The 72,089-nt window shown below is 31.2% G+C and overlaps 4 protein-coding genes and 1 long non-coding RNA gene across 8 annotated transcripts; 3 read left to right on the top strand and 2 right to left on the bottom strand.

Moving 5' to 3' along the window:
* Positions 1-17,754: 17,754 nt before the first annotated feature.
* On the top strand, positions 17,755-21,673 carry LOC114180397 (SKP1-interacting partner 15). Of its 4 annotated transcripts, none has more exons than XR_003603687.1 (3): positions 17,755-19,088; positions 20,303-20,387; positions 21,293-21,673. XR_003603687.1 is itself a non-coding variant. In XM_028066709.1 (2 exons), exon 1 carries the CDS (start codon positions 17,917-17,919, stop codon positions 19,048-19,050), a length of 1,134 nt encoding a protein of 377 aa, XP_027922510.1. In that variant the 5' UTR covers positions 17,755-17,916; the 3' UTR covers positions 19,051-19,077; positions 21,293-21,673. The 4 variants fall into 4 exon arrangements, 2 of the variants coding, with proteins under 2 accessions (XP_027922510.1, XP_027922509.1); XR_003603688.1 differs by having other exon boundaries at positions 17,755-19,077; XM_028066709.1 differs by lacking the exon at positions 20,303-20,387 and having other exon boundaries at positions 17,755-19,077.
* Positions 21,674-45,552: 23,879 nt separating this feature from the next.
* LOC114180790 (leucine-rich repeat extensin-like protein 3) lies at positions 45,553-46,760 on the top strand. The gene is made up of 2 exons (XM_028067081.1): positions 45,553-46,582; positions 46,702-46,760. Exons 1-2 carry the CDS (start codon positions 45,553-45,555, stop codon positions 46,758-46,760), a joined length of 1,089 nt encoding a protein of 362 aa, XP_027922882.1.
* Positions 46,761-46,785: 25 nt separating this feature from the next.
* Positions 46,786-47,668, top strand: LOC114182714. Its single transcript, XR_003604174.1, has 2 exons — positions 46,786-47,237; positions 47,383-47,668. It is a non-coding gene; the product is annotated as an uncharacterized LOC114182714 (long non-coding RNA).
* Positions 47,669-50,483: 2,815 nt separating this feature from the next.
* On the bottom strand, positions 50,484-52,040 carry LOC114180791. The gene has a single exon (XM_028067082.1). The coding sequence runs from the start codon at positions 52,038-52,040 to the stop codon at positions 50,484-50,486; it is 1,557 nt and encodes a 518-aa protein (XP_027922883.1).
* Positions 52,041-65,484: 13,444 nt separating this feature from the next.
* On the bottom strand, positions 65,485-67,540 carry LOC114180391 (extensin-2-like). The gene is made up of 2 exons (XM_028066702.1): positions 66,743-67,540; positions 65,485-65,724 (listed from the first exon to the last, which is right to left on the bottom strand). The coding sequence occupies exon 1, from the start codon at positions 67,500-67,502 to the stop codon at positions 66,768-66,770; it is 735 nt and encodes a 244-aa protein (XP_027922503.1). The 5' UTR covers positions 67,503-67,540; the 3' UTR covers positions 65,485-65,724; positions 66,743-66,767.
* Between the last annotated feature and the right edge of the window lie 4,549 nt (positions 67,541-72,089).

Here is a 72,089-nt window from a genome sequence, read left to right on the forward strand (position 1 = left end):
AAACCTTAATTTGAAGATAAACTATTAGTTATGATTATTTTAATTTTTATTCTCAAAGTAAATAAGTTCTAAGCTGGAATGATCGATATGTATTCCCAGCCAGAGAGGTATCTCAAAGTAATTAAATTTTCTTTTGAACCGTTTGTTCTATGCTTTTGGACTATCAGTTCTTATGGTCCTTTGTATTTGGACCGCTATTTTTATTTTATTTTTCATTCCCTTATAATCTTTTGTTAAATTATGTCTTTCCTACATGAAAATCTTAAATAGGTCTTTTTATTTTTATTTGTTTTAATTTGACTTCTATTTTGAACAATTTCATACAGTTAGAGCCTGTATGAATAACATTGAAGAGTATCGGTTCATGATTTTTTTTTCTTACAAAATTTTAAAATAATTATTTTATTTTATTCTTTTGAAAAAAATAAAATTATGTCTTGAGTTGATGTCGTGCTATGTGACAATAACAGTGTGATGTTCCAATAATAATGTCATGTGTCATTGTTACACCAAGTGTTTCTAAATCTCAATTTGGTCCGTATATTTTTTATTTTGTCTCAATTGAATTCCAAATTTTCTTTTTTTAAATTGAACTACTTTGTACACTACAAATTGAAACTAAATTTAATTTGTATATAAATGTTACACAAATATTTTATTAAAATTGATATTTCTATTAAATACTTTTAATAAATAAGGTTATTTAAATTATATTTTATATTGAACTTTATTTAAAATTGTTTTCAAATTTTTAATTTATTTGTTTTAAATTGTTACAAAGTTGTTTTAAATTATGTAAAAATTTTACATTTGAATTTATAAAATTATAAATTTTAAACCAACTCAAACATTTGTATAAAAAATTATCGAATTTTATACATTTTAATATTTCATTTGAAATATAAATTCTAATAAAAAGTAATATTAAAGTATAATGTAATAAAATATTAATACTAATACAATTCAATGTAAGATATAAATTTTAAAAGAATCGAAGAAGTTGATAATTTATATATTTTAGGGAATGCAGTTGATTAACAAATTAGTTAGTCGAAATTAATTTTAATTTTTTTCTATTAACAACTTTCAAAAAAAATAAATAAAATTCAATGTAAAATATAAATTTAAATAAACTTAATTTTTTTAAAAGTATTTAATAAAAATATCAATTTTAATAAAAATATTTATATGATATCTATATAAAAGTTAAATTTTATTTTAATATTTGGATAGAGATGAAATTGGTCAATTTAATAAAAGAAAATTGAGTCTGAATAGAGATAACAGTGATGATACTTGGTGTGACAGTGACACATGGCAATGTCATTGTCACATCATGTTGTTACTACCATGTGACATGATGTCAACTTGACATGTGACAAATTTGTATTTTTTTTTTAAATTTAAAATTAAAAAAAATCATAAATAGACATGTGATACATCTTTAACATTATTAGTACAACACTTTATGTGACAGTGACACGTAATACTGTCATTGTCACATCATGTTGTCACTACCATATGACACGGTATCAACTTGACATGTGACAAATTTGTATTTTTTTTTAAATTTAAAATTAAAAAAATCATAAACCGACTATGATACATCTTTAACATTATTAATACAACACTATTAGTAAATATATGATTGCATCAAATATCTCAAAATAAGAATCAAATTTAAATACATACAAATAAAGTGACATATTTAAAAAATTTCTATAAAAATAACACAAAAGATATAATTTAACCTAAATTTTTGTTTTTCTTCTATATAAAGGCATCAATTTCTTTTATAGCAGCGTTCCAGTAACTTTACAAAAAAAACATATAGTTTCTTTTTTATGCATAAGCTTCTATTTCCTTTCTCTGTCACTTTTCTTTGCTATTGCCATGTTTGTTTTCAACATTTACACCACCATAAATACCATTTTTATATTAATATTATACAAAATATATTAAGTAGAAATTTAAAAATATTATTAACATGGTAAAAAATACAAATATTACTACTAATAGTTTACAAATATGTTTTAAAAAGTTATAAAACTAGGTAAGTTATTATAATATTATTATTTATTTTTAAGTTTTTTGTGTTTCTCCACTTATTTAATGTTATTTTTCTTAAAAAGTTTATAACGTGGCTTATCCTACTATCTAATTTTCTTCTTCCAAAATTGTGTTCATATTAATATAAATAATTACATTAATCAATATTTATTTTAAAATTATTAAAAATATTTGTGGATTGCGTGAATTAAATAGTATATGGAGTTCTTAAAAGGTATTGAATTTGTCGGACATAAGCCCATCCATGCTCTTAGTCATCATCCTTTCAAGTTTTGTGTATGAAATAGCATTGGGTGATTTATTTAAGATACAATTCTCGGACAATACTAATTAAGATAATAAAACTGCAAATATAATATCAAAACAAAATCAATGTCCTACTATTTCAGAATTCTAAAATGTTAAGTCATGGGAACAATGATTGAAGTGAAAAATGATAATTAGTTTAACATATTAATTGAAGAGATAGAAACTTAGATTTCAGAGTTGAAAAATTAAAGCATTCAAGAAGTACTTATATCATCTTTGTATTGAGTGATTTCCACGTCAATGTAAATGGCCTCATTGGCACTTTAAATAAAATTAAACTCTTTTTTCGGGAAATTTTCTTTTATATATATATATATATATATATATATATATATATATATATATATATATATATATATATATATATATAAAGTTATTAATATATATTGGCTCGAGTTTACTTATTATGATTACCTTCTTACTAAAGTTTTTCAAACAAAATATTATTCTTTTTTATGTGGTTATATATTTCATTACTATTGTAGTGTCTTGACGCAACTTCATCTTCATGCTTTTTCTTCATTCTATGGGTAAGAATCTCTATAAAGAAAAGAACTTTTCAATATTTAGTATGAACATTTTATTTTGTCCATATTTCAATTGAGTATAAATTTAACAACTCAATTTCCATCTAAAAACATGTCATAATTTCCATCATGCTCCTTTACTTGTGAATGTTTAAATTTAACAACTCAATCCATCTATTAATGATTTTTTTTTATAAAAAAAAACGGGGAAAAAATAAAATAAAATAACTTCTAGAAATGAATTAGCATATAAATTAGTTTTAACTTGGTAAGGATTTTTGTTTTACTAGTTTATCTTGTGAGAAGTTTTTGGGAAGAAAACTTTTCAAAAATAATCTAAGAGTCATTTAGGTTGACAATTAAAAAACAAGAAAAAAAAGCATTTGGCCTGAAAAAGTTGAAGGGAATTTGTAATATCTTAAGCAGGGTTAAATATGTTTTTAGTTCCTAAATTTTTAAGTATAAAATTGGAAATTTCAAATTTTGATACATTTTAGTCCTTAAATTTTACAAATAAATGGACATGTTTTTTTAATCCAATTACATTAAATATTTTTTATATATCTAACGCATTTCCTAGTTAATATTAAAACGGAAATGATATAAAAAACTCAAATGCTAGCCTAAAATGTGTTTAACATATCAAAAAAATTAATGTAATTGAATGAAGATGACTATATTTATTCATTTTTATAATTTGAGAACCAAAATCTATCAAAATTTTATACAAAGACGAATTCCAATTTTAGTCAAAATTTAAGGACTAAAATCATATTTAATCCATTTTATTTATTGGAGTCATTTTATCATCCACTCAAAACAAACGGAGAATTAAGACATGAAGTAGAAAAATCAAGTTGACAACGTAACTAAAGAGTTTGAAAAGGGATGTTTGCGTAAGAGATGTGTTGTTGAAGTTTCAAGTTTATTGAAATGGCCAATTCCAGTCGTTTTTTTAAGCTATGAGTTGGTTTTTAAAACTTTAATATCTTACGAGCAAATGCTAATCAATTATCACGTTTGGGAAATCAGTTTTTTTTTTTTTTTTCAAATTGTAGCATCTTAGATTCAAAACTATCATCGGGTATCATTTGTTAACACATTATGCACTATTCAATCTATAATCAACATGTCTACATATCAAAACTCAATTTTTATGATGAAATGACTTAATCTCTTCCTCTTTCATAGTGCTCAGTTATTGAACATTCTCCCTATTTGTATACTTATCTTTCACAACCTTGCTAACAACTATTTAAGAAGAATGCAATTAGATATGCATATTCATACGTGTTGGATCATTTTCCTTACTGTAGAGGCTACAATATAACTATTATCAACTCGTTGTCTTTTAATGTCATCATAAGACTCTTTTTATTGGATCATCTATATCAGCGGCGGAGGATACAAGAGACGGGGGCCACGGCCCCAAAACATTTTGAATATTTTTTTTAAATTATATGTATTTTAATTTTGTTTTTAAAGTATATATATTTTGAATTATATGTATATATAGGCTTAAATACCTTTTTGGTCATCATTTTCGTAATGTTTGTTGCAGATAGTCCTCATGTTTAACAAATGTTTAAAATGGTCCTCATTGCAAAAATGACTAAATTAAACACAAATTGCGAAAATGAGGACCATTTTAAACATTTGGTAAAAATGAGGATCATCCGCAACAAACACTACGAAAATGAGGACCATTTTAATATTTGGTATATATATATATATATATATATATATATATATATATATATATATATATATATATATATATATATTCTTGTTATTGTTGGATTAGTGTTGAATTATATATATATATATATATATATATATATATATATTTACCAAATATTAAGGTTTTGGGTTGAGAGTGGTGTCAGTGTCTTATGTGGTTAGGCTCAGATCTCATTGGTGTTGTTCTCCCCAGTGAAACCCCATCTGTAAAACCTGACAAGTGGTATCAGAGCCGATGGTTAATATCGGCTCAGACGAGTGCAGTACCAGTATAGTCCTAGTATCGAAAGTCTTCCTGACAAAGGTCTCAGGTAAGGGTTCCAGGTAAGCATGTCCCGTTAAAAAGAACGGCGGTACAGAAAAGGGCAGAAAAGGAGTACTCGTGGTTGGGCAGCTTCCGTTGGAGGGGGAGTGTACCAATGTGGTTGAAGGGAATCACCCTTGAGGGGGAGATTTGTGACGATAAAAAAAATATTCTATTTATTTATTTATTATAGTATACTTATAAATATTTAGAGGCGAAAATTTATACACTAAGATATAATTATATTTAAAATATTCACATTTATATATATATTTACAATACTATATACTTCCTATATCCACATTGTTTAGTACATTTTATATTTCCTATACTGGAAGAGGAAGAAGGATTATTTATTTACAGTTTCCCCCTCATATACGGTTTATCAAACAGGTGGAGGGAAAAGGTTATGGATAGGATTCACTTGGACTGTTGGGGGTAAATAAAAGGTAACTCCGATTTGTCCTTCGATGACAATCGGTGCATTCGGAGCAGAGAGAAAAGTAATGGTAGAGTTTCCCGTTCCCTGAAATGTTACAGAATTATTCACTACATTGGTTTGCCATGCATTTCCCGGAAAAACAGCCACAATGTCGGCGAAGAAGGGATCAGGCGTGTTTGGAGCAGCCATCTATGATAATGTTATAAAATTTTGTTTTTCGCACACAATCAAAAGAAATAGGGAAGTGAGACAAATATCACCAAAAAAAATAACATATCATAATAAATAAAATGAAATGAAAATTCTTCCAATTCCATAAAACGGGATCTTTATTATACTTTTATAAAGATATTGATTAATTTTGTAGTGACTAGTCAGGATAAATGAGTTCATGGCCAACAAAGTAACTCAAGAACATCTCATCTTGAGTAATACTAACTCGTTTAAATCCCCAAGGTCATACCTCCAACTACAATAATCAAATCTTCATTTATCGTAAAATTTATTTCAATATTAACCATTTAATTATTTAATTAAATAAACATGATCGATGCATAATTAAAAAGAAAAATAATATATATAAATAATTGAAGGGGACCAGTATATAACTGGAGATATAAATAAGTAAATGGAAGTCAATATAAATAGGATCAGTACTCAATTAGAGATGAATATAAATAAATAAATAGGAATGAGAACTAAATATAAACTAGAATGAGGTTAGGGACACCTCACTTAAGGTAAATATAGAGATAAAAATAATTATGAACAGATAAAAAAAATAATTAAAGTAAAAATAAAATGATAGATATCTCCTTCCCTTACCTTAATTATTGCGAAAGATATATCCCAAAACTTTGTGAACGTTTTAACTCCTTCTTCTATTTTCTTCACTGTCGACAAATTCCTCTTCTCCCCTTTTTTTTTCTTTCGTCTTAGTGTCTACCACTACTCCTATTTATACTATGCACCTAATCATTACATTTAGTTTATTTGGTTTGTAACACTGTTCAATTCTGTTTCAAATTCTAGTCACCATGGTTTGTTATGGATTAAGTTTTCATTTCATCTTTCTTCTTTCTTTAACATGTGATGTTACATGCATTTATTAGCTTATGAGCTCATCTCATGACGTAGGGTAATTGAACAGATAATGGTGAAGGCTTTTTATTTTTTTTTCTTTTTCTTTTTATTTTTATTTTTATTATTATTATTATTATTTTTTTAACCTAATATGTTCAGTTTACCTAACCATATTTAATTTCATACTTACGTAACTTAAGATATTAATTTTACGTTTCTTCTTTTTTTCTTTTTTTAAAAGTATTCTTTTTATTAACATTCTAAAATATTTAATATATATATTTGTAATAATAATAATAATAATATATAATAAAATGCTTATAAAATAATACATTATTTATTGATTTATGGATGTTACAATTCTCCCCTACTAAAAGAAATTTCGTCCTCGAAATTATTTATTTATTTATTTATTTTTGAAATAAATAAGGATAAAGGTTTGTTATTTTCTTTTCTAATTCCCATGTAATATCTCCATTAGCTTCATTCCACATGACCTTCACTAGAGGGATTTGTCTGCCTCTCAATTCTTTGACCTTCTTGTCCATAATCTGTACAGGTATTGCATCAAATGTAAGGTTATTCTTTAATTGTACTGTATCAGGTCTTATCACATGAGTTGGATCAGAAATATATTTTCTTAATTGAGACACATGAAAGACATTATGAAGGTTGGAAAGGAACGTATGTAAGCAAACTTGATAAGCAACAGGACCTATTTTTCTAAGAATTTGGTAAGGGCCAATAAACCGGGGAGTGAGTTTCTTTGATTTCATCACTCTACCAATTCCAGTGGTTGGTGTTACTTTCAAGAATACATGATCACCTTCTTGAAATTCAAGAGATCGTCTTTTCTTGTCAGCATAACTTTTCTGTCTACTTTGGGTTGCTCTCAATTTGTCCCTGATCATCATGATTTTCTCTGTTGTCTGTTGAATCATGTCAGGACCTAATACTAAATTATCACCGGTCTCAAACCAACACAAAGGTGTTCTACATTTTCTCCCATATAATGCTTCATAAGGTGCCATACCTATGCTGGAATGGAAACTATTGTTATAGGTGAACTCAATCAAAGGCAGGTATCGATCCCAACTATCAGAATTTTCTAACACACAAGCTCTCAGCAAATCTTCCAAAGATTGAATGGTTCGTTCAGATTGTCCATCAGTTTGGGGATGATAAGCTGAGCTAAGGTGAAGCTTGGTACCTAAAGCTTGATGTAAACTTCTCCAAAATTTTGAAGTGAATCTAGGGTCCCTATCAGATATAATACTTATTGGAACCCCATGTAACCTGACAATTTCTCTTATGTATAAATCAGTCAATTTTTCCAACGAATACCTAATGTTAATGGGTAAGAAATGAGCAGACTTTGTTAACCTATCCACGATAACCCATATGGAATCAAATTTTTGAACGGTTCGTGGAAGGCCAACTACAAAATCCATTGCTATACTATCCCATTTCCATTCAGGTATATCTAAGGATTGTAGCATTCCTGCTGGCTTTTGGTGTTCTATTTGAGCTTTTTGACAAACTAGACATTTTGCTACATATTGCGCCACTTCCTTTTTCATTTTGGGCCACCAAAACATTTTCTTGAGATCTTGGTACATTTTTGTTGTGCCCGGATGTATGCTTAATTTGCTTTTATGTGCTTCTTCTAGAATCATTTCCTTAATTTCCTCATTATTGGGTACACACATCCTGTCCTTAAATCTTAAAGTTCCGGTTTTATCTATGCCAAAATTCTCCCCACCCCTTTGACCTATCAATTTCTTTTTCTTATTAATTAACTCATCACTTTCTTGTGCCTCATGGATTTGCTTTTGTAAATTGTTAATGATCTGAATGGAGTTTAATTGCATTTTATCCTGGCTTAGGGTGACCGACAAATTCATGTCTCTAAATTTTTCTAACAAATTCATTTCATGAATCATTAGTGAAGAGACATGTAAAGATTTTCTGCTCAACGCATCTGCCACTACATTTGCCTTACCTGGGTGGTACTGTAATTCAAAATCATAATCTTTCAGAAATTCCATCCATCTTCTTTGTCTCATATTTAATTCTTTTTGATCAAACAAGTATTTGAGACTCTTATGATCACTAAAAATTTCAAACTTTCCACCATAAACATAATGTCTCCATATCTTAAGTGCAAAAACAATGGCAGCTAGTTCTAGATCATGGGTTGGGTAATTTTTTTCATGTGTTTTCAGTTGTCTGGAACTATATGCCACTACCCTTCTATCTTGCATAAGAACACAACCTAATCCCATTTTGGAAGCATCACAAAATATAACAAAGTGTCCAGTAGGATCAGGTAATGCTAAAACAGGAGAAATGGTTAATCTTTTCTTGAGTTCTTGAAAACTATTTTCACATTTTTCTGTCCACACAAAAGCTTGGCCCTTTTTGGTGAGTTGGGTTAAAGGCAAAGCTATTTTAGAAAATCCCTCAATGAATCTCCTATATTATCCTGCCAAACCGAGAAAACTGCGAATCTCAGTCACTGTTTTTGGTGGTTCCCATTGTAAAACTGCTTCTACTTTGGTCGGATCCACTGACACTCCGTTATTGGAAATCACATGTCCTAAGAATTTTACTTCCTCTAACCAGAATTCACACTTAGACAATTTAGCATACAATTTCTTTTCTTTCAAGATTTGCAAGACAATTCGAAGGTGTTCCTCATGTTCCTCAAGAGTCTTAGAGTAAATAAGAATGTCATCTATAAAAACAACCACAAATTGATCTAAAAATGGATGAAAGATCCTATTCATGTAATCCATGAATATTGCAGGAGCATTGGTCACACCAAAAGGCATCACTTGATATTCATAATGACCATACCTAGTTCGGAAAGCAGTTTTTTGTATGTCTTCTGCTTTTACTCTAATCTGATGATATCCGGACCTTAAATCTATCTTAGAAAATACAGAGGCTCCTCTCAATTGGTCCATCAAGTCATCTATTCTAGGAAGAGGGTATTTATTCTTTATGGTGAATTTATTTAATTGACGGTAATCTACGCACAACCTAAAACTTCCATCTTTCTTTTTAACTAACAAAACAGGGGCTCCCCAAGGTGACACACTAGGACGAATGAACTGTTTTTCAAGTAACTCTTCTAATTGTTTCTTCAATTCTGCTAATTCAGAGGGTGACATCCTATATGGTGCCATAGATTTTGGTCCAACTCCAGGCATCAGATCTATGGAAAATTCAATTTCTCTATTAGGTGGTAAACCAGGAATATCATTGGGAAAGACTTCAGGAAAATTTTGAACAACTGCTATATTTTTCAACTCAACTTCCTCTTTTATTTCCATAAAAGATAATAACAAGTACCCTCGAATTTCATTCCTTAAAGGCTCACTTTTGTAATTGGTAGGTGATTTTAGAAGATTCTCAGAGTTTGGAAATATCACTGATTTCTTAGCACAATCCAAAAGGACTTGATTGGAAGATAACCAGTCCATACCTAAGATTACATCTAATTGAGATAAAGGTAGACATATTAAATTTACAAGGAATTTTGTATTCTCAATGAACAGTGGACAGTCTAAACAAACTCTATTGGTTATTACTGAGTCATTTGTGGGAGTTGAAACAACCAAACTAGTTTTTAGAAAAGAGGTCGACATATTAAGATGTTGAACACAATGATTGGAAATGAATGAGTGAATTGCACCTGAGTCATACAGTACATTTAAAGTTTTTCCTTTAATAAAACACATACCTTGAATTAGATCATGGTTTTTAGCAGCTTCAGCTCCAGTCATGGTGTATACTCTTCCTGTTGTGGTAGGTCTTGTCTTGGTTGCAGTTGGATTGAAATGTGGCTTCTGTTGTCCACACTCAGAGAATATGTGACCAGATTTCCCACACTTGAAACAGACTGGTCCTTTAAGGTGACAATCTTTAGCATGATGACCTTGTCCGCATTTAAAGCATCTGATATGATCATATACAGGTCTACTAGAATTTCCTGATGAAGATTGGTTGGATTGGGTCCTCCATTGTGGGCGATTGTAAGGTTTTCCCTCATTGCGTTTATTTTTATTTATCTGGGGTCCAAAATACTTTGGTTTGATATTTTGGTTGTTCTCAAAATCTTCCAAAAATCTACACTTGTGAATAAGCATAGGAAAATCAGCAATTTCTAGTATCCCTACTGCTTTTCTCAATTCATCTCTAAGTCCATTTTCAAATTTTTATACATTTCATCCTTTCCTCTGGGTGATAAAAGAAAGTAGAGTATTTTCCTAATTCTTCAAACTTGGAAGCATATTCCCCTACAGTCATACTTCCTTGCTTCAACTGCATGAACTCTATTTCTTTTGCTCTCCTCACATCATTAGGGAAATATTTTTCTAAAAACCTTGTTCTAAATACATCCCAGGTAATAATTATTCTTCCTCCTTCAAGTAATCTCCTGGTACCATCCCACCAATATTCGGCTTCTCCTATTAACATAAATACAGCATAATTCACCTTTTGGTTGTCAGCACAGTTCATAACTCGAAATATTTTCTCCATTTCTTTAATCCATAATTCAGCCTTTTCTGGATCATATCCTCCAGAGAATTGTGGGGGTTTGTTTCTCCTAAATTCAGCTAATCCTTGTGATTCAGGGTTTCCTTCAGGTCTTTGATTCCTCATTAGAGCAGCAGCCATGTCTCGGATAGCTTGCATTGCTTCAGTTAATTCATTGTTTCTTCTAATGTTCGCCATCTGGAACTGTATGAGTTAGAAAGAAAAATATATATATAATGAGCACATTTCACAGATCTCGCATGAAACGTCGCTCTGATACCATCTAATGTGACGATAAAAAAATATTCTATTTATTTATTTATTATAGTATACTTATAAATATTTAGAGGCGAAAATTTATACACTAAGATATAATTATATTTAAAATATTCACATTTATATATATATTTACAATACTATATACTTCCTATATCCACATTGTTTAGTACATTTTATATTTCCTATACTGGAAGAGGAAGAAAGATTATTTATTTACAGTTTCCCCCTCATATACGGTTTATCAAACAGGTGGAGGGAAAAGGTTATGGATAGGATTCACTTGGACTGTTGGGGGTAAATAAAAGGTAACTCCGATTTGTCCTTCGATGACAATCGGTGCATTCGGAGCAGAGAGAAAAGTAATGGTAGAGTTTCCCGTTCCCTGAAATGTTACAGAATTATTCACTACATTGGTTTGCCATGCATTTCCCGGAAAAACAGCCACAATGTCGGCGAAGAAGGGATCAGGCGTGTTCGGAGCAGCCATCTATGATAATGTTATAAAATTTTGTTTTTCGCACACAATCAAAAGAAATAGGGAAGTGAGACAAATATCACCAAAAAAAATAACATATCATAATAAATAAAATGAAATGAAAATTCTTCCAATTCCATAAAACGGGATCTTTATTATACTTTTATAAAGATATTGATTAATTTTGTAGTGACTAGTCAGGATAAATGAGTTCATGGCCAACAAAGTAACTCAAGAACATCTCATCTTGAGTAATACTAACTCGTTTAAATCCCCAAGATCATACCTCCAACTACAATAATCAAATCTTCATTTATCGTAAAATTTATTTCAATATTAACCATTTAATTATTTAATTAAATAAACATGATCGATGCATAATTAAAAAGAAAAATAATATATATAAATAATTGAAGGGGACCAGTATATAACTGGAGATATAAATAAGTAAATGGAAGTCAATATAAATAGGATCAGTACTCAATTAGAGATGAATATAAATAAATAAATAGGAATGGGAACTAAATATAAACTAGAATGAGGTTAGGGACACCTCACTTAAGGTAAATATAGAGATAAAAATAATTATGAACAGATAAAAAAAATAATTAAAGTAAAAATAAAATGATAGATATCTCCTTCCCTTACCTTAATTATTGCGAAAGATATATCCCAAAACTTTGTGAACGTTTTAACTCCTTCTTCTATTTTCTTCACTGTCGACAAATTCCTCTTCTCCCCTTTTTTTTTCTTTCGTCTTAGTGTCTACCACTACTCCTATTTATACTATGCACCTAATCATTACATTTAGTTTATTTGGTTTGTAACACTGTTCAATTCTGTTTCAAATTCTAGTCACCGTGGTTTGTTATGGATTAAGTTTTCATTTCATCTTTCTTCTTTCTTTAACATGTGATGTTACATGCATTTATTAGCTTATGAGCTCATCTCATGACGTAGGGTAATTGAACAGATAATGGTGAAGGCTTTTTATTTTTTTTTCTTTTTCTTTTTATTTTTATTATTATTATTATTATTTTAACCTAATATGTTCAGTTTACCTAACCATATTTAATTTCATACTTACGTAACTTAAGATATTAATTTTACGTTTCTTCTTTTTTTTTAAAGTATTCTTTTTATTAACATTCTAAAATATTTAATATATATATATTTGTAATAATAATAATAATAATATATAATAAAATGCTTATAAAATAATACATTATTTATTGATTTATGGATGTTACAAGATTGTTAGAAATCCAAGTGTGAGTCTAAGTCTCACATTGACCAGAAATGAGAAAGTAGAGCACTACATAAGAATCAAGACCCATAAACCCATTGCCTTAAGGTTTTGGGTTGAGAGTGGTGTCAATGCCTTATGTGGTTGGGCTCAGGTTGTCAATGCCTTATGTGGTTGGGCTCAGGTCTCATTGGTGTGTTGTGTCTCCCCAGTGAAACCCCCTCTGTAAAACCTGACAAGTGGTTGTTAGGAATCCAAGTGTGAGTATAAGTCCCACATTGACCAGAAATGAGAAAGTAGAACACTATATAAGAATAAAGACCCATAAACCCATTGCCTTAAGGTTTTGGGTTGAGAGTGGTGTCAGTGTCTTATGTGGTTAGGCTTAGATCTCATTGGTGTTGTTCTCCCCAGTGAAACCCCCTCTGTAAAACCTAACAAGTGGTATCGGAGCCGATGGTTAATATCGGCTCAGACGAGTGCAGTACCAGTATGGTCCTAGTATCGAAAGTCTTCCTGGCAAGGGTCCCAAATAAGGGTTCCAGGTAAGCGTGTCCCGTTAATAAGAACGACGGTACAAAAAAGGGCAAAAAATGAGTACTCGTGGTTGGGCAGCTTCCGCTGGAGGGGGAATGTACCAATGTGGTTGAAGGGACTCACCCTTGAGGGTGAGATTGTTAGGAATCCAAGTGTGAGTCTAAGTCCCACATTGACCAGAAATGAGAAAGTATAGCACTATATAAGAATAAAGACCCATAAACCCATTGCCTTAAGGTTTTGGGTTGAGAGTGGTGTCAGTGTCTTATGTGGTTAGGCTCAGATCTCATTGGTGTTGTTCTCCCCAGTGAAACCCCCTCTGTAAAACCTGACAAAAATGGTCCTCATTTTCGCAATTTATGTTTAATTTAGTCCTTTCTTGTGACTGTGACGTCGTTTAAATTAGTAACGGAGCACTGTACAGGTGACACTATTTGTATTACATTATACTGGGGTGTACTGTACACCCCAGTACAAATGTAATACAAACAGTGACACAACGTCACAGAAAATGACTAAATTAAACACAAATTGCGAAAATGAGGACCATTTTAAACATTTGGTAAAAATGAGGATCATCTGCAACAAACACTACGAAAATGAGGACCGTTTTTAAACATTTGTTAAAAATGAGGACCATCTGCAACAAACATTACGAAAATGAGGACCAAAAAGGTATTTAAGCCAAATTGAAATTTGAATTGAAGATGTTTGAGATTCGTTTTCTGGTTTTAAACTAGTTGCATTAACTTTATATATTAAAGGTGTGAATTAAGTTAGATAGTTATTTTGAGTATGTAAGAGTTGTTATGTCTACATGTCTTGCTCAAGTAAAGCAATCCCACTATAGTAGACAGAGGTTGAATATAACACTTTCAAATTTGAAATTCCTTGATCAAGCGACAAAGTATTACTCAAGTGATATGTCTCATCGTTAAAATGACAACTTGTTAAAGTATGGAGATGGTTGAACACATCTTCTATTTTGTATCAGTATACCAGTCAAGTTGAGTTTCATTACTTAAATGATAACTCATCGTTCAAGCGAGGAAAAGGCCAACTGGATTCTTTATTAGTATGGATTATATCTTTCAAGCGACAACACCTTACTCAAGTGGTATTCTCTTCTATTATACAACATGTTTTAGTGTTCAAAATGTTTTTAAATGTAATGAGTTGTGTTTATTTGTATTATAATATAGTACAGTCATTGATAATAAACTACAATCTACAAATATTTTAATGATGATAATATAAGGGTCATAGTCAACAAAGAGTAAATGTCTTTGTACAATTATAGTGAACTTTACAATGATGATTGGCCAATAAAATGTCATCAAAATTGGAAATGATAAGAATTGACTAGGAAACCATGCTTGGAAATCACTTTACAATGATGATTGGACATGTAATTGTAGTTTGTGTCCGTCTATCAAGAATTGATTAAATGAATCCATTTGAGGCACATGAAAACTTGATGATGATTAATGGGAGAAGACTTGTAAATTATTTAATTATAATTAGGTTCATACAAATGTAATGAAGTTTGTTAATATGTTAAAAAGGGTTTTTAACATATTAATTGTTTCCTCCAAATAGGATATGTGATGATCATATCAATCAGTTGAATTATCTAACAATTAACTAATTCCACTAGTTAAATGAAATCAATCGATTTCTAGTTAAAATTAATCGATTAGATATGTCAACCATCATATCTTAAATCAGGACTTTGGCTCAATGAAAAGTGCAGACTTTTGAGATACATTTTGAGTAATTCTGAAAAACACTTTTCATGTGAAAAACCATTATTCTCTGATCTAGAGGTGTTCGTGACGTTCTGAGGTTTTGATTACTTTCACATTTTTGTTTTCTTTGGACAAAATCACGTATCTTGAGAAAGCTAAGGGGAGCCTTTCAAGTTTGATTGTTTCTTGTCTTGTAAGTTTTCGTGGTTCTAGAGAGTGTCTAGGTTGCAACAAGGTGTTGTAAGGTTAAGTTGCTTCTTGTAGGTTTCAAGAAGTGTGTTTGATATTACAAGATTGTGTATAATTGTAATATTGTGATTATTATTAGTGAAAGTTATGCTTAGGTTGAATATGCTAACTAGATGTAGTTCGCAAGAGTGAACCAGTGTGAAAATTCACGTGTCTTGATATTTTGTTTGCTTTTGTTCAAGTTCTTGTTTCATATTTGTTTTAAATCAAGATCTTTCGTATACAACATTCAAATATGATTATGGTAGTTGTTTAAACACAAATCAAACAATCAATTTATTCATTGTGCTAATTTTGTTTGATCTACATTGAGTGATACTACTTTGAGTGTCTGTAATTTGAATTACAATATATGTGTGTTAATTGCCCAACATTTTAATCAAATGCATTGTATAATTGGTCGAAATGTTCATGTCCAATAATAAGGATTTTGCTATTCCATATGTCATATAGATTTAACGAAAGTTTGCAAAACCTTACTACAAATTCTCATATTACATGAGAATTTTCTTGCAAATTTGTTAAAAAAATTTGCAAGAAAAGGCTTTTTCCTGCTATTTTTTCTAAGATTTTTAATTGGTAGGTAATTCCTTCGTGGGTAATTATTTCCTACAAAATTATAAAATTCGCAAGTATTTCTTACAAAATTTATTGCAAAAAGTGTTTTATACAAAATATTTTGCAAAAAAATTGGCAGCAATTTCTTGCAATTTTTTTTTTCATAAAAAAATTTATAAGTATTTCCTACAAAAAAAATTTCAAAACAAAATTGACAGGAAATATGAGTTTTTTTAGTAGTGAAAGTTTTCGAAAAACAACTGATTTTATGATGTCCAATCCACCCTTTTTTCTTGGCCTTAATCATTTTAAGTCAACATAGCTAAAAGTTGAAGTGACGACAATTGTCTAAGAAATTATCATCGATTTTTATGCCAAAATTTCACTAATTCATTTTCTTCTCATCTTTGCATCATTACTTTGTTAAGACATAATAGTGCCACTCAAACCCCAAAACTACCTCACCATTGTCATTACCATTGTGACTGCCACACACACTCACTTTTCTCCTCTTGCGTATTATTACCACTACGAACCCATTTTCCTTTTCTCCCTTTGCATGTTATTGTTATAGAAGAAGACTATGTCCTCTCTTGAATCATTCAAAGCATCTCCATCTTCTATCCATTTGTATAATCTTATTAAATTTTAAAATTATATTAATTTTTGTATATATAAAGAGAGGATTAGTAGTTGTTAATTAGTTATATGTAATAAATATAATGGTTAAGTATTCTCTTATATTAGAAATATAATTGTTTTTTGTTTGAAATATGTAGGTTTAAAAATTGTTATTTAGTTATTACTGATGGATATATCAGTACAATATCATCATAATTATTGGTTGTCTCACTCTATCGATAAATCTATTGATAATTTGGACAATAAATTTCCCGCAATGAAATTTTTTAGGAGGAGGAGGACCTTGAGATGACAAGGGTGGCATGATGACCTGACAATAATGAAGAGGGCAGGAGAGGAAGATGAAAAAATAAAGGAAAAAAAAAAGAAATAAAAGAGGAAAGAAGGTAACTCAATTGTGTATTTGATCGACAGATATTTTTGAGAGTCAAAATCCGTTAATCATTATTAACAAATATTTATCGATAGACAATTACTAACAAATTTGTGATTGTTAGTTATTGTTAACAAATTTCTATATATTTTGGTAAAGTTTATGAATAAATTTGTGCTCCTCCATAAACATTATTTACTTACGAATTTTTTTTATTAATAACTCATTGTATTAGTGGGTAATATATAATTTTCTTATAATATCATATATAATTAAAATTCAAGAAAAAAATAGTACAATAAATATTTTAAAAATCATAATTATTATAAAACTTAAATATATTTTTACTCTAATATTTTATTTTAATTCTTAATAACTGTTTTAACCTTCCCGTTAATTTTATCCTAAAACCGTTCAAATAACATAAATCTTAAATATTAAAATGAAATGACTTAAACTAAACTTTTTCAAAAAATTTCCTAGATAAGCATAAATATTGTTTGAGAGACAAAAACATATATTAAGTCTGATTATAATTTTTTTTTTCTTGAAAATAACTTTTTTTCATCCAGAATCAGAATGAGGAGTTAAATAATGCAAGAGAAATTGGCTTTAGAGTGTGGGAAACTCAATATATGAAGCAAGAAGAAGCTTGAAGCAAGTTTCTCAGTTTTACTAATCTTCTTAAAGCAAACAAAGCATTTTAGCATATTGTATTCCCTATTCTGACTGGAACCATCCCAACCACCGCGCCCAACCACCGTCCAACAACCCTACCGCCGTGGTGTGATGGAGGAGGAGCCCCCGATCTACCGTCTCCCCCACGACACGCTCCACCAGATCTTCTCCTCCCTCCCCCTCCGCCAAATCATCCTCTGCCGCTCCCTCTCAAAGTTCTTCCTCCACCTCCTCTCCGCCCCCTCCTTCCTCCACCTCCTCTCCATCTCCCACCCTCCCCTCCACCTCCACCTCCTCGCCCTCCGCCACCGCCACACCCCTCACACCTCTCACACTTCTCACACCTCTCTTTCCCTCTTCGATCCCGACCATAACACATGGCTCCATTTTCCCCTCGATTTTCTTCCCTTCCATTCACCTCTCCCCGTTGCTTCCTCCCACGGTCTCCTCTACCTCTGGGCCCAGCCCAAGCCCAAGCCCAACGCCAACCCTTCCCAGCCCGACACCACCGCAACCAAATCCCTCATCGCATGTAACCCTCTCACGCGCACCTTCCGCGTCCTCCCCCACCTCGGCTCCGCCTGGTCCCGCCATGGCGCCGTCCTCGTCGACGCCGACCACCGCGTCATGGTCCTAACCGAACTCGCCGCCCTCTACTGCCACCGCACGCCGAAGTGGCTCAAATTCTCCTCAAACCTCCCTTCCAAACCCCGCTCCCCTTTACTCATCAACCACTCCGCTTTCGCTCTCTGCGACGTCGGTTCCCCCTGGCGCAGCCAGTGGAAACTTTTCTCCTGCAACGTCGCCGCAACTCCTTCGCCTTCGTGGTCGCGCCTCGAGCGCCATGAATGGGGAGACGTCTTCGACGTCCTCAAGCGCCCCCGCCTCGTTCGCGGCCACGGCAACCGGATCCTCATGGTCGGCGGCCTCAAGTCCTCGTTCGCCCTCAACGCGCCCTGCTCCACCATCCTTGTCCTCCGTCTCGACCTCGACAAGCTCGAATGGGACGAGGCAGCGCGCATGCCGCTGGAGATGTTCCGCGCCTTCCGTGAATCGACCAAGTTCAAAGTCTTCGGAGGCGGCGACAGGGTTTGCTTCTCCGCCAAGAGGATCGGAAAGCTCGCGCTCTGGGACCGGTGTGCCGCCGAAGGGGAGCAGTGGCGGTGGATCGATAACCTTCCCGGTAATGGCGACGGACTCTACCGCGGGTTTGTGTTTGAAGGGAGGCTCAATGCTGTGCCCTGAGGATTTAGGGTTTGTGGTTGGAAACTGGTAATTAATTGGTAATGCTGTGTTAATTGATATTGTTTGTTGTTTATTTTTATTATCAACGAGTAGCAAGATTATGAAACGTGCTGTATTGTACCATTAGTTTCTCAATGCAAATTTTAACTGATTTGTGGGATCTTGTGTTTCCAGAGTCTTGCTATTTGTGTAAATTCTCCGTTTGTATTTGTACTCTTATCTTTTGTTGTATCGGTCGTAGACATGTGTAATGTTTGGTAATGATCTTGAAAGTTGAAACATAGAATGACCCCTAGTCAAACTAGTGAACTACTTGTAAGCACAAATGTATAATAAGTGAATGCTTCAATTGAATGAAGGGTGGTAGACACACAAATGCTTTTGGCCATGTTTAGATAAAGTTTTTCAGGTAAGCATTTGTAGAAGAAATAAAATAAGAAAGAAAGGTGAAATAAGCTTCTTCAATAAGCTAAAATTAACTTTTGCACAAGTATGTCTAAGTAAAATTAGTTTTTTGGAGAAGCTAAAATCGCTTAGGTTTTCACAAAAGCTGCTTTTAAGTTACGCATAAGCAATTTTTACCTTGTGAGAGATGTTTATTTCACCTTTTTTTTTTCTTTCATAAATATTTATGAAGAAAATTCTCCATTCAAGACTTTAATTGAGAGAAACAAATGTATAGGTTAGGCTCTTTGTATTTCCTACGATTATAAGGCCATTGCATTTTCCTGTGAGTTTCTGCTGGAAAGTGGTGGGATTGAACTGTGGTACTACTGATCTAGGAGGGTAGTGTGGGAAAGAAAACTTTAATTGCATGACCACTAGAACTGATTAGCACAATTTCCTATAGATTTAGGGAGTCAGCATTTTTTTGTAGTAATCGAGTGAATTTAGCTTGATGTGAATGAGTAGAGTTGAGCACGTTTCCTTTAAGTTAATACAGATTTGATTTGTTTGTCATATTGTATTGGAGAATCAGAATAGCATAACCTTTTGTGTAGGTCTTCTGTTGGTTGATTTTTAGTCAAAATGCACAAATCATCAAATTAGAAGATCGGGATTTCTGTCACCCTTCCGATCCATGATTTGCACTACCCATTCTGAAGTTATTTGGAGCTAGTTTAGATTTCTTCTTTCTAGTTGAAAGCATGATTCTCCTTTAGCCAATTTATGCTCACTTCTGTTTTTCTCATTTACAAATACAAATACAATTAGCAAAGGAAAATGATTGACTGAAACAGCTCTATTATAGGACTAGATGCGTGCCATGAACATTTTTTTCTTTCTAGCATTGGTCGCCCACGAGTTTTCAGCTCCCATGACTAGAAATTTTACATGTAAGATACTGAGCCTATTCTTCCATCTCTTGAATTTCAGCACATAAGATTTTAAGTCGTATTAAAGAGTCTATAGAAGTTTGTTATGGATTTATAGAAAAAATGATAGGAATCAATTTGGTCCTATGATTTAGATGTTTTCATGTGTAATGCATATGAATTATTAATATGACATTTTAGCTGTTGTATTCAAGTATGGAAGAAAATCTTAAAGATGTTTAGAATTTAATAAATTTTCCTTTTAAGTTAGAGATGTTTACTGGAACAAAATATTAGAGAATCTGGAGAATAGTGGAAGAAAATACTAGAGATGTTTATAACTTTTCCTAATTTTCTTAAGCTTGGTGTGTTTCCTTTTAACTTTACATCTTCAAACTTCAAATCTGAAGTTGAATACGGAGACTAAACAACATTGCTTGCACTAGAAAGAAGTGTGATTTGTGTTTTGCCTCTGACAATCTGGATATAAGCTGCTGTAATACGCGGAGAAGTTTCAACTTAGTTGGTCTTTCACACGTCGTCATATATGATATTCCTTGAATTGTTTGTTGAGCTTGTAAACTGTTTCTCTTTGGCGAGGATTCTTTTTCTTCATTGTACGGACCATCCTCATGTCTGCTTTCATATATCTGTAACATTACAATTTGTGACGCAGAAACCTCTGCAAAAGCATCACTTTCTGAGAAGTCATCTGAATAAATGCAAAATGTTAACTTAAATCTACACCGAAAGAATTGACCTCAAATTTATATCTAAATAATTGTTTAAATGTGAACATGTAACACTCCTATGTTTGCTATCTGGGCCTTTGACTTAAGTTACATCCAGAAAATGTTGAAGAACCGATATGTCATCCTTCTCCATCAAAATATTATAAAAGGTCTAATTTACAACCATTCTTATAGGATTTGGGAAGCTAGAGATTGGCCGTTGAAGCCGCCGGTGTAGTGCGGAGAGTAGGTAGTAGGAACATCACGCCGGCCTCTCACCCAAAAGAAAGAGCTAGCCTAAGCAGCATCTAATTAGATAGGAGTGAAGTCATCATTTTCTTTGTTCTGTTTTGTGCGTAAGTGTAATTTCCCTCTGTTTCACCAATAAAGTGTGATTTGACTTTGAAGTATATCTATTTGGTATTTAAATGTTTGGTAGGATTTTTGGTTTTAATCCACTATCATCATTTTGGAATCACCAAAAAGTATTTCTGGAGCAAACAGAAAAACCAGCTGTTTCTACATGTAGAATAATATTTTCATTCCGTTCTTTTTTTATTCTGTTTTACTTTTAAATCCATGGAAATTAGTATGAGTAAAGCCTATGAAAGAATAAATCATGTACTTCTCTGCTTACAATCCCCGAAGGATGTATAATTCTTAATAACTTCATAATATGGAATAGAGGTGATTATGCAGTGTACTATTTGATGGTTGCTAAGTTATGTTGGTCCTCCACATCCAAACTAAAGGGATTGAGCGAGTTAAGATTTCCATGAATTTTGAGAAGTTCTGACCTAGGTCTTCCACACCCCACCCCAAAATAAACTCTTGGGAACCTAAACCTGATTCAGAGTATGCAAAACTAGTTTCAGAGTAAGCCTATAAACTAGTTCAGGTATGGTTTCCAGTAGAATGGTACTAGGAAGGAACACAATGGTATTCCTATCTAAGGAAAAGGGTGAGAGGCTAATAAAATTAGAATCATGATGTTACCTGTGACTGATAGAAGTAAAGAATCCTGTGAAAGGAGACGTTCTTTTAAAAAAATATCGGGAAGGAAACTAATGTTTGTAGAATTTGAGCTGTTAGGATAATAGTAGGGCCGAATTGTTATTATCTAGATGTCTGAAAAAAAATGGCAAGGAATTTGAGTGAACCACTGATTACAGATCATGAGAAATGGTCCTAGGCATCTTTTCACTCAAAATCTCCCTAGCTTCCTTTTGAAATTATATTCTATATTCATTTCTTGAGAAGGAGCTTATCTGCACAATGATAATTTGTTTTGTTTTGTAACCTGGTGGTAGGTTTGAATCCTAGATTTAAAATTGCCAATGGAGACAGCATTGGTTACGTCTATCCTTCCTACTTTTAGGATGCGTTCTTATAAGACCATTGGTTTGAGGAAAGGAGAGGGAGATTATTAATTTGAGTGGATTTGAAAGTGAAGTTTGTGTTATTTTTTTTCAAGGGATTTGGAAGTGATAGTGGAGTAGATTTGAGAGTAAATTTTGTGAAAGTTTGTATATGATTTGAGTGATGTATGAAAAAGTTAGATTACCAAATTGTCCTTAGTGTTAAATATAATATAAAATAATAATTAGATAAGTTATAATTAATTTTGAAATTTTTTCTACATAAAATTAAATATTATAGATAAATATTAATTGAAAAAATATGGATAATCTACCACAACGTAACACAATAAAAAATCTAGATACAAATGTGGAATCAGATACAACTAACATGTATTTAGATATTGAACCATTTGTAACCAGATACAAATTTGATGAACCATTTGTAACCAGATACAAATTTGATGAGTGAAAAGCTGGAATTGGATACAACTATTCTATTTGTTCCAATATTCTTCATATCTCATTTATGGAATGGATGGAAAGTATATAAAATGTAAAATCAAACACATAAGTGAAGCAGCGAACCTGGTTTTTTATCCAATATAATACCATGATAACAAAGATAGAGTGATAATTTGTCATATTTATCTCATATAATACCATGATAATAAAGATAAAGTGATAATTTGTCATATTTATCTCGCAAATCTTTTTGAAAAAGAGAGATCTACCCTAATCTCGTAATAGATCACCTTTCTTTCGCTTTCTTTCACCAAAAACTAACAATCATTTCTCCCCCATTCATTGCTTTCAATTCTTTTACTATAGTACATCTATGCATGAGAATACTTTCTTAAGGAAAGTTTTAGATGATGTATGAAAATGGTTCTCAATAAAGATTTTTAGAAAATAAAAATGAATTTATGTATAAACTAATTTATAAAAAAAAATTAGGAGACTTTCTAAAATTTTTATTTTTTCACGTGATTAATCTTATAAAAAGTACATTTGTTCTTTTCATATTTTTTTTCTTGATATTTTTATGAAAAAGTTTGTAGTGAGTATATCTATCTTCTCTGCACTTCAATAATTGAAAAAGCTACATATTAAATTTTCTTTTTATTTTTTTATATTTCCAATTTTGACATAATCACCTTTATTTAGATAAATTCACAATTTTTATTTGAGACTTCGAGACATTTGAATATATTAAATTAGAATTCATCTTATTTTAAATTGGTTTATTTTTCAAAAGTTATTGTTAAAATAAAACAATTCAAATTTATTGAATTTTAATGTTCTTGTATTTCAATCATTACTAAATATGAAAATTTGTTTAACTACCAAACAATTGTTGATAGTTAAAAATATTAATATTAATAGTTTCTTTCACTTGATTTCTCTTATATTATTTTTTGTTTAAAATTCGTTTTTAATATTTGTCAACTAATATTCACAGCTTTTTAACTTTTTTCTTGATATATGTTGATTGCGATTATTATTTTTTTTCAATGTCAATCATAAATACTTATATTGCATAGATTAAGATTGTTTTTACAATGTTATTGGTTGGGTATTTATTTTCTGACTTTTTTATTATCATTGACTAAAAAGATATCATTGCATACGTCAACAAATCAATAATCATGACAAATATTCATAAAAAAGAAAAAATCTTAGTTTATATCTATAGAAAAGTAGTCTTCCCGATATCAAAAAATAATCCAGCGAACATAAAATAATGTGTCTACAACAACAAAAATTCAAACAAATTTAAATAACTAATCAAAATCATTTAAAAAAAAAATAATCGACATGAATCAAAGAATAATTATCCTAACATCGATTATATATTATTAAAGTTGATACTCAAACAAAAATAGAGTTAAGGGGAGAATGTAAAGTGAAGACACGTAAATTTGAGAATATGGAAATGTTTTTATATTTGGAATGAAATTTAAAATGATCCAATTTTGAATAACTAAAATAACCCTTATAAAATTTTAGAATTTTATTTAAATTAATAAAAATATATATTTTATCATAAAACCTTTTAATTTTTTTTATAAAAATAAATTACCTTCTTCCATTACCCTACTAAAAAAGAAAACAGTACTAACGTATTCAATATTGTGACTGTAGTCAAAATTCCCCTGCCTTTGTTTAACGGAATAAAAAAAATTGTGATGATAAACCTTTGGGTCTGTATCTGGCTGGCGATTGGTCTGTGGAGATAGGAAGGTTAGCATGTACATTTCGCATTTTAGAAAGAGAATCTTCGGTGACAAAAGGAGAAAAAAAAAGAAGAAAAGAAATAGCATCTTTGAACAACGATGTTACTTATCTTCTTCTTCTTTTTCTTATCATGATTCTTGTGAGCATCTATAATGCGTGTCCAGCTTCAGTGGAATATTTGGGATTGTTTAGGTTTAGTGTGTATGAGAATAGGATATGATTTCCCTATTTCACGCCCCTTTCACAACTGGATTTGCAAACCTTCCACAAACTATCACTCATTTCTTGCTATCATTACATTTACATGTGTAGGATAAGTTTCACGTCGGAACTAAACTCTTTAAGAAATTTTATGTTACTATAAACATCAATCAATTGTGGGAAACAGTAGTTTGACATGTTTTTGTTTTCTGTTAATCTCTTCAGGAGTGACATTTTTTTTTTCAATGGGTTGGTCTACTCAATTAGACCGAAGTAGCAAATTTTTGTCGACTTTTTCTTCCTGTACCACGTGTTATGAGCAAAAGGCCTAAAATACATTCTATTGCTGTATTACATTGTCGCCGATGTTACGATCATTATCACAAATGTTGGTTGGATATATTCGATTGACTATATATAAAATAAATTTATAGTATATAAATAGATGTAAATTTTATCTTAAAAGTTAATTTTGTAAGATTAAATTAGATTTAAAATCTATTTCTTAAGATGATATTAAAATTATTTAAAGTAGACCATAACAAGATTTGTTATTCATTGGATCTGTTATGTTGAGTCGCTATCCATTAATGTATAGTTTTAGTTTCATACTTAATATATGTATGTTTCGACATTTGAAGATCTTACTTGAATTAGATAAGACGAATTTATAATATATAAATGTATACAGATTTTAAAGATCGTGGGAAGAGAGATTAAAATGTTGGGTTTGTGAGTTTGGTGAAGATTATATATTTTTGGAGTTTTCTTTCTCATTCCAGAAACCTAATCTAGATAACTTTTATTACACAATCCGTAATATTTTGTAATTGCTCAGTCCTTAATGTTTATGAATTGCTTAAACCTTAATGTTTCCTCATTGCTCAATTCAAAAAGAGAAGATGGATGATTATGTAGTGTTCTAGAAAATATCTCATATATTCTAGAAAATTTATTTCAGAAAGGTTGATCTAAAATTCTTGTTCTTAAAGAATTGTTTTGGAAAATTTCAGACAGGGGTGATCTGAAACATTGAAATGTATAATGAAGGTATAGGGGTGCAGGAAGCAAACTCTATTCTTATTTCTCTTCTTATGGGCAAGAGGCCCATGAATTTTGATATTGGATCAGTTTACGGAAACCTTATTTCGTCTCACAGTGGCTTAGTTGAAATTCGTTATGAAAAATTGGCAATCAACAATTAGCTGTAATTGTAAAGTTGGCTTATTTTTATGAACTAAATCTGACTTCAGCTTCACTGAGAATTAATATTGTTTTTTTTTTTTCATGCGTATGGTCTATCAATGTTCTATTGCCTTAATTTAGACTAATTAAAAGTTGTTTCTGTCAAAGATAAAATTGGAGAAATACCCAAACAACACTTAAAAATCAATAGTGTATGTAGCGAGATTAAGTTATGCTAATAACAGTGATATTAGCATTATCTATAATCTTATTACATAATTAAAATACTAAACGACTATAACGAAGGCGTAGTCTATAATATATTTCATAACAAATAATATAAATATAATACTTTTCAAATAAAAGTATTATCTTTGAAATCAGTAAATTATATTTTTAATACATAATTATTCAAAATTTAAAAGACGACGTATGATATTAGACTAGAGTAGGAAACTTAGAATATAGTTTAAATTCCTTCTCAAAATATACTTATAATTTTTAAAAAAAAAAACTATCCAAAATTAATTTTGACTTTGAGTCAAATTAGTGGGACTTATGAACACCGCAAACTAATAACTTAATCTCACATTTCTTTCTTTATATACACATATCATTAATAAATTACTCATTCTAATCAATATGCACTGGAATATTACTAGCCTAATAGCTGCATGACGTAAAGTATTGGCATAACGCTTTTTGTTTGGACGCATAAATAAATTGTATTAATTCAAAATAAGAGTAGAAAAAAGCCTAATTGAGTATTGTCGATAATATTTTTTAATCACAATGAAAAAGTTTGTTTAATTTTTTAAAGATTTTTCTCAGATACATGCACACTAACAAATATAAATAAGTTTGTTTCAAAATCTATTCATGTTTAACGTGCCCTTATTGAAAATAAAATAGAAAAGAAAGTTGAAAAGAAAAAAGACAATATTAAAATCAAATATGAAGCTTTAAAAGTTAATAAGCTAATAAGTTAATTAACATGAAGTTTAAGAAAATACATAAAGTTTTTGGATACAAATGTATGTATGTGGGAAAGAAAGTGATTGAAGAAATGAGTATAAGATGACGGATTACAAAAAACCGTGTGTATTGTGGGTTTGCAAGAAAAAAATTGTAACCATGACAAATGATGGAACAGTGGTTTATATATAGCCTTAGTAGTTGAAATAGAGATGATCAAAACTATATTTTACTACCAAACATTGCAAGTCTAGAGTTAGAAAGTTTAGAAATTAAACAAAAAAACAGAATAGTATTTTTGTTTATTATTATAGCCTTTTTTTATCTGTAAAAAAGAATAAAATAAATAAAGCAGGGCACTTGGAGTGTCTATATGTATAGTTGTAACACAATATTAAATACTGAGATTAAGTATGTTTTTAGTCCTTGAACTTTGATCAAAAATTGGAATTCGTCCCTGTCTGAAACTTTAATATATTTTGGTCCCTAAACTTTAAAAATGAATGAATATATTCATTTTAACTCAATTACGTGAACTTTTTTTGAGGCGTCGAACATATTTCTCAGTAGATATTGAACCAAGAATATGTCAAACCGCGTAAAAAACTCCAATACTAATATAAAAAGCGTTTGATACGTCAAAAAAAGTTAACATAATTGGATTAAAAGGATTATATTCATTCATTTATAAAATGTATGGACCAAAATGTATCAAAGTTTCAAACAAAAACAAATTCCAATTTTGGATCAAAATTCAGTGACTAAAAATATACATAACCCCAAATACTAATAAAAAGTACCCATAATTTCAAACCTTTAAATATAGTACAATATAGTATAGATTATTATAAACTTTCAAATGAATAACAAAGTTAAATGCCAACCAATCTCTATTCAGAAAACATTTCAAGTAACGTACGTTCAACCACTTTACATTATTACTTTGCCTCACGATATTAATCCCTTACATGTAAAATAGAATAGCACTTTTCCAAATGCTTACCTATCCGCCTATATTCTTTCAAGATTGTACTCATACACACTTGTCCTTCTTTTGCATGCTTAGTATCAAGGGTGGCAAAAAAATTGGTTTCCTCAATCTGATCCAATTTTAAACTGAACCGATCCATTGTAAAACTATTTTACAGATCCTGCTTTTTACTTTTTATCCATTTTTTATATATTTTTTAGATCAGATTTTTATTTTATTTTTATAGATTTTAAAATATGGGAAATCTAAATTTTAAGGTTGGATCATATTTTTATCTAAACTTATCTGAATCGTTTCCCCTGATTTCAATTCTTTCTGAACCTTAAATTTCTTCTCTCTTCTTTTGGTGCAGTTGATTGATTCAAGGTATATGAATCTCTTCTCTCTTTTCCAATTCAACGATGTTTCTTGTTTCTCCTCTGTTATTTTATCTAGTTTTAAGTTTGATTCATTGTTTTTGTTTTGGAGAACGAATTGTTGCGTTTTGCTGTGTTCGACACTAGTTTTGCTGCATTCGACACTGTTGCGTTCGACACTACTACGTTCTACTGCATACGACACTGCTGCGTTCGACACTGTTGCGTTTGACACTGTTGCGTTTTGATCGATTCAAGGTCTATTTTCCTGTTTCTTCTCTCCTTTATTGGTGGATCTGTTGAATCTGTTGAACATTGACGACAACATTTTTTTTAATTCACTAAAAGATTATAAGTCTATAAATTGGGTAAAGGTTAAATATCGGAATTCCTGAAATAATTGAGGTCTAATCTCATGCTTGAGGTATAAACCTGACACCTCACTTCTCAAAACATTTTCAGAACATTGTGTCCCTCTATATTCTCTCGGTGATTGGAAGCTACTTCAACTTTGTCAATCTGCTATATATTGGTTATTCTGTCAATGATTGGAAGCTATTTCAACTTTGTCAATCTGCTATATATTGGTAAACATTTTCTTTAAGGCCTTTCAGTGCAATTTGGTTTCCTTGTTTGAGATTAGTTAAATTTTGGTCCTCTTGTTTCAATTGCTTTAGTTTTGCTCACATAATTTGAAACAAATGCACTTATTCATCAGACTGCCTTAAATTGAAGGCAATTGGACTAATGTGGATTTGTTCTATACAAGCAAGGATACAATCGTGTCATTAAAAGAAAAAAAAGAGGGCTCTTCCATCTCCTTATCAGCAAAGTGTAATGGCCATGCAACCTTGACTAAACCACAAACTGATAAAGGAACATGATTGAATTATTTTAAATACTTGGGAAATATTTCCAGTTACTTGGGGGCCTAGCCAAGCTTATGTTGAACTAGGGACTGAATGTGCAATTAACTTCCCATGCATTTTAAATGGAAATTCCACAATTGTGTGCTTGGATTTAATAAAGTTGATTTTAGTTAAAATTGACTTTCAAGTGAAGTGGTTTTATTCTGGATGTTTTTATGTTGAAGGCAATGTGAGAATAATTAGGTGGTGAGCCCTGATGCAATGGTGAAGTTGTGTCTTGGTGACCAGTTGGTCATGAGTTTAATTCTGGAAACAGTCTCTTTGCCTATCCAAGGTAAGGTTGCGTGCAATGACCACTGGGGTATGTTAGGCTTTTAAGTGTCAATGATTTGGAGAGAAGTATGATTGACTTTCTGCAAGCTGTCTCTTGAATAGTTTATGTGATACAACATGTAGTTATATTAAGTTAGTGATAATTTTTGTGATCAAATTACTCTCTTTAGTCGGTGTTTTAAGAATCCACATCTTTGACTCTTTCTGCCAACATACTTGCATAATGATTTGGTTGAAAAAAGGGTTCTATTGGTTTATTAGATCAGAGAAAGAGTAATGGCAGTAAATGAATTCAATGTAAAGACATTTTATTAATCTAAAGATCAGAGAAGTTTGACCCTTCAAGATTCGAGGTAATAAAATATTTGTTAATAATAATATTTGAAGAGCTTCAATCATTTGACCAAGGTATGTTGATGTTTAAATTATGTAATAATATTATAATTAAATATGTATTAACTAATGATAATTTTTTCTTTCATTTCTTAAAGAGTTAGTTTCCCAAGATGATGACCACAGTATAATTTCTTTGAGTTAAAGCCCACGCCCAATGCCTCTTGCAATTAGTAGTAATGAATGGACTTCCGTTTTCATGTGAATAACTTCTCTTTCTTTGTATTCTATTGTTTAGTGATTTTCTTAAAACCTTAAGTTGTTAATGACAATTAAAACATGATTTTATTAATATGGATTTGTTATTATATCTATCATTGGAATAGATTATTTAAATTTCTTTAATAATTCGTTCATGTTTCAGATAAATCACAAGTTAAGTGGATTGATGCCAACTCCAGTTGTTTCATATATAGATGGTTGTGAAGATATTACTAATGAGTTTGAGTTAATGAGCCATGGAAGAGATGTTGAACTTTGTAATCGAATAGGTGCTGGTGCATTCTATTTGAAGAGACTGTTAAAATTACCATGAACTCTAGAGTGTTTTTGGATTTGTTATTTTTTAATGTTAGTGATATTGTATGAAGATGTAAGACTTTATAATCATTTTCATTACTAAAAGATTAAATGACTTTATATGGACAGTTATATGATTTTAATTTTTTTGAATGTTAATAATTTAAATAATATATTATGTTTAATCTTTAATACTATTAAATTTATAATATTTTTATATTTTTATTATTTTATATATTATTTTACTTTTTTAAAAATATTTATGTATTGGATGAAATAATTATTTTATTTTTAAAATATAAATTTAAAATTAAAATTAAATTTATAAAAAGTTAAGTTTCATTAAAAATGGATTTAGAAATGAATCTAGATTTTTAATTGATTCAAATATTTAGATATGGATATCTAACTTGATCCTAATATTTGGATATATATTTCAAAATATCCAAATTGTTTTTTCAAAAAAAAGTGGATATGGATCAAAATCTGAACCATATATTTGGATTCAAATTAGATCTGGAGCGGATATCTAAATATCCAATCCATGCCCACCCTTACTTAGTATAATTCTCCATTGTGTATTTCTTCTTATAACCTCACTTTTTTGCTTCTAACAAGACTTTTAGGTCATAAACATCCTACCATCCTTCACCAGTCAACTTTGTCAACTCTCTTACTACCCTGTTACTACCGTATTGATCTTATTTAGGGCATAAAAAATGTACCTTATTGAATTTATGTGTTAATTAACAAAGCTCAAGCTTTAATATGCACCGAACAAAAGATTTATTTTGTATTCACACAAGCATTCTTAAATATAATTTTGTTTTTTTATATTTTAAATACCTAAAATATCCACATATCACTACTGCAAGAATGTTGTATTACATTAAGGTTGTTTAAAGATATGTTACATCAGTTTTAAAATCGATATAGATCTAGTTGATGTAATAAATTAAAAATATTTTACATCGGTTAACTCACAATCGATTTAATATTTCAAAAGAAATTTGCTCGTCCATGAAGTTGTCTACAAAACATTTTCTATGAAGTTTTTCCATCTCATAGTGGAAAAAATAGTTGAAAACACCAAAGACAAAGCCATGTTGTTGTTTGGATTTCCCAAAATTGTGGCAAAGTGAAAGAAAATGCAAGGAGCTATGGGGATGCAGAGGTTAGGGCTCACCAACACTGGATGTGTAGAGATTAAAGATTTGTTCCAAGAGCCACTGGATCTGCAACAACGACCACCAGATCCAATGGCGGAGGATCATTGGGGCAGGGGTGGCCATGCCCCTCAATTTTTAAGTTTTTATATTATATATATATATATATATATATATATATATATTAATTATTTTCAATTTTTTAAATTTTTTATCAGATGTAACATGGAAATTGATAGAAGTTAAATGAGGTATCTTTTTATTTATTTTATAAGGCATAACATTTAATGTTAATAAATATTAAAATATAAAATCAAATGTAATAAAGAATAAAAATATCTATTAAGATATTTTTTATTTTCTTTTTCATTGTATTTTTAAGTTTTCCACAAATTATATTGATCTCACATTCTCACATGCTTTCTTTTTGTTTTGAAAAAAAAAAAAGTTAAATACAAACTTATTCTTTTTGCTTTCATTTATCATTTGTTCGCTTTCATTTGTGAAGACAAAAGGTAACTCTCTCATATTACTTGATAGTGAAATATTTGTTTAATAGTTAACATTATTTTTTACCACATAAGCCTTATATTCATTTTTGTATGATTATAGGAAAAAATGATTGTACTATGTGTTTTTTCATAATCATATGTGTTTTTTCATAATCATATTTTAATGGGACTTGATTGTCATTGATTTTTTTCTTTTAGTAAATCTTCATTTTTATTTTTTAATTAAATTATGATAAATTATTTTTTAATCTTAAACTTAAAAAAGAAATAGGTATATTGATGAAGAATAAAAGAATAGATTTATTTCTTAAAAGTGATAAAAAGAAAGCTATGGTGAAGATGAAATCAATATAAATTCAATATCTTATTAGCTTTATGTATCTTGAATCATGATACAAATGATCATATTGTTCTATTAGAGGAACATGTTTTATATTAATGTTTTGGAACATGTTTATATTTACATTGAAAAAGAAATAGTTGAAAATTTTAGTTTTGACTCAATTATGGATGAGTTCAAAAATCTGAAAAACAAAGGACAATCCTTTGTATATATATGATTTCTTTTGTAGATACACTATTATACTAAATTATTTATTCATTTTTATTGTGTTAATGACAATAATTAAATATATAAATTTTGAATTTTGAGTATATTATTTTGGCTCCCCCAACATCAAGATCCGCCACTGACCAGATCTGCAATGACAAGCCACCAGCTATGCAATGGTGCACCATCGAATCTGCAACGACGAGCCACCATGAGACACCCAATTGCAATGGTGCATCACTACAGCTGGCGTGAGAACAAAGCGAGCCATTATTGTTGAAACATAAAATGTGCGAGGGAGCCATTATAGCCCAAATAGAATCGAGAACTAAGAGCCAAATGGGGCCACTACAACCCAAACATAATGGAGAACTAAGAGCCAAATGAAGCCACTACATCCCAAACAGAATGGAGAACCAATAGACACCAAAGTGCAAAACATGAGCTCCATTGGAAATAGGTATGTACGACAAGGAAAAGGTGCGAAAAAATATAGCCAAAGTATAAGCGGGAAGATGAAAAAAATTGAGTTGATTATACTGATTTTGCTTATAACCGATGTAATGGCCTCCCGCTTCCTAATATTACATTGGTTACTTATTTAACCGATGTAATATATGTCCACATTATTACAAAAAGGACACCGCCTCTATGAGGTTTGAAAGAAAATAATGTAAAATATTGATGTAAAATCACTAATTTGCACTACTATACACTTCCAAATGATATTATCTTTGGTACAAAGGTCTAAAATGCTAAATTGTTTGAAGTGATTCACTGCTTGTCTATGTTGTATTGAACTTGTACCACATGTGTTCCACGCTATAGTTGATATACTACAAGTGAAAAATAGATGACACTTTATTTCATGCACCTCACCATGCATCATGCATATATTGTTGCCTCATAGGATTTCCTACATCTCAAGTTTTTCTAATTTGTCACTATACCCATAATTACCCTTCATGTTAAATGTTGTGCAGATGATAAAGCCTTAACTTTCCAAAATAGTCTGAAGAGTGCAGTATTGTCCCCTTGTTAACTACTATTGCAGCTTTTCATAAGCTGATCTAGTAGTATAGACATCCCCCACTACATAACAACTCTTCCATTCAACCTCCCTTTCCATATTTAGATATTTTTGTTTTAACTCCACCATTAGGGTTGGGATACGTGGTTTTTCCTACCCAAGCCAAGTACTCCTTCATTCCACACACCATTCCCATCAAGCCACTCAATTATCTATCTTCCCAAAATATAATCTTACAACTTGTCCCTAATTTCCATTCCACATCCCTATCAAACCACTTCTCATCTGTCTCATTTCCACATACTTTCCTCAAATCACTCCACCACCTTAATTGTGTGTAGGTTACTGTTATCATTCAATTTTCTCCAAAACCTATATTTGAATTCTAAATTTCCTTCCGTAGTTCCTCATCTTCCATAGCCAACCTCCATTTGCACTTGATTAGTAAAATAATATTAAATGACATACACTTCCTCCTTGTTTCTAAGGTTTGCATATATTCTTGACTTTGTCCATGTTATGTTCTTACTTGTTTGTGTGTGTGTGTGTGTGTGTGTCACATTAGTCTAACACATGTAAGATATTTGACACCACTTTTTTTTTGTGTCACGTTAGTCTAACACACATAAGATATTTGACACCACTTGTGTGTGTGTGACATTAGTCTAACACACGTAAAACATTTGACACCACTTGTGTGTGTGTGTGTAGTCTAACACAAGTAAGACATTCGATACCACTTTTAATCCAAAACATTAAGGTAATGCGGGTTCATAAATCTTTCCTCTTATATAATGTTTAATTTTGTCTTTTCTATCCAATATGGGACTTTGACTCACACTTGAATTATTCTCAACATTTATTAATGACATGTGTAAACCCGATTTAAAAAAAAAAAAATTAACAATTGTTAAAGGCTTTGTTTACTACAACGTAATCTACGTATGGCTACCCAATTTGTTGATCCTCCAAACAAAATTATATCCTCATGCCTTCTATTAAAGTTAGAAACATGCCTCAAATTCCTAAAGTAATATTATTAATCATATCACATAAAGATATTTGAAATGTAGGATCTATCCCTTATGTAGGAGATGGAAGGCAAGGGAAAGAAAAGTCATGAATTCGATCTCCTTCCTAATAATTTAGAGAAATAAGATTGATTTGGTCTCTTAAAAGGAATGAGTGGGAGAGGTTGTGGGTTTCCATTAACAAAAACTAACAACTAACATTTAAAAAAAAATCTCTTATATTGTTATTAGGTTATAGCTACCAATGACCCACTTCACGTATACATGTATTTTATCATCCTAACCAAAGTCTAATTTAACATCTAAAGAAGTTCTCCATTGCTATATCCAAAATCTAAAGTATTTTAAGATTTGATATATGATTCTTCAAACTCGTGTTATTATTGTATACCATGAATGCATGTTTTTGGGCTTATACACTAGTTTCCAAGTGTATTGCACATGGTATTGCTTTTGTCTTCCAATTTAAAGAAAAAAAAATCATTATATTTCCCACTAATATTATTGTAGAAAATTTTATGTACATATTTTACTGTATATTTTTCATACTTGTATCTTTTCCACACTAAGTATCTTGACCTTACCTTCTTGATATATTTGCTGATAATTCTATTATGAGTTTAGTTATATGAAAATTTTTCCACTCGAACCATTCTCCCCTCAATGTTATGTTCCCTTTTCATGTATTATTATTTCGTCCACATTTCCGGCACTACTTCCTGCTAACAAATAAAACTTTATCATAAAAGTGATGCACGACTAATCTTGAATTTTAGAAAAGAACACAAGATATATACGTATTAGAGGATTAACATTTTAAAATAAATGAAAAATAAATAATCTTAAATTTATTTACAAATATTAAAAGATATATTCATTTTCCATTTAATTTATCATCATAACTCTAACATTAAAAACCTAATATTACAATTATCAAGATTTTACTATATAAGTACTTACCTATAAATATTTGTAAACGTCCTCTTGTACAAATGTTTATGTATATATAATTAAATTTCTAGTTTTATTGAAAAATAATTGTAATACATATTTCCATATGTATGATAGGACGTGTATAAAATATTTGCAAAATGTGAGGTACACATTTATTATAGTAGTTCGTGTTTGGACCAATATAGAAAAATAGCCGGTTAATAGGTAGTAAATAGTAATGTTGACATTAACCTTTGATGTAAACAACACCAAAAGCTTTAGTTTTATATTTTGAGAGCTATAAATATCACTACAAACAAATTTTTAATTAGAAATCAATTTTAAAAATAAAAAATAACTAATTACTATAATAATCAATTTAAATACCAATTTACAAAATTAAAAATTATTAGTTACTATTATAAACAAAAAATTATAATTGGTCATTAAATTGGTCATTAGTTAATAGGAGATTAATTTAGAATCTAATTCATTTTGGTAACAAAAAATTAGGTAGCTAATTTTTAGTGACTAATTTTCTTTGTTATCCAAAACTATGATAGCTAATTTTAAAGACTAATTTAGTGACCGATTATAATTTTTTATGTATAATAATAACTATTTTAGTAATCAACAATTTTTAGCTTTATAAATTGATATCTAAATTGGTCACTGTAGTTAATAAAAATTACTGGCCACTAAAATTGATCGATGTTTACAAATTTTCTTATTAAATAGTCGATAGTATGTGTTTTTAATTGTGAAACTTTGCCTTTTTATTCGTTTACAATAGCAAACTTTATTGTTACCTAACTATGACATTTTTCACTTTATTTGGATTCCCATATTATTAAATGTTATAAAAACTCCACTCAGAGGAGCGTATTATTGTTCTAGTGATAATTGTGATATTGTAAAAATAGTCGCAAATCAATCTAATTAAATCAAACGGTATAATTAATAAAAATTATATTTTTATATAAAGGACAATCATTATACCATCATAATTAAATATTTAATATTTTAAAATTAAAAGATGATAACAAACTGTATATACTATAATAAAAATATTAAAAGTCAATATTATGAACAATAATAAGGATTTGTGTATAACTATATATAGATAAACGTAAATTAGTAATATATATATATATATATATATATATATATATATATATATATATATATATATTGATTTTTTTTCCTTTTCAAATTTTTATTTTTTAATAAATAATATACCCAATAATTGAAATATAACCATTTGTTAGTTTATTTTAATTTGAACAATCTGCAAACTATTACCTTTGGAGCATTTAATGGATTTAACAAATGAGAAAGATAATTTGGTTGCGACAAGTGGAAAATGAATACGCCTAACAATTAGAGTTAATAATGCTAATAATATTCAATTAATATTTAATGAAATAAAAAAAAATAGCGCATTTATAACCTTATTTAAGTTTATTACTTAAGCATGGTATCCGGAAAGTTGAATTTTACGAATATACTACTAATCAAATTAAAAAATGTAGTTGAAATAACGTAATATGTTAAAAAGAAACTCGAATATTACAATGTAGCATATCAGACCTACTATTAAGTTGTCATAAACCGCACTCGTCCAGTAATTACAGCTTTTGCATGTTTACTTGCTTCCGAGAAAATATAATTAAGAATAAATTTGGTATACTTCATATATATTTTAATTGTTTGTTAAATTAAATTATATCCAAACAAAAAAAAATCAAATTTAAATATGAACTGTATTAAGAGTATTACATGACAAAATATAAAATAGTTACAAATCAAGACATCACAACATTACATTTAAATTGAAATACGTAGAAACAAGTGAGATAATATGGCTAGGTGTGACTTCAACGATTAAGGAAAGTAGAAAAGTTTTTGGAGAGTGATCGAAATCGAACACAGAAAATCTCTTATGGAATTTGGGTAACATTTAAGCTTGAGTATCGCGAAAGGAGAAGAGCTTCTTATGGAATGTTTGTGTAGGAACAAATTAAATTTTTATTAATACATTAATAATATTACATTTTTGAAAGTTTTGTATATATTCTTCTTATTGAAAGGAAACCATCTTTCTTTTCTTTTCTTTTCGTTTCACTATTTTTTCACTTTTTAAATTTCATTAAAAAAATTATAGAAAAAAACCTATTTATTTGCATGTAAGTGTTTGACAAATATTTGATATATGATTTGTAAACAAATTTTTTATATTTAATATGAAAAAATGAGATATAAATAGATAATTTTAACACAGATTTATTTACTTAAATTTTTAAAATTTTTAATAAAGAGTACACAAATAATCATATTTCTTTTTCCGAATTTACTATTTAAAATATTTCTTTTTCGGTAAATTGGTCTAATTTTTAAATATTATCATTATACAAAAATCATGTATTACTGACGAATACAAACCATCGGTGATAGAAAAAATTTGTCAAAATTTCAATTTTACTAAGAGATTATCCATGACTAAAAATCCATAAGTTGTTTTGATCTTGATAAAAAATTTTAAGTTCGACTAAGTACACATATAAATAATGTTCAAATTTTAAATTGGAAATGGAAACCGAGATGAAAAAGTATATGTCTATTCGTCCTTGTTTTTTGTACTTATCCTTGTATTTATCTCCATAATTGTTGTTGTCATATATATATATATATATTATTTTAAATTATTAAAATATCTTTAATTTATTAAGTAATATAACAAACTTATATTACCTCACTTAGTTTCGTGGTTGCATGTTGGAGTTTGGTACGTAAGGATTTAACTCAAAATTCTCTTTGTAATATCATAATATTCCATCTACCTCAAATTTAGTGCAGGACCATTAATGTCCATTCAATATATATTTTTCTTTATCGTTATTATTGTGATATGAAACCCACGTGAATAACAAAATTACATTGACTTCCAAGCTCCTTTCACCTATATAACCTATCAATGACAATGCTCTAGAAACCTTTGAAGCTACCTTCGCATTGATTCACCCTCAAATTACATTGACTTTCGCATTTTATATCATAACACATAATTTTACACTTTGCTAACTAATAATGATTCACAACTATTATACTCAAATGACTAAAGGATGAGAAAGGAAAACCATAACCTAAATACCATTGTAGTATGATGAATATTATGCAACAAATTCATTTCATGCTTAAGTATAATTGATCTTAACAATAGAAGAGGACGAAGAGGAAGTGGAGAAGGAAGAGATTAAAAATAGTCAAAAGTGTGGTGAACGGTGACAACAAGTTTGGACGATAGTGATGAACAACAATAATAGAAAATGAAAATGAAAACGAAGAATAGAAAAAAAAAATTATTAATATTTACGACGAATTTTCTGATTTGTCGATAAAATCAACTATAAAACATCAATAAATTCAGACTTTTGACTTTTTTTTTGTAGTTAACAAACAATGATACAGAAAATGGAGTGTCTGTGTACTAATGTGATTCTATTGTTAGACAGTGAAATACAAAATTCAATAGTACCAAAATAAAAGCAAGGAGAAAAATAATAATTGTGATGAATAATATAATAAACACCTCAGATATGTGTGGTTAATACGTTTTTTTAATTTGAATTCAACTTTTTTTTGGTAATGTGTACATTAAAAAACATCATGAACTATACTGATATTAATTTAAAATTTTGATTGAAAAGCAGTACCGAAAAACTTTGTCCTTGTAAATGTACGATAAGGAAAGTGGAATATAGAACAAGAGTAAAAAGTGTGGTACTTTTGATCATGTTTCATGTTTAGGCCAATGTTGATGCAAATGGTGATGAAAAATAAATAGTTAAGAGTTGGTAATGTCAATTTTACCCTTATTTACTTTGTAGAAAAAATCACCAACATAATTTAACTGTTTCGGTCTTCGCCATAAGAATTTTTCATTTGTGGGACTTTGCCTCTTTGTTGGGTTGTCATTCTGTAGGAAACTTTGAAAATCGGGTATGTTGTTACCTAACTATGGCATCCTTCACTTTATTTGACAAATGAATGTATATTAAATATGAGTTAAATATATTTTTATTCTTTTAATTTTAAATAAGTGAAAATTAGAATTTAATTCTTTTTTAAAATTTTAGTCCTATTTAGTCTCCTAATTTTGTAAATGTGTAAGTTTAGTCATTTTAATCAAATGTTGTTAAATTTATTTGACGTTTCAAATTTATTTTTCAACTAACATTGAAGCGAAAATGTGTCAACAATATAAACAATTTATCAGCTAACATTGAAATGGAGATGTGTCAAATTATGTAAATAACTCAAATATTATAAGAAACACGTTTGAAACTTCAGATAATCTTAACAAATTTTATTAAAATATTAAATCTATGCATTTATAAAATTAGAAGATTAAACTGATCCAAAATGTTGAAAAGAGACTAATACTAATTTTAAGTTAAGAAAAAAAAACATATTTAACCCATTAAATATTTTTGCTTAAAAAAATTGCAGTATATTACTATATGTCGAGAATGAAATAATTTACATTAATAATATTTACGATACAAGTTTGTTTGCTAATTTTAAGTATATAATAATATATAATTTAAAATTAAGATATGATAAATAAAAGGTCACCATTATACATATTCCAATATACATTTCTATTTTCCATTTTAAATAATCTTTTACAACCTAACTTTATGATAAGTAATAATCGCAATAAATTGCACATTAAATTAAACTATAATGTGGAGCATTGAATGAATTTAGCAAAAAATAAATAAATAATTTGCGTTGGGACAAATAAAAACGATTACACCTAATAATTAACTGTCCAAATTATAGCATCTTTAGTAAAAAAAATGTTTTCATCCATTTTAATTGTTTTCAGAAAAAAAAAAACTATCCGAGATATAAACTGAAATGTAGTACACTTTTTCTGAAAATAATAAGTTATTTTTCGTGCATTATCAAATTTGTAGATTGTGATTATTTTTCGTTTGTTATTTTTTTTTTCTCTTTCAACATCATATACAACATTTTTCTTACGTAAATCGTTTTTTCGTAAAATATATATTAAAATTATTTTTCAATAAACTTATAAAAATAACTAAATTTGTTGTTATAATTAGTTGCAGATATTTCAAAACTTAAACACATCAATGAAAAAAAAATATTAATTTTAAAATAAATTTCATGAATCTCATAGAGTTGAATTTTGCAAATATCCTTTTAATCAAATTCAAAAAGGATTGAATTAATATAATACATTGCTGAAGACTTAAATCTTATAATGGTCGTTGATAATATGTCAAATAAATTTAATAGATCCAATAATTTTAAGTTAATAATATATATTCTGAAACCAAAACATGACATAAAAGAATAAATATGTAGATAATACTATAACAATATCATTACATTTTATATTAATTTTAAGAATATATACATAATATATTTTTTAATTTAGATACTTTAAAATATATTTTGTAGACACTGTATTATAAAAAATCATTTCGTTGATGTTTAGTTATATTAATTAATTGATTATAAAAATGACCAGAAAATATTTTTATTGCCAAAACTATCAAACTCTAGTTTTTTGGTTTTTCAGTTTTGTAAGGGTATTCTAGTGTTCAACTTTTACCAAAAAGTCATTGGTAAGATCAAATAAGTTTAATAGACTTATTTATGTTTAATGGAAAATTAAATATACTCATTAATGATATTTATTAAATAATTTTAACAACGATAAATTAAAGTAATAAGTTAAAGTAATAATATATGTTTCAAAACGAAAAGATATTGAACAAAGTAAACTATGTGAATACTATAATAAAAAAATATTTTTTTTTGGAATCAGCTCTTCAAAGTGTATTTTGAAAAAAATAATATTTAAAAGTGGTTGTATAAAATTGCATTTTAAATATTTGGATACATTTTATTTTAATCAATTAGTAGGGACAGGAATTACGAAATAAATATTTTTAAAAAATTTATAAAATATATTAAATGATCAATATAGAGATGAAAAGTAAAAAATATTTATTAAGGATAGATGTTAATGAATAAATAGATAAATCTATAAATATATGCAATACACAGTCTATTTTATTTAAAACTCTTTTAGTGGAAATAATTTTTGACAAGTTTTAATGGTAAAAGAATCATCTAATATTAATAAGCATTTCACCCAATTATATCTATGGAAAAACAATTCATAAAGTTTTTATAAAATAATATTAAAATAAAAGCTAATTAATAACCAAAGTTTGTCGATTATCAAATAAGTTTATTAACATGATGATTGATTTAGTAAAACTTTGTTAAGATTTTTAGATAATTTAATTGTATTAGAGAGAAGTCATTGGAGTGAGGTTTTAGTAAATAATGTTTGTGAGTCATGTAAACTAGTTATAATAATATTTGTATATAAATAGGAACTCGTATTGATAATTACTATTGATCAAAGAACTGTTGTTCAATTAAATAATATAAATTATCAAAGTTAAAAAATTTACTGACAGAAAAACTCTCACTAATATACGTCTTGAACTAGGTAAGGTTCGAAGTAAATTTGATTTTTTTTTCTTTAAAAAAATCAATTGGTTTTGACTTAAAATAAAAAATTGAAATAGAAAACAATACCGATGTTCGTTTACGTAATATATGTAAAACATTTCAATAAGTGCATTAATGGCTGGTAACCAACCTATCTCTTTCAAAGTTCTCTTATTATTACTATGAGACAAGTTTCATACATTGTAAATAGTTTGATGTAAACAAGTTTCACTTTACCTAAAAAAAGTTTTACCCTACATTTTTTAGTTAGGTTTAGTTTAGTTTTTCTACACCTTTGTTAGGTTGTATGTTTCTTTGATAGTCTCAATTACATCAAATGAAGATTGGACCAATAAAACTAACTGTAAAATAAATTATTTAAATTTATGCAAATTCTTGGTTACCCTATCAACTTTATCATTTTTATTTATTTATTAAAATTAAAAATAAAATTTTGGCATTTTTAATCAATTACATAATCGGTTAAATTATTTTTTAGAAAGTTATAAGCCCAATAATAATCGATTATGCAGGAAAATAGTTGATTTAAAATATAGCGCTTCTCAGTTTTAATATTTTCAAGATTTTGTTTTTCTTATAATCTATGATGCACGGATACTTCAATTTGGGTGGTCACGTATCTGTAACCGACACGTATTGTGTCCGATACTTTACGATACTCTAACGATACTTATCAATGAAGTATCTAATTTATAAAGTAGTAGTACACTATAATAAAATATTTGAATAGTGACCAATTTTAATGACAAAAAGTAATTAGTCACTATATAGTGACTAAATTGACAACTAAAATAGTTCCAAAAAATTATAGTCGGTCTCTAAATTGATAATTAAAACAGTTTCAATAATAAATTGACTTTTAAATTGGTCACTAATATTAGCTACAAGGTTTTGACTACCAAAATAATTGGTCTCTAATTAGAAAATTTGGATTCCCACATTAACAATCATATATTTATTATGTTTGTAAGAATTATTATATATTTTTCATTATTCATATATCACATATCTATCACGTATGGTATCCTATTATTTTAAAAATAAACGTATCGACGTATCAGATACGTGTCATATCCGATACACGTATCGTATCTGTGCATCATAGCTTATAATCAATTAAATTAGATTTTACATATAATGGGAAACATGCTTAATCAATTAAATGATGTAATGATCGTTTATTTCAGATATATATTAATGTATATTTTTAAAATTATGTTGAAATAATCAATTATAAAATAATATAATCGATTATACATGTCAATATTTATTTTATTATTGCGTTTTTAAATCACTATAAAGGAGTATAAATCTCAATCTTTGCAAGAATTTTTGCAATCATGAAAAGAGAAGTATACAAACATTTTATGAGATCAAAATGCAATCAACAAATGCTTAAAATGATTTAAAAAATTATCGATTGTGTGTTTTTAGGTTCGTTATTATATTGTAAATTGTTGAGTGTGTTTCTTGCTTGTTGATTATACAAAAATTTTCTATTAAAATTCAAATGAGTTTGGACATTTCTCGTAAAGAAGAGTTCATTTGTCACTCTTAATAGTGATTATGTGTGTGGAAGAATAACCTAAAATAATTTAACTAAGTTTTAAATAATTATTAGTAATTTATTTTAAATAATAATTAAAAATTAAATTAAAGAATAATATGTACATATATTAAATTTAGGAATACTTATTATTCAATTTGACTAAATATCTATAAAATTCATTAACGTTGGTTTATTTTCTTTAAAGAAAAAGGTTAATGTCAACTTTACTATTAATTTACTGCCTATTAACTGGCTATCATTTTACATTGGTCCAAGCAAGAAACTACTATAACCAGTCTACCTCACATTTTACACATATTTTACCATCTACAGGGATAAAATCTATTTACACTATTTTTCAATCAAAATTATTAACTTATCTCAATAACTCACGAAGATTTTTAATACATTTGTTACAAAAAAGGACAAATTTGACTAGAAAACATTGAGGAAATATAGATATCATATTAAAAAGTGAATTTTAAATTTAATTAAATCTCAAAACTAATTTAAGATGATGTTTATATCTACTTATACACTATAAATTAATTTTATTTATAATTAATATAAGACTTTCGACAATCATATATAAATTAAATCTACAAATATTAGATATCATATTTGCATGCGTAATTAACTTTTTAATTCATTTAGTTAGGGGTTGATAATTATACTTTGTGCTTATTTTGTCAATCCAGAGAAGTTGTACATACCATGATAATGTAATACATTATCTTTAAATTATATATATATATATATATATATATATATATATATAATGTACATTTATTAGCCGTCTTAAAAATTATATTAAAAGTTATCTAATCAATATTTGTAATTTTTGGGATGTTACACTATAATATAAAAAAAATTTGATATTAAATATATTTAACTAAGCATGAAATTTAGTTTCAAAACTATTTATAAATAAAAAATATCATCGTACTTTTTAGTTTAGAGTAAGTTATATTGATATTTCTGTGTTTTCTCCACATTTCTTGCAATCTCTCTCTTTTCTTTTTCGTATGTAATTCCTTTAATTATGTTAAACAAATAATACACTAACATGTGTTATTTAGTTACACTAAATCTGTTTAATTTGCTTGATAAAATTCACTGTACCTTAAGAGAGATTATGGAAAGAATGAGAAACCTGTTAAGTGCAACGTGAAAACACATAAAAGGGTTTGTCAGTGTAATATATTATTTAGTTTATTAACTAAGAGTTTTAAATTGGTATTTTGTAGATATTTTAACTGCGAAAGAGTAAATTTATATGAGAAATGATAGTTTCACAAATTTTTATTTAATAAACTTTGACAAGCAATCATTTTTGGTAAAAAATTTCACAAATTTTTATTTAATAAACTTTGACAAACAATCATTTTTGGTAAAAAAAACTCTAAAGTTTTATTATTTTATTTTATAACTTTAATAAAAAAATTATATTTAATAACTTTGTCAACTTTATTAAATTTGTCAACAAAATATTTGTCAAAGAATCATTTTTCAATTGTATATACATAGTAGCAATAGAGTATTGGAAGATGATGCATCAGACAACTATATAAGGGAGACATAAGCTTTTGTAGTAGCACAATCAAAAAGCCTTTGGCAATAGGAATAAGTTTGGGAGAAAATGAAATCACTATTTACCTTGGTCATTCTCACTCTTCTCTTAACAATGAGCTCTCTCACCTTGGCAACTAATAGGGATGACAGGGATGATAGGGATGACAGGGATGATAGGGATGATAGGGATGACAGAGATGATAGAGATGACAGGGATGACGAAGATGATAGGGATGACAAAGATGATAGGGATGACAAAGATGATAGGGATCACCATCATCGTCGTTCTCCTCCACCTCCACATCACAAGTATAGGCCACCGCCCCCACCAATTCCTAGGCCACAGAGATCACCACCCCCACCACCTCCCAATAAGCCACAAAGGTCACCACCCCCACCTCCACCACCACCACACTATAACTCACCACCCCCACCCCCACCACCACCCAAAGACTCTTCTCCTCCTCCACCACCACCATACTATAAATCACCACCCCCACCACCGTACTATAAGTCATCGCCTCCGCCACCACCTCCTAGGAACTTCTCTCCTCCACCACCACCTCCCAAGGACTCCTCTCCTCCTCCACCACCCCCCAAGGACTCCTCTCCTCCACCACCACCTCCCAAAGACTCCTCTCCTCCTCCACCACCCCCTAAGGACTCCTCTCCTCCACCACCACCTCTGAAAGACTCATCTCCTCCTCCACCACCTCCCAAGGACTCCTCTCCTCCTCCACCACCTCCCAAGGACTCCTCTCCTCCTCCACCACCCCCCAGGGACTCCTCTCCTCCACCACCACCTCCCAAAGACTCCTCTCCTCCTCCACCACCCCCTAAGGACTCCTCTCCTCCACCACCACCTCTGAAAGACTCATCTCCTCCTCCACCACCCCCCAAGGACTCCTCTCCTCCTCCACCACCTCCCAAGGACTCCTCTCCTCCTCCACCACCTCCCAAGGACTCCTCTCCTCCTCCACCACCCCCCAGGGACTCCTCTCCTCCACCACCACCCCCCATGGACTCCTCTCCTCCACCACCACCTCCCAAGGACTCCTCCCCTCCTCCACCACCCTCTAAGGACTCCTCCCCTCCTCCACCACCCTCTAAGGACTCCTCTCCTCCACCACCACCTCTGAAGGGCTCCTCCCCTCCTCCTCCACGCTCTAAGGACTCCTCACCTCCACCACCACCCCCCAAGGACTCCTCTTCTCCACCACCACCTCTCAAGGACTCCTCTCCTCCTCCACCACCTCCTAAGGACTTCTCACCTCCTCCACCTCCTCCCAAGGACTCCTCTCCTCCTCCACCACCCCTTAAGGACTCCTCTCCTCCACCACCACCTCCTAAGGACTCCTCTCCACCACCACCACCACCTCCCAAGAACTCCTCTTCTCCTCCACCACCTCCAAAGGACTCCTCTCCTCCTCCACCCCCCACTAAGGACTCCTCTCCTCCACCACCTTCAACATATTATAAGAACCCACCACCCCCACCACCCTCAAAGGACTCCTCTCCTCCACCTCCTTCACATTACTATAAGTCCCCACCACCCCCACCACCCTTCAAGGAATCATCTCCGCCACCTCCACCACGAGATTACCAGTCACCACCACCCCCACCCCATCATGAACTATATCCACCACCTCCATCACCATACTATAAGAGGCCACCTCCACCACCACACTACCCATACCATTCTCCACCACCCCCAGTTTACCACAAGTCACCTCCACCTCCATACTATCACAGTCCACCTCCCCCTCGTCGTCGTCACCACGACTAAAATGTTATTTGGTAGGGCTTCCATGAATCCCTATAAATCTTTATCAATTTAAGATGCATTCATATATGTAACGTGGTAACTTTCTCATTTTCTTAATTACATATTACAAACTAATAATATAAGCTTATGCACATGTACATGTGGTGAACTTTTCAGGAAATGAAGAACGTGTCCAAACAAAGGAGATCGAAGGACTTCAAGAACCACCATCTACTGAAGAATGGAACACGTTTTATGAAGCTAGCATTGATTTGGTTTCACTTTCTTTATATATTTAAGTATTTATCTTTTTATATATTTCAAAATTTAAGGGACAGTTCAAATCTGATCCATGTCTACTCCTTCTCCTGCATGCGTTGCGGTTTTCTAACTGCTGCCAATGCACTATGTTGTATTATGCCAACTTATATTATATATATAATAAATAAATACCCTAAGTTTATGACTTTGACTTCCCATTAATTAGATTTCTGTATATTTGGTATGAGAAATGCCAATGGAAGCGAAATATTCTTCGTTAAAATGATGTTCAAAGGATTTATAAAGCTCCACATGCAAAGAAACGTGGAAGAAAAATGATGCACGTGCCTCGTTTTTCTTAACATTATTTCCATATTAGTACAAAGGCCGAACATAATAACTTAAAACTGTATTATATATATATATATATATATATATATATATATATATATATATATATATATATATATTATTCACCAATTAATTACAAGCTATTTAGTATTGTAAGGTGCAAGAAAATGTTGTTTTACACCAAGTGTGTATTGTAATTTTAAAGGTATTTTATTCATTACAAAAATTGTTTATAAAAAAACATAAATTAAAAAGTAAAATAGTGAATATAAAATAACTGTAAAAATTTATTAAGTGAAGTGAGAAAGTATAAAAAAAATATGTAGAATCATCTAATTCTATAACATTGGTTTTAACTGGAATAACTGTAGATATTAAATATTGAATGTAGAGGAATAATCCCTTTTAGGTCATAGCAGAATTGTACGATTTTTGGTAGGCAGAAGGCGAAAATTAAGCTAAGCCTTCTTAATAATGGCTTAAATGCCTTTAAATGGAAGATGGTAAGTAATTTTGTAACACAATAATTTGTGGTTTTCGGACTTTTAGTTTCAAGAAATTAATCACACATATCATACTTGTTTCGGGGTAGGGGCCAAGAGCCTACTAAAAGAACCTCTTCGACTTGCGCTGCCTTTCTCCACTCCTGTAACTTCAGCGAAATCCACTCCTTAGCTCGATCGGTTGGGGAGACGATCGGGGTACCTGTCTAAAGTACTCCGATGCTTAAGTCAGAAAGGACCGATCGGTGTATAAGAATATCTGTTGTAATAAATGCGAAACTCGGATAATTCGACTGACCAGGCGATCATTCCACCAGCCAAGTCGGGCTTCCGGAGTATCTTGGCAATGGGATGATCGGTGCGAACAATCACCTGATGACTCTGGAAGTATTGGCGTAAGCGGCGTGCAGCCGTCAATAGCGCCAAGGCTATCTTCTCTATCAGCTGATACCTCATTAATGCGCTCTGTAATACTCGACTGATGAAGTAAACGGGCCGCTGCTCCGAGGCTCCCTGTACCAACGCTGCGCTGATCGTGTCGTCTGATACCGACAGGTATAGTTGCAGAGGCGATCCTTCTATCGGTCGGCACATTATGGGGGGACTGCTAATCATCTCCTTTATCTTCTGAAACGCCGCCTCGCACTGATCGTCCCATTTTTCTGCACTTTGCTTCTTCATGATTTTCAGTATCGGCCTAACCTTCTCCGTTAGCCTGGGTAGGAAACGTGCCAGAGAAGTCAGCCGCCCCATCAACCGTTGAACCTCCTTCAAGTTTTTGGGACTTCTCATCTCGACAATAGCAGCGCACTTGTCTGGATTTGCCTCTATGCCTCGGGCAGTCAGCATGAAGCCCAGGAATTTCCCTGCCGGCACCCCGAAGACACACTTCTCTGGGTTGAGACGCATATTATATTTGCGCACCTGGTGGAAGACCTCGCCGAGGTCGCGCACGTGATCTTCGACAGTCTGCGACTTCACGACCATGTCGTCCACATACACCTCCATGGACCGACCGATCTGCCCACGGAAGACCCGATCCATCAGCCTCTGATAGGTTGCCCCCGCGTTCTTCAGACCGAACGGCATAACCTCGTAGCAGAAGTTTGCTCGATCTGTTATGAACGCCGTTTTGGATTTGTCTGGGCCAGACATGGTGATCTGGTTGTACCCAGAGTACGCATCCAAGAAGCTTAAATAATTGTGCCCAGAGTCTCCATCCACCAGCCGATCGATGCTGGGCAACGGGTATGCGTCCTTCGGACAGGCTTTATTGAGATCGGTGAAGTCCGTGCACATCCTCCACTTCCCGCTCGTCTTCTTCACCATGACCACGTTCGCCAGCCATGTAGTATACTTAATCTCTCTGATGAATCCAGCTCCTTCTAGCTTTCTCACTTCTTCCTCGACCGTCTTCCTTCTCTCTTCCCCCATCTTTCTTTTCTTCTGAGCGACCGGGCGGGCTTCCCGGAAGATGGCTAACTTATGGGACATCACGTCCGGATGGACGCCTGATATGTCGGCGCTCGACCATGCGAACAGATCTTTGTTTTCTAGGATCACTGTGCCGAGGAGTTCTTCTTCTTCCGCGCTCAGGGCTCCCCCGATCTTCGTGAGCTGTCCAGGTTGGCTTCCGATCAGGATCTCCTTGGTCTCTCCTTCTGGTTGCAGCCGATCCTCTGTGTTCATTCGGGGGTCTAGGTCTGTCATTGCTACCTCCGATCGGTGTTGTTTCCGCGGACGACTGTAAGGACTGATCCTCAATCCTGCAGCATAGCACTGCCTGACGACTTGTTGATCTGCATGCACCGTGCATATTGTCCCCTTGTCCGACGGGAACTTCATGGCCAGGTGCAGGGTGGATACGATCGCTCCGAAGGCGTTCATACACGGTCTCCCTAGCAACACATTGTAGAAGGTGTTAGCTTCAACCAAAAGGAATCTAACCCTTACCTCTCGACCGTCCTTCCTTGAGTCGATCCTGGTACGAAGGTCCAGGTAGCCCCTTGTGTCGACTCGCTCGCCCGAGAAACCGACAATCTGCTCGTTATATGGGACGATCAGGTCCTCAGACAGGTTCATCTTCCGGAAAGTCTTCCAGTACAAGATGTTGACGGAGCTTCCCTGATCAACCAACACCTTCCCGATCCTGTACTCGGCCACTTATATTGAGATGACCATCGGGTCGTCATGATCTGGGTCGGGCGCTTTGAAGTCGTCGTCTGTAAACGTGATGGGGGGCATCGACCGGATCTTCCTCTCGACCAGATGAACCGACTTTAACGCCCGAACGTGCCTTTTTCGAGCTGCGGAGCTCGATCCTCCTCCGGCGAAACCTCCGGAGATGGTATTGATGTAACCTCTGAGGGGTTTATCGCGGTTCCGACTGCGGCTCCTCCTTGGGCTTTTGTACGGCCGAGACGGTCCTCTACCTCGTCTCTCGGGTTCGGGCTCCCTCCGCTTCTCCCGTCGGGCCGGGGTGGTTCTTCTTACGGGACTTCTGTGCCTCACCGGGCTCTGCGGGGGACGATCTTGCCGGATGTATTTCTTCAAGTGCCCTTGCCGGATGAGATCTTCTATTTTGTCACGGAGCGTGTGGCACTCTTCGGTGGTATGCCCGATCGTGCGATGGTATTGGCAGTGTTTACTACCGTCAGCCTCGGGCGGGGGGTGTTTCTTCCTCACTGCCGGGAGCGAATCGGCGCTGAAGGCCTCTTGCAGGATCCTGGCCCGGGGAACAGCCAGAGGAGTATAAGTTGTGAACTTTGGTGGCTTCCTTTCGGTGGGTCGGGCTACGGGTTTGCCCGGTCTAGGCGCGATCGGCTTTGGGAGTGCAGCATCCTCCTTCTCCCTCTTCTTTACCCTAAACTCCTGCATATCTTCCATTTGTATGAATTTGGCCGCACGTTCCCTCATCTCTTCCATCGTCTTTGGTTTCTTACGGCTGATCTTGTCCGCAAAAACCCCCGGCTGGAGTCCATAAGAGAAGTGATGTCTCGCGATCTCATCGCTGAAACCTTTTATCTTGACCGACATCCGATTATACCGATCAAGATAACTCCTCAGCGATTCCCCATCCTCCTGTCGGATGTTCACCAGATTATCGACCGTCAGAATGGCCGGTTTCAGAGGTGCGAACTGTGTGCTGAACCTCGCCTTCAAAGTGGCAAACGAGTCAATACTACCGGCCGGCAGCTCGGAGAACCACTCCAACGCCTCCCCAGTCAACGAAGTTGAGAAGACTCGGCACCAGATGGGGTCGCTGACGGCGTGAAACATCATCTGATGCATGAAGACCCGCATGTGATTGTCTGGGTCGGTCGTGCCGTCGTACTTGTCAAATGTCGACATTTTCCACTTCTCCGGTAGCGGCTTCTCCAGAATATACGACGTAAGGGGGGAGGATCCCGATACGAGGATCGGTTGACGCACTAGGCGGCTCCCATCATTCGCTCCTGAGCTCTCTGCCACCGTGCGTGACGGATTTTCCCTTGAAGCCTGTGTCTTTTCAGCCCGGCCTGGCTGTGATTGCTCGTGCCCTGTGGGTGGAAGACGACTCTCCACTCGTTCGGCATCCCGATGTTGCTGTACCCGACTTAACCTGTTCGGGTCGGGTACCGTAGGGGTCGATGGGATTCCTTCTTCCTTCTGCCTTAGGATGGCATTCTCCTCACGTAAAATCTGCATCTGCGCTTCATAATTCCTCTGCATCTCATCCATCCTCTACTGCATCACCCTTATCATCTCTCTGGTGTCCGCCTGATCATCTGCTATTCTTCCTCCGTCCATATTGCTGTTTCGATTCCTCGTGGTTACCATATGGGTATATTCTCAAAGGAGACTGATCGGCCCCACGGTGGGCGCCAAAATGTTTCGGGGTAGGGGCCAAGAGCCTACTAAAAGAACCTCTTCGACTTGCGCTGCCTTTCTCCACTCCTGTAACTTCAGCAAAATCCACTCCTTAGCTCGATCGGTTGGGGAGACGATCGGGGTACCTGTCTAAAGTACTCCGATGCTTAAGTCAGAAAGGACCGATCGGTGTATAAGAATATCTGTTGTAATAAATGCGAAATTAAGATCCTTACCAACCTACCTTTGGGCCCTATTTATAGTTTTCTATGTGGGCCTGTGATTAGGGTTCCTTAATGACGGCCCAATGATCTTTTAATCAAGATTATTGACTTGTTTAACGTTAATTAACTCGACTGATTGGCTGTCTGATTAGTGCGACCGATGGCCGCTTGGCCGGGTTAGTTATGATGTTTTCGATAAATGAAGCCTTTCATGAACGTCTGGCCGACCGACAGAAACATGCGAGGGACTCCAGAAGTCTAAAGAGATTGATCGACCGAGGGTTGGTTCATTGGTTGTGTTATAGTCAGGTACTACACGTACTTGTTCGCTCGACCGGTATGCCATTGAGGGTTCGTGTCGCTTGACCAGATGCTACCGATGGACCGGTGGGCATGAACATGATTGGCTCATGACTTACTTGTTTAACCGTTTGACCGAGAGTCTTATAGTTTATTCGTGATCCGTTCGACCGATGGTCTTATAGTTTAATGATCGCTTGGCTGGTTGATTGAGTCGAACCGCCGGTGGTTCTGCAACTTAATCTTAGGCTGTTCGACCGTTCGGTGTAGTAGTTTTCCAACATTGGCCTATGCGCCCAAGAATTGGATTTGGCCGCTTGACCGAGGGGACATATAGTACAATACTCATCTTTAAGGATGTGTTTGGATTAAGAGATGATTTGAGAGAGTGAATGGATAAATTTGAGGTGATGAAGAAAATATGAAGAAAGTACTGTGATGTTATTTGTTTTAGGAGATAAATGAAGAGATTTGAAGGTAAAGTTGATAAAAGTTTATGAATGATTTGATGGATAATAATAAACATAATTTTTTTTCAATAGATTAAGATGTAAGATTACAATTTTGTCCCTATAATTTGAATTATTATAAAATAAAATTTTATTAGTTGAATTTAATTTAAAATAGAATTCAGATGATTAGTATTTTAATAAAAGAAGTTAATAGGTATAACTAAGTTAAAATACAATGTCAATGGTTGAAAATGGTTTTAATTTAAATATTATATTATAATAAAATAAATAGATGTTGTATTATTTTTCAATAATATTATTCTTGAAATGTTTTATATTTAACTATTATTATTAATATTATAATAATAATTATTATTAAGTATTGTAATTATTATTTAGTGGTGATTAGAATCATCACTATTTTCTCTTTTGTCAATCAATTAATTGTCACAAAATTTAGTGTCACAAAACCATACTAATGTCGGTTTATTATAACTACTGGGACAACCGCCACTAAATTTGTTAAAGACAGTATTAACTGTCTCTAAATTAATTTTTTAAAAATATATTAAATACTTGGCGGCGGTTGTAACCGCCGCTAAATTTAGGAACTTCAAAATGTTTGTGACACTTGTAATCAAAATTAATTTTAAGAATTTAAAAGATTTAACGACAATTTTAACTGCAAGTAAGTTTAAAAATTAAAAAAATATAGTGACAATTACAATTGTCATGGAGTCTAGAAATTTAAAAGATTTAATGGCGGTTGTAACCGCCAGTAAAGTTATGACTTTTTAAAAATAAAATAAAAAATATTGGAAAGCCTAAAATCTATTTAAATATTGCTTATTTAAATTATTGAAGGTAGACTCTAATAATATGTCTTGGTTTGCAATTACACATCTAACACTGAAACATTGTTTGAATTTTAAACAACAAAGGTTTGAAGCCAAGTCTATGACTATCATTTTAGTGTCCTAAATTTTCATCATTATGTTCCCAAATTTGGGTTGAAAAACCGTATGAACATAACAACACCTATAGTTGCTCTGAGCCTTCTTAAATAGACAATTAATTGCATAATGGACTTGTGGGCTAGGTTCCATGTTTCAATCAAGAATGTTCATTAACGATATCATATTGGCATTAGCTAAGTATTTTGAGGATGAATTTAATATTAGGGTTACTAATACGAATTTAATATTGGGCCTCCATAGAAATGAAATAACACGTTGCTCTAATAAATTGTGTGACTACTACTGTTACATCAAGGGATAATGATATTATGACTCCCATTTTTTGACTTCTATCCTTTACTCCTTAACATGGCTTATTGTGGGTCATTGATTAATGTATCATTATTCTTTCCTTTCAAAGAATCAATGGTCCACACTAAACCACGTTAGGGAATAAATGGGAGTAAAAAATAGGAGTCAAAATATAATTTTCCTACATCAAGTGATTATAAAAAATTAGGGTCGCATAGGCTGTGATCCTATGATCAATGTTAAATGTGCTAGACAATCATAATTCCAAAGTTAAGGGGTTTCCACTAAAAGGATACTAAACAATATTTTTTTTTTCTTAATTGAAGGGTGAACAAGGGATAAGTTGGGATAAGTTTACCTATGTCCCTACCTGACCTAAAAGTTCCACCGAGTCATTCGTTTGAACCAAAACTTAAAAGGTATAAAGCTTGAATTAAAGTATGTAATATTATATTTTTAAAATAAAATCTGCATTGTAAATTTAATATTATCTCACAAAAAAGAAAATCAATACACGATTGTTTAAGAATCTTATATTTTCTGAGAAAATAATACATCAAATTGAGTTAAAATGACTCCAAATGTAACCCCAACTCATCCTTAAAATGTCTAATTTCAAAACTCAAACCCGTCAAAATAAACCTTGAACCAAGCCAGATTGGTGGGATGAGTTGGTTCATGCTCATCTCTAGCCCATTTATCTGTATATGCTCATGGATTCAATAATTAGATGGGGTGAGATTAAGAAGCATAAGAATATTGAAACATTTAACAAAAAATTGGCATGCCATATTGAGACAAACCACAAAGGCATGCACAAAATCAATACTGGCCTTCTGAGCCTTGGTATACTATATCTCAGCCTATAGTCTTTTTGCAGCTTCTTCACTATTCTCTTTTTGCTTTAAGAGTTGCACATGGCTTTCTTATTTCTTCTTGAGGTGTAAAATCAGATGTTTTAATATTAAAAGAAGGAATAGAAAAAAGTCTTGGTCAAAGAATGACAACCTTATAACTCAAGATTGACATTAAGGTGAGTAAAAATATCATCACTTGTGCTTCAAATGCTTTCAACTTTTGGCCATGAACATCTTGGATTTTGTGTGCTAGCGCATCTGAATTAGTAGTACGATTCTCTACCTTATGCAATAATATGTCCCTCTCTTCTGGTTATTGTTAGTCCAAAATCCATCACTAGGATAAAAATAAACTTCTAATGTTGCACTTCATAAATATTTAAAATTAAATAAGCTCAGTCTAACTTGTACTTTTCTTTTCTATTCCTCAAGTTCCAAAATTTTCTTCCCGAAGTGCTGTTTGAGTGCCTTAGTATCAACTCCAGTGAGCTTCATCTTAGACTACAAGGAAAAAGGGGCGACAGATTGAGAAAATCAGTAGAAAATCCATCACTCTGTTTGAACATGATGCAAAATGGTATGGTGAAAAAGCCATAATGTTCAACTGCACATGGAAAATCATAAAGTTGAACACTTATTTATTGATGTATGTTCTCTGTGGCCCTTGTGATAGTTGTAACGTCCCTAAGGAAATTACTTAATTAAATAGATAAATAAAAGTTGAAATGCAAACATCGCAATATTATTATTCCCAAACGAGGGAAAAAATTTAAAATGTTATTCAACGCGCCAAAAATTATGAAATAGTAGTAATAAAAGTATTACAATTCCCAAAATCCAATATAGTAGTGAAAGAAAACATGGTAAAATCCCTAACTCAAGTCCCCAAGCTAGCCCTCACTCCGTTGTCTATGCATCCATAACATCACATGTATTATCATCTGCTCTCGTGTAACGAATCACACGATCATCGCCAATCACAAACAGAAAGGGTGAGCTTATACACAAAATAAAATATATGTCAATACAATAAAAGTAATTCCCCCATCTTATTCATTCTAGTTAATTCTTGGCCAAGACCTTATCCCCAAGGCTTTTCAACCTTCACAACACACAAATAGTTAGTCTCGGATACAGGGTTTATGATGCTCACACGAACATGCTCGCTCGTGGTCTTGCCTCTACGAACCTCCCTGCTCGTAGTCCTGCTCTACGAACCTCCCTGCTCGTAGTCCTGCTCTACGAACCTCCCCGCTCGTAGTTTTGCTCTATGAACCTGCCCGCCCGTAGTCCAACACGTGATCCACCAGCTACGTACCTCCCCACACTCAGCATCTTTGAAGTGTGAGCACGAAACATATGAACCTACCTCGCTCGTATCCCCACACGAGAGTAACAGAATATGAACCTCCATGCTCATACCATCACGTGTTCACCACCATCCATGAACCTACCCGCTCATGGTACAACATCTCTTGATCCAAGTATAGCATCATTGCTTAAACGCAACATACACAACTCACATACTGTAGCATTATCGCATGGCGCAACCTAAGCGTCGCCAAGCGAAACCTGCACAGATCACCTAGCGGAACCTCTTCAGTGCCAGGCGCCAGGCTCCAGACAGACCCACTGTTGTAGGGTCTATCGCCTGGCGGATTCCACCTCTCCGCTAAGCGCCACACGGTGTAGGGACTCCTCACGTTGATCCTACCGCCTAGCGGCCACACTCGTGCCGCCAGATGCTATACCACAAGCACACCTATTACTATTTAACACCTCAACTAGATTATCCTGCATTCCACCAACACCTCCAAAGGTGTCAATACCCTACCATCCATCAGAGTCTTATGCTTGGTTCACTATTACTCCACACGTGACTCCATTGCCTATAATTCCCATTACAAATCTCCATATTCAAGACCTAACATTTTCCAAGTTTCTCCACCACTATCCATTGACTCAATTTACCCTATAATGATACCACATAGTATAGTACCTCATAGTACACCACCTACCTAATCACATTATATTAGTAATAAGAATCCAACTCAACCAACTTCCAATCTATACCATACCATTCATGATTTAATATGTTAACTCACTGAGGCACAACTATCTATTGTCCCACTTGTACACCCCCAAGCCTACCTATGCTTTTCAGAATATGAGACTTTTAATAAGAGTTAACATTCTTCCTTTCTTTTATCAACGTCCCTACAACCATATATTGTTATAGACAAAATCTCAAACAATCTTAACTATTCTCATTCTCAATTACTATATGTATATTGTTCCTTCCCATTTTATCACCTAATTCCTATTTCCACTCACTCCCATAGGTCTCTTCCTCATCTCCTACTTACCTAAACTCGCAAAACAGTGCCTGTGCATCGTCATCGCCTGGCGGCAAGCAAGACGCCGCTAGGCGGCATATCAGTACCAAGCCAAAAACTAGGTTTTTCCCTACCTGCGAGTAAATTAGCCCCTTTCTGGTAGGTATCCCTGTTGCTAAATGAACCAAAATACAAAGATTCTCATATAATAACTGGATTTCTCTTCCCAGTTCAATTCTTAAAATTCACTTGGCCCTTACTCTCTGGAATCAACCCCAATTCACTCCCTCCCAAAATTTGAATATATGATCATGGATTATCATGCACGAGTGTTTCCAACATTTTGACATGCCCATAATTTTAAATAGTTTCATAGAAGCAAGGCACCTAATAGGGTATACACACCTCAATTCCAGAAATCACATTGATTTCCGCACAAACAGCATCAAAACAACCAAGAAAACACGAATAGTGTCGCGTCGCCTGGCAGGTATTCATCGCCGTCAAGCAGTTCATGCCAGAACCAAGAACACAATAAAAAATCTGATGAGTCGTCTGGCAGCTCAGGCTTTACCGCTAGGCGGTTTCTGGGCAGAAACCCAGAAATCTCGAAAAACAGTGCGAATACATAGAATTTTCATGCAGTTATCTCAAGCAAGGTTCAATACAACTTATGCGAATTTAATACATATACAAACAACTCCCCTTACCTAGATTCCTTGCTAAAAAATCTAATTGGATAGGTGTCCTTAATTAAACTCTCTTGACCTTTGCTTCCACTCCAACAATGGCTTCCACACTCAATTCTCTCTACAACCCAGCACGATTCCTATGGTAAAGCCTCTGCTCAATCACCCACATGCACTGTAGTACCTCTCTATTCACTAATTCTCTCCCTCTCTGAATTACTACCACTCTAATGACCCTTTACTCCACCCAAACCAAAAATTAAAATAAAAAGATGCTTAATGGCTATTCAATGAGTATTAACCTAGTGTTTCCCAGGTCACTAGGTTGTCCTTCATGGCAGCTAGGGTTACTCTGTCCTTTCATCTTCATGCCAAAATAAAATTAAGCAAAAAGAAAGTTTAGTTTCGTTCCCAACAAGGTTTGAACACACAACCACTCAATTGAAAAACCAATGCACAACCAATGCACAACCAATTCAACCAATCCATGTTTCATGATAATTCCTATAATTTTAGGATTACATTATCACTAACCGCATTCAAACATATCATTAAAATAATGCACAAATTAAAATAACATACAATTGACATACATAAGACTCGAATTCAAGTCCTCTCACACAACCAAGTACTCTCAACCACTTGAGCTAGTACTTTCTCAGGTCTTACAATAATAGCATATGAATCAATTAAACCAACTGGCACACTCCAATACATTTCCTGGTTTGCTTTTTGAGAGGTGCTGACTAGGCTAATACTTTGAAATAATTTGAGTTGACTTCTTAACGCTAGATAGAAGCCAGATAATTGCTTGAGTCATGTATTTATATTATACACAGATTCACGAGTTTGATTAATGTTTAACAACTCATCCTTGGAATTTTTGTAGTGCTATCTCCATTCACTAGAGACTAGATTAATGTTGTCAAATAGATTGTAAGTCTCTGGTGCTGGTTGCATGAGTAAAATCTAATCAACTAATCAAATTCACCCTACGTTAAAAGAATTCATTACTAGCATTAATAAGATAAGCCAAACATGGAAATCCTAGTTGCAAGGATATATTCACGCGGATGAAGCTTATTCATTGCACTGATCGTTGTGATATTTTGGTTAATCACTTCAGCTACAAATTGCCCTGTACTTGTATCTAGAAAATCAATGGAATGTGGAGCAACTCCATTATAAAGGGATGATCCAAATAATAGGATAAATATGTAGAGGTAACTGCACGATTGTGCTTAAGGTCATAAAGGGATGATCCAAATAATCTCCCATGTATTTATAGATATATAATAATTAACTAATAGAAACTTTTACTCAAGTTTTCAGGAGACATACCTTTTAATATAACATTTCCAACAATGGTATCAGCACAAACCTCTAGTCCCAAAATCTACAAATGCATATCCAAGAAACAAGAGTCTTGAATTAAATAATTAACTTATATTATAAAATATATGCACCAATATTTATATGCAAAATATAGAATAATGTACAAGATTTCAATTGCATATGAGAAATAACATAAATGCGGTGAAAATCCTAATTTGCCATAGTTATTAAGAAAGATGAAGAAAAAGAAGAAAAACGAAGAAAAAAAATTCATAAATGATAAAAGGAGCTAGTTTTGGTTTTGGTTATGTTGAGTAATGAAAACAATCAAAACCCTAAATTTGAGAAAAACTTGCAACAAAAGTGAAATAAGCAAAGAGAAAAACACTTATCCAAAGCTAAATCCATAATGAGAAGAAGAACAGGAGAATGGCTTTGGCGAAGAGAAAATTGAAGATGATGAAAAGATTGAAGAAGATAAAATTGAAGAAGGGAAGATGATATGAAGCGGAGCAGATGAGAAACGAAGCTCCATATTACTCAAAGCTGGCAAAATACATATTGGAATGTACCATCAGTTTTAAACCGACTATAAATATTATACAATTTTTTTTCTTTTAACTATAGTGTCATTTTATTATGACCGCCACTAAGTTACAACCACTAAAATTTATTGTTCTACTAGTGACTCTTATAGTTTCCTAGACCAACCTAATTTTCAATTACAAAGGCCTCACTCACCAATGTTCAAACATCTAAATTCATGGTTAAGGAACACAAATAATTTGTACTATTTTGGCAAATGCACGCTCATGCGCAAGCTCGGTTAAAAGAAAAAAAAGGACACAATTGTAACTCTACCTTGCATGTAGATTAAATCACCCCAAATCTTTTTTATTTGTGAGAATGGAGATACTAACTAAAATCATAAATGCACTCTCCCAAATCACTTCAAATACATTAAAACAAACACAATGAATACTCTCACTCGCTCATCAACATTAAATTTGTTGAAACAAACACATGTTAAGTGTGCAATTTTTCTTCACAAGTCACCACCTTTTATTTATTACATTATTTTTAATATAATATTTTAGTTTTTTTTTTCTATCAGCAAAGAATAATAAACATAATAAGGGAGTACTTGGGATGCTTTAACTTTTTTTATAAAAACACAATATCAACCAACTTGAGTTATACATTTATCTAGATACCGACATATGATAATAACTCAATTAAAACTCAAAATAGAATAAGTTAAGAACTGGTCTAAAAACCCAATTATCTGCAAATAAGGTCTAAATCAAATATCCTATATCGACCATTTACAAGATATATAAATGTCCATTTATGAGATTTGTTGACATTGGGATGGGTTAGTGTCTATTGTGCTTCACCATAATAGATTTTTTTCGATCTCTATGATAGCTTAAGACACCAAAGATCCATGATGATTACATTCATAATATAGATTCTAACTGTGTTATCCACTATCAATACAAAACAAAAAAACCATTTTAGTGACCATCTTTTTCAGTCGCTAAAACCCATAAAATCAGTTACAAATATTTTAGTAGTAAAAAATATGTGGTAGTGAAAATCCTATTTGCCAACCAATTAGTGATCGAATTGAAAGTTGTTGCTAAATCGCCACTGAAACTTTGGTCACTAATCCATTGCTAAAATGATTGACCACCTTCTATTACAGGGTAAAAATTTAACCACCAAAATTTTGGTGGCTAATTCAGTCGCAAAAATAAAATAATTAACTCTTTTTTCAGTCGGTAACGTGAAAAAATAATAAATTTAAAAAATTTGTGAATACTAATTTGGTCGCATATGTGATAATGTAGCAACACTTATTTAATGGAGAAGAATTGTAGTGTTTTATATGCATGAGAGTGAAGTCAGTGAAATCTAACCCCAACAATATCAATCCACTGCATTTCTAGTCTTTTTCATATTTTAGAGCTTCAAATATCCAAGTTCACCTTTTACTTTTTTATGCAATATTTACTTTCTTGCACAAAAATCCAAATTATGGATTCATTCTTTAGTTTAAATTAGTTATTAGTTACACGATTATTTAGTATACACGAGTCTCTTAGGAAACAATATATCGGTCTTATCGGTTACTACTTGTTCGATTTGGTACACTTGCCAAAGTCATAACAACAAGAGAGTTAATTTTTTTTCTTCAAAAATAGAAAATAATAGATGAGAAAATAAGAGAAAAAATAACGAATTTAAGTCTAACTTTCTTTTATTTTTTTAAACAAAAAAAAAAAATAGGTAAGAGTGAGAAATGAGTAAAATCTATGGAAAAGACAATGAAAAAAACAAAAAATATCTTAATAAATATTTTTATTCTTTATTACGTTTATTTTTATGTTTTATTATTTATTAATATTAAATGTTATACCTTATAAAAGATATAAAAAGATGTCCAACATCATCTCCATAAATTTTCAATATATAGTACATATAATTTAAAAAAATTAAAAATTTCTAATATATATATATATATATATATATATATATATATATATATATATATTCAATCTTTTATTTCTTCTTATTATTTGGTTTGTTGATAAGTATCTAGTATTAATTAAATTGCATATCATTTAGACAATTATCTTGCATTAATTCTAGGTAAAAATTATTAGAAATGTTCTAATTGCACATAAATATAGAATGTGGTGATGGAAAAAGTATAAAAAGTGGAATTTAATAAATTTTGTGTTATTTTGCAGTTAAAATGAAAAAAAAATTATGAAGTTGGTGTTAAGTTCCAAAAGTTGCAGCTCAAACCAGAAATACGAATTTAGAAAAGTAAAATTGAAGTCTTCGGCTGAGCAACGATTTTGGTGGTTAGGCCACAATTTAAAAATCATTCACCGTATGGAAACATCAAGTTCCAGATTTGAAGTTGAGCATCAAAGAAAAACTCTCATGACAGGAAAACCTCCATTGGTGATCTCTAAAAGATGGATGCCCAAGCTTGGAAGAAAAACCCACTTAGGATAGAAACCTTCATGACTAAACTCCACAAACAAGCTTTCTCTCATCAATGGTAGTGTTTCCCTACCTCCTCCAACAAATCCCCTATTTGCTACTTAGTCAAAAGCAAATAGTATCGTCATTTCTTGGTTCTAAAATTCTATTTCCAAAGATATTATTGCTAGGACCCTTTCTTTGTAATAAATTATAAATGTTTAATTTATTCAAATTTCATATTTAATATTGTGCAGTAAATAAGATTTAATTATTAAATTATTGAAATGATATATACATTTACACACATATGAAAATGATTCATCTTCAACCTTCATTTTCTAAAATTTTATTAATTAATGTTAATTGAACAAATAATATCTCTCTCAAGTCTTTTTTATCGTAGTTTCTTCTTGTAAGCTGCAAGTTAATTATATTGTCGATTGAAAAATAATACTAAAATTATTTCAATGTTGCACGAAAGTTCACGTTATTACTGTGTGGTGGAAAAGCAAGGCAAAATAGAAAATAAACATAGAATTGAGGTGTAGAAAAATTTACATTGACTATACTATATATGTGTTTGGCAAGCAATTAGAATTTGATGAGAGATTGCATTCTAATTGAGCAGGAGAATAGGCACTCAGTTGGTAATGTTGACATTACCCTTATTTTCTTTGTGGAAAGGGATACCAATCTTATTTAATCATTGAAATTTTGTAGTTTGTGATCAAAGTTCAAACACAAAAGTCTTCATAATAAGTATTTGTTATTAGCGTAACATTGCCTCTGTATTTGCAATTTGCAAAGGGAGAGTATATTCTTACTTACATATGTAAGATTTGTTTAATACTTTTATTAACTCGACGACGTTTTCAGTATTTACATTATTATTTTCAAAGATGCTGTTTTCTAACCAGACACTCCTCATGATGCCAAACTGCACAAACCCTAAGCCTGTATTGTAGTTCTTTCTATGTCACACTATGTTGCAAAAAGTCACACCGTGTATGTTCCAAGTTTAATAATTTTTTAATGAATAATTTTACAAAAAGAAAATTTACACATATTTTGAAAAATTCTCACTATAAATTATTTATATATTTCCTGCAAAATACATTGTACATGAAAAATCAAATGAATTTTATGCCAAAAGATTTCAAAACATATGCACGAATTTCCTGCCAAAATATTTTCATAAAAATATATGCAGATAATAAAGATTGTTCTAGTATGGTAGTAAGGAGTTTAATTTTGCACTCCTCTCTCAAACTTTCAGAATATTAATTTAAGTAAAAATTAAAATGAGCATAACATTAAAAATATATTTTATTTAACTTCAACTTAACTTACATTAGTTTAAATAAAAATAAAAATAAAAGGTATTAACATCAATTTGATTGAAATTAAATTATTTGAACTGAAAATTAATTCAAAAATTAATAATAAATGAACATTTAATCAACACTAATTCGGTTTTTAAAAGTTCACATTAATCAGCACCACATGTACATAGTTGATAGTTGAAAGAAAAAATATCTTGAAAAAAGAAGAAGTTTATAAGTATTTTAAAATGGTGTAGAATCTATATTTTGCACAATTCAAAGTATCTAGCAAAGTTAAGTGGTTTTCCTTCCTTACTTAGGAACACATCACCCCATACCTTTCTTTCCAAGTTTTGAACTATTTTCTCCAACGGTTTCCTCCCAAAGTTATTAACAGAATTTGCATAATAATATGTCACGATTTTGATATCATGAATTAGGTCAAGGTGGTTTGTGACTGAACAAAGAACAATGCGAGAGTTTTCAAAAAGCATATGTGGTCAAATGTACTTCGATGAAAGTTCAGGCCTTTGGTTATAAACTATCACAGGATAACCTATCATATCAGTTTACCAGTAGGAATATACATAATTTGTTACGATGAATCGTAAGTCTATAAGAAGTGCCTAGATATCAAATATCTTGTATATACGAACTGGAACAATATATTGAAAAATAAATTTTAATTTAAACTCATATTTAAAAAATTTACTTATAAAATGAGGTTTGTATCCATTGATATAATGTAAATTTGCTTTAATTGATGTGAACTTCAACACATCTTTCTTACTCTGAGACAAATATATTATATAGGATTCATTAATAAATCATCTGATAATAGCGATGACATGATAGACTGCACAAACAAAAAAAATACGATGAATTTTGGGTTAAATATGTTTTTGGTCCCTTAATTTTTAGTGAATTTTGGAATTAGTCAATTTCGAAACTTTAGACCAATTTAGTCTTTCATCTTTCGAAATATGTGAATTTAATCCTTTTAATCAAATTTTGTTAAGTTTATTTGACATTTCAAGCGCGTTTCAATATAGTATTTGACTTAAATTAAAGCAAATATGTATTAAACAATATAAACAACTCAAATACAATCCTGAAATGTGTATGAAACATTAGATAAACCTAACGAAATTTGATTAAAATGACTAAATCTACATATTTCGAAAGATGAAGAACTAAATTGGTTCATAATTTCGAAATGGAATAATTTCAAAATTCACTGAAAGTTAAGAGATAAAAACATATTTAATATTTTTTTTCTTTTATCAGCCAGAACATTGAAATATACAAAATTTATACATGAAAGAATAAAATTTAACAGCAGTAATTGCAACACATAATTGGAAGGTTGCAACTGTTAAAAAGGTTGTAGTCACACTTTGATAATACAGAAAAACAATCTTAAAATATGAGGCGCGTCATTTTGTTTTCACGTTCGTGTTTCTTGCATGAGAAACTCTTGGTGGAGGCTATGCCAAAATATACAGAAATTTTAAATGGAAATTTTCAAAGTGAAAAAAATGAGGGTATTTATTTATTATATGATATGATAACTGGGGCAAGACCACGTGGATCATCAGATCAGAACAGTGCCTAAAAACATTGAATATTTAAAATACAAAATAAAAAACAAAGCGAAACCAAATAAACACAACTTTCGTAAAACACGTTCCTCTCTTCACTGCATAAACCCTACGGTGCTTCTTCCTTCCATCAATCCATCCCCTTTATTTGCACACGTTATTCTTCAGATCCTGAAAAACCACACGTCAACATGTATGTCATTAGTTTATCATAACATGCGTGGAGAAAGTTTTCACATTAGGTATATCAATGCATCCTAAATTGAACAAGTTTTTTTTCCTTACACAAGAAAAAAATATGAATAAATCAGAACATATCTACCAAACGAGGAAAATATAAAAAAAAAGTACATGATAAATGTAAAATTTAGAACAAAAAAAATTTAAGATTGGGATAAGATATTCTTAGCCGTCCAAAATTTAACGTTTTTTTTTTTTTTAATTTATGATTATGTTCAAGGAAGGGCCAAAATGCAACAGTGAGGATGCTATTTATAAATAATTAAATATTTCACAACTTCATCATTTTAAAATTTTAAGAATTAAATATGTTTTTTATTCTTGTAGTTAATTTTCAGTAAAAATTAAAATTAGTATCTTTTCAAAATTTTGACTAAATTTAGTTTTTTTATTTTTAAAATATATGAAATTAATCATTTTAACCATATTTTATTAAATTTATTTAACATTTCAAACGTGTTTCATGATTTTATTTAAGTTGTTTAAAATTTTAAGAATTTAATATGTTTTTTATTTCTTTAATTTTTAGTAAAATTTAGAATTAATATATTTTCAAAATTTTGACCAAATGGATGAAATTAATCATTTTAACTAAATTTTATTAAATTTATTTGACATTTTAAACATATTTTATGATAGTATTTAAATTGTTTACACCGTTATATATTTTTAGTTCAATATTAACAAGAAAAATGCAATTGAAATGTCAAAAAAAATTGAATAAAATTTGTTTAAAATAACTGAATTCACGCATTAATAAAGATAAGAGATTAACTATGTTCAAAGTCAGAAATTAGTTCTAATTAGAAAAAGAAAAACATATTTAACCTTTTAAATTATAATTGTTACCGACATACTAAAATTGTAGAAGTTTACGTATACTTGTGAATTAAAACCTTGATTGAAAGAGAATGGAGAGCAAATAGGTTTTATATATAACTTGGCTTACCATGGGTTGGTATAGTAAATGATGCCTAGTAGTGGTGAGGGGGAGGTGGTGATGCATAGACATAGTGTGGTGGTGGAGGAGAAGGGTACTTGTATGGTGGTGGTGGAGGAGATGGGTACTTGTAAGGAGGAGGAGGAGATTTGTACTTGTAAACTGGTGGTGGAGGAGATGGGTACTTGTATGGAGGAGGTGGAGGAGAAGGGTATTTGTAGGGTGGTGGTGGTGACTTGTACTTGTAAACCGGTGGTGGAGGTGACTTGTACTTGTAAACCGGTGGTGGTGGAGATGGGTACTTGTATGGTGGGGGTGGTGGAGAAGGATACTTGTAGGGTGGTGGTGGAGACTTGTACTTGTAAACTGGTGGTGGAGGTGACTTGTACTTGTAGACTGGAGGTGGAGGAGATGGGTACTTATATGGTGGTGGTGGTGGAGAAGGATACTTGTAGGGTGGTGGTGGAGACTTGTACTTGTAAACTGGTGGAGGAGGAGACTTGTACTTATAAACCGGTGGTGGTGGAGATTTGTACTTATAAACTGGTGGTGGTGGAGACTTGTACTTGTAAACTGGTGGTGGTGGTGAAGGGTAGTGATAAGGATGGTTGGGTGGTGAGTATTGTTGTGGTGGTGGTGAGTGGTGGTAGTAAGGGGTTGGTGGAGGAGATGGATAGGGGTAGTTATCAGCAGAGGTTTGGGATGGCAAGCTTAGAGACACTAATGCCAACACAAGAGTGAGAGTAATAGAGGCCATTAGAGACCCCATTTTCTCTGAACTTCAAAAATGGTTTTCTTGTGCTGTTAGCAGAGGTTGTAACCCCTATATATAGTTTTTTTTTTTCACCATGCTAACATCAACTCTTTAATCATCTTGGAAGCAGTACCTTTGACTTGATCTATTCAACTTAACCCCATTGAAATTTTGGAATATTCTACTGCAAATAAATTTTTACTATATAATATGTATAAGACAGTAAAATACGAAACCATAAATAAAAAGTGAAATCTCTCTTACAATTTTATTTTACAAAATAATTTTATCAAGTTAAATTAGATTTAAAATGTTCTTCATTACAAATATAAAAAAAAAAAAGTTTAGTTCATTTTTATTTTTTTATAAAAGTTTGTGGAAAAAACTCATTCAAACAAAACCAAAGTCTACATGATCAATAAATGAGAGATGTGATCGTGTTTTAATAGGACTTTTTATTGTGGTTACCCGTACAAGAAAGTGGTTAGAGTGCATTTTGTCCTTGTGTACGATGTAAAAGGCAAAGAAATACATAATAAAATAAAGTTAAAAGATTGAATAAAGAAAAAATATAGATTAGTTATATTATTTCGTGTAAGAAGCAATGTAGATTTTGATCGAAGGAGAATAGTATCTAACTAAACAGCTGGTAATGTTGACGTTATACCCTAATTTGTTTTTCTGTGTAGAAAAAGACACCAACCTTGTTTAACTATTTTAGCTTTGTTAGTCTGAGAAATTATTTGAAGACTCAAATATTCAAAAGCAAAAGAAGTCTTGGAGGATACTATTTTTCAATTTCTGTCACTTTGCTTCTTTATTTGTTTGCAATTCATACCAAACTTTGAAAAACCAAGCATATATATTGTTGCCTAACTATGACATTTTTCACTTTATTCAGAAAATCAAATTTTATTAAATACTTTATCACAACCAATAGGAGCACATTATTATGGTTATGTTAATTATGATCATGACATGAGGAAACTACCCTGGATATTAAATATATATATTATAATATAGTTTGAAGAGTAATATACTTGTCGTCTAGAAGAAATGTTGATTTGTTTTACTTTAGTTTATGAAATTTTTAAAATATCGAAGACGGTAGGGCATTGAAAAAACACTTATAATAAGCTAGTCCAACCTTGAGTTAGTTAATAATTTGTCAAATTGAAACACGTTAGTCATGAGGGACGCATAATTACATGTATTGCTTTGTAGCAATATGCATGGCCATCTATGTTATAAGGTCCATGCTTAATAAATTAATGTTGGAAATTAAGTATGTTATATGTATGAGTGAAAATAGATTGGGTTAAATAGTATCTACATCGTACTTATTTTAGTTTAAGTCTAATATTTATCTATTATTTTTAAAATTTGGTTGTACCTAAGTTTGTGATAACTGATTTATATTTTTTATTTGTTTTTATAGATAATAAAAATAACATTAGAGATGTCAAAATGTATTTTAATAATGGAATCAATATGGTTTAGCACGATTTTGAGCTTAAGATAGATTAGAAAATATTCGATTTTTATAAATATGGATCAAAATGAACTCAATTCACTTAACCATGCTAGCAGGGCAGCTCAAGAGTTTGGAAGACCTTAAACAAACTTAAGAAAATTATATCTTTTATATAAAATTTATTTTTTGACTTCTTTTGATGCAAATTATTTATTAAATTGTCATAATTAATTTCATTTAACATTTATTTTTCGATAGATAATAATGTTAATCCATTTAATCTTTGTTGAGACATTGTTGACACTAGAATTGTTACATTATTTTATATGTTATATATGCATTTGGAAAAGAATATACTAATTAAGAATGTTAATTGGTTTATCATTTTTAAATTTATAATTTCTCTTAAGATATTTAATTATTAAAAAACTTAAATTCATTATTATCCAACAAATTATCATCTTTTAGAGTTTTTTCAAAAGCATTTTTCTTTCAAATGTACAATCTAGTGACTTTATTTTTTTAACTCTACATAAAAAAAAATATCTTCATATATTTAAATTGTTCAAATCTACTTTAAAGTGTTTTAATTTCTTTATCTACAATATACAAAAGTAATAAATTCTAAACAATTTTTGAAGAGATTTTACAATTTCATTCTCAATGTTTTCATCAAATTGTTTCTTTTTGCGTTTTTTTTTTACAAAACTTAAGTTCTTCTAAACACGATAGTAAGTATTTTTTTTTTTCCTAAACTTGAATATCTTTCTACAAAAAACTCAACTTTCTAATTAGTTTATTATCCACCAAAAGACTAATCGTTATTCTAATTAATAGTTTTGTAGAAAAAATTCATTTTTTTGTCAAAATATATGCTAAAAAACTCTTAAAATTTGTAAATCGAAAAGTACCAAAAAACAAAACTGGATAAAAGAAACGCATTTTTAATTTTAGTACAAATCCAAAATAGAATAAAAATTACAACAATACAAATAAAAAGAAAAAACATACTAATAAAAAATGATGATGAAAAATTGGTACACACAAACAATATGAGATTAAAGGAATGTAATTTGTCAAGAGCTTAAAAAAATGACTATTAAAAGAGAAGAAAATTAGGACAGACAAGAAAAATCACAAAGAGATAAAAAAAATAAAAGAAGAAAATAAAATTATAAGAGAATAAAAATAACTCATCATTATCTTCTTCGTAAACAAAATTATAATTTACTAAATAAATGTTTCAACTCATTAATTGTCATTTTTAATACCAATAAAAATTAACATACACAAATAATAATTTAATTAAATTTTATTCTCAAACATAAACTTATAATTAATGTAATAAAGTTATATTAGTAATAAAATATTCTTTTGAGGCCTCTTTTATCTCAAACATAATTTTATAATTAATTCAATAAAGATATATTAGTACAAAAATATTTTTTTAAGTTTTTTTTCTTAAAAGTAATTTTATAATTAATTGATAGGAAAACAGTAGTAGTAAAAAAAATTGAAATCTTCTTTGACCGGAGATCTAAAATGATAGTTTTACTTGTTTTACCCTTAAGTCGTCCGGGAATGAAACAAGTTCAAACTTTGAAGGTGGGCTAACTCCAACAAAAATTATTTATTAGTTTTTTTGCCATTTTTTCATAAGTTTACATTATAATTATTTTCTATTTTATGTAATATTTGAATGTTTAATTTATTTATTTATCAAGTTATAAAGATGTAATATTTTTATTTTTTAAATAATATCATTATAAATATGTTTAATAAAATAAACCAAACACTTGTAAGATTATAAAAGAAGAGTCTGTTAATTCACTTTTATTGTTTTAAAATAAATATATAAAATAAATTGAAAAAATAAAATATTTTTTACTTATTGAATTCACTCACTTTTCAATATGGAGTGGGTTGAGTCTGAATTACAAAATGTTTTAGTCAATAAAAAAACAAATTGAATTGAGTTAACTCATATTTAAGTTAACCACCATAAACCAACGCGTTTAACACCCTTAACTTTAACATATTGTTTCAAAGAATTTAAAATGAAATAAGAAGAAAAGACAAATTTAAGGGAAGAGGCTCTGCACAAAAGGATCTTTTGTCCATTTGGCAGCTTATGACAGAGTTGGTGGAAAAATAGTTTATCATCTATTTCTATTAAATTTATTCAGAAAAAGATTGATGATAAATTGACTTTTTTTTCATCTAAAATCTTAAACTTGTAAGATTTTAAAACAATTAATTCGAAGATTGAGTATCAACCTTGCTTGTAGATACACTGGAAGAGGTCAACTCCTGCATACTTGAGAAAATCCCATTAAATATTCTTCCTTTTTTAATTGATGCTATACAAATACACACTGTATATTAAGTATTTTAATATATTATTTCATATATTATATCAAAATTTTAAATTGATCATAAATCCTAATCCAATATCTTCACTGCTACTAACATCATTCTTACTGAACAAATCCTTTTCCCCAAACATGTTTATGATATTTTTCTGAGCTCAAATTCAAATTAAGTTAAAAAAATAAAATCATTGTTTAGGACCGTTTATCTTTACATTCCCATATTTTTCATCTACACTCTCTATTTGAGTGGTTAAAAGATCAAAATATTCCTTTGTTCTTTTTTTTTTATGAAAAATTAACATTATAAAAATATGATCATCGGATTGTACATTTTAAAGTTTTCTGTGAAAATGTTACTTTTGTATTACAAGATCTGAAAGTAAAGAAAGTTCTAATTACATAATTCGAAGTGATTTCTAAATTATATAATCTAGAAGTTTTTTTATATAAAAACTATTTTTTACAAGTAAAATAAAGAAAAAAAAAACTTCTGTACATTTTATAAAAGCTTTTAACATTGTGAGCAGCTCGGTGATTTCTGCTCTGAAATTGATTACATAAATTCATTTCTCTTTTTGTCCTATGTTTCATTATTTTAATAGAAAACGTTGTTATTAATATTTTATTTGATTATTTAATATTTTTAAAATAAAAAAAGAATATTGTGATCCAAAATTTAATTTTATATTATAATATGAAAATTTATTTCAGTTTATAAAATGAGTTCTTAAATTTATAATGTTATCGTGATAAGAA

Source organism: Vigna unguiculata, chromosome 4 (assembly GCF_004118075.2).
Source record: "Vigna unguiculata cultivar IT97K-499-35 chromosome 4, ASM411807v1, whole genome shotgun sequence".
In the NCBI taxonomy this organism is placed as follows: domain Eukaryota; kingdom Viridiplantae; phylum Streptophyta; class Magnoliopsida; order Fabales; family Fabaceae; genus Vigna; species Vigna unguiculata.

What these genes read in the sequence shown, in the direction of transcription:
- LOC114180397 (XM_028066709.1), top strand. Translation starts at nt 17,917, where the DNA reads ATGGAGGAGGAGCCCCCGATCTACCGTCTCCCCCACGACACGCTCCAC.
- LOC114180790 (XM_028067081.1), top strand. Translation starts at nt 45,553, where the DNA reads ATGAGCTCTCTCACCTTGGCAACTAATAGGGATGACAGGGATGATAGG. An exon ending in TCCACCACCACCTCTGAAGG is followed by an intron (nt 46,583 to 46,701) that starts GCTCCTCCCCTC and finishes CCACCTCCTAAG; the next exon opens with GACTTCTCACCTCCTCCACC.
- LOC114180791 (XM_028067082.1), bottom strand. Translation starts at nt 52,040, where the DNA reads ATGGATGAGATGCAGAGGAATTATGAAGCGCAGATGCAGATTTTACGT.
- LOC114180391 (XM_028066702.1), bottom strand. Translation starts at nt 67,502, where the DNA reads ATGGGGTCTCTAATGGCCTCTATTACTCTCACTCTTGTGTTGGCATTA.